Source organism: Solanum lycopersicum, chromosome 2 (assembly GCF_036512215.1).
Source record: "Solanum lycopersicum chromosome 2, SLM_r2.1".
Classification (NCBI taxonomy): Eukaryota; Viridiplantae; Streptophyta; class Magnoliopsida; order Solanales; family Solanaceae; genus Solanum; species Solanum lycopersicum.
In genome coordinates, this window is record NC_090801.1 from 52,395,355 (window position 1) to 52,466,984 (window position 71,630).

The following is a 71,630-nucleotide window of genomic DNA, read 5'->3' on the forward strand; positions in this document are numbered from 1 at the left end:
GCCTTTCATCTGCAAAATAATATGTTTGCAAGTTAAATCACAAGTTGTGTAGCTACTGAATAATAATATGAATAACCAGTTCCTTTTATATTTCTTTTCCTCTATTTATATTCTTTTTCTTTAAGGAGGGGTTCCCAAAGTCACAAAGTATTAGCATTAATATCAAGTGCAAATGGACAAACCTGGTTTCACAAAATCAGACAACCCAAAGTCGATGGCTTTAAGTTGTGCATTTTCTTCCTTGGACATGAACAAGAAATTCTGGTCCATTAAAAGGTACAGTTAGAGCTGAAAGAGTTATCGAAATGAGGAAAACAAAGCAGATAGGAAATCTTTTCTAACAAATTATAGTTTCATTAAATGCAAGAAGAATAGCTGATTTTGAAAAATAATCTTAATTCCCAGTAGCACATGCCATATCCTTGAGCAATAAATGTGACCATTTGAAACTGATTAACATCTCATCCTAATCCATTCAAGTGATGGGCTTCCTTTTTCCTTTTTTTATTTTTTATATTGGGGTACGGAGGGTTAGGGAGATGATTCACTATATAAACTGATGTATGTTCTTTCTAAGCAAGCATTTTAGAACTAGTAAACTTTCGCACCTCTGGTTTAAGATCCCGGTGTACCACACCTTGAAGATGACAAAATGCAACAACTTTCAATATTTGTGTCAACACAGCCCTTGCATCATCTTCAGTGTATTTTCCACCTCTGCAACACAGAAGGATGCTACTTAATATATTATTGAAATTTATATTCTTGATCTCATAAAAAGGATTTACTAAGAGTCAACACTGACAAGGTTGAAAAATAAAAGAAATTTTTATTCACAACAACAACAGGGATTACCTTAAAAGTATCCTATCCAAAAGCTCGCCTCCTTCACATAGCCTGAAATTCGACAAGATTGATCAGCTCTATTGCAAAAGAGCAATGCGAACATGAAAATTAGCAAGTCAAACAAAATTCTTTTAATAGCAACTGCAGAAAAAATGTGATAACCAAATCCATATTTTACTGAAACATCAAAGGAAGAAACGTTCATATGATACCACTTGACCCAGATTGATAATGCATACAAAATATACTTTAGGCTAAAACTTAGGTTCTGTATGCCATCAATAGATACAAATGCAACAGGAGTTGAGTGGCTTAAGCTTACTCCATCACTATGTAGACATTTTCGTGATCTTCGTATGCATCATAAAATTTTACTAGATTTTCGTGTCCCGTTAAAGCTCTTAATATCTTCACCTCTCTTCTCACGTCCTCAATGGCTATCGTCGTGGTCATCTGAAAAAAAAAAGTAAAGATGAGTATCAGATAACTCAGAGGAATCTGGAGGAGAAATATAACCCAAGGATGCCCCGACATAGTCAACGCACAATTAAAATGCCAGAAATACAAGAAAGCAGCTTAAACAACACAAATTTTCTTTGTTCTTTTTTTTTTTTTTTGCAGATCAGTTCCATCCAACAGCAGTTATTTTCCACCAAACTGCAGAGACAAACATACACGCCAAATATTCTGAAAAACGCATAAAATGACTCCAACTACAGGAATATTAAAGTTCCATCATACATAATGTCAGCTGAACTTGATGATATTGATAAAGCAATCATAAGATTATTTTATCTTGATAACTGTAGTGTCTGGGTCGACTAATTCCACACCACTTGCTACCTCCCACCAGCAGTATTACTGGGTTAACTCTATCCGCCAAGGCTTGGACAGTCAGACAGAATGCTTTTGCCTCCACTGGGATTCCAACTTGGAGCTCTTTCCCTCTATCATCTTAGAAATTCAGAATGCAATTGTTCAGCAATATGAACCTATAAACTCTAGAATATGAATGGTTTTTGAAAGGAAGGGAAAAGGAGATTGGTTGGAGCTGGTTGCTTTACTACTGATGATGACCTTTTCCTCAGGGTTCAAATCCCTGATGATGCCCGCTCCCAGTTAATGCTACCTTTAGAGCATCAAATTGAGAATTGAAGAAACAACATTTATTAGACACAGAATTCTAGTGATCTGCAAATGATAAGTGTGCTTCTTACGAAAATTCAATTGGATCCTTAAGACTAACTAGAAATACCAAAGATCATGCCGAATATATTTCAAGCTGCTAGTGGCTTCTTCCCTGTTTCGCTTTATCAGCTCCGAACTTACATAATCGGTCAACCCGAGACATACAGAACATGATGGATCCATTTGATAAGGTTTACATGTTATCCCTAATTCACAGCTACTGAATTTCAGCATTCCTCCAAACTCAAAAAGATTCAAATTTTTATCACGAAGAACACAAATAATATTTTTCTACACCATTCGATTATCACGACCTTCAAATATGTTCAAATTAATTGAACTGTTAAAATTATGAACTTTAAAGAGATATTATTTCCCTGCTGAGCAGATCTGTCCACTATAAGCCAAGAAACAGTAAGCAAAGTTAATTCAATTAACTCAAAGATCAAACTTAACAAAAAATTTCAAACCTTTGCTTTGGGTATGACTTTTACTGCAACTTCTTGTCCCTTAAGTTCACCCTTCTTGAACTTAGCTTTACAAGTATACCCAAAATGCCCTCTCCCAACTTCTTCTCCAAGTTCATACTTGTTTTCAAAATTCTTCGAAAACCCAAAACTCTTATCAAGACCCCCACCCCCCTCCAATTCATTTCCTTCCGGAATTGCATTGGGTTTCACAGAACCATGCCGCCGTGCTAGCACAGCTCGTATGTGTTTCGCCGGAGACGGCGGAGGAAACGGCCGCTTAAAAAACCTCCGGGGCGTAGAATTCGACGGAGATCTCGCCGGTGACTTCTTTGAAAAAAAATAATGCGCCGGACTTGGACTGTAAAATGGAAAAAACGGCGACTTTTTACCCACTTCAGCTCCCTCCTTGCTCTTACTATCTTCGCTGTTATTATCTTTAGCCGGAATAGCAGTTCCGTCGGGAGCATAGAGATCATTGTTGGAATAATTGGGTTCAGGGGAAGGTTTCGATGTGCAACCACCCATTAAATTAGTTGAAGAATTTAGTTAGCTCAAAGATGAAAACTTTGCATGAGAATTTTTTTTGTTTAAATTACTGAGAAACGGCATTTGTTGTTCTCTTTTCTTGTTTTATGAATGGCGTTGGAGAGATGTAATTTAAAAAAAAAAAGAAAAGGAAAGAGTAGACGTTGGCTTCTGTGGAAATTAAATTAAGGCTGAACTGAATGTTTTTTTTGCTTTCCATAAAAGAGAAAGATGATAAAACAGATAACCAAAAGATGGGGCCAAATGATGTGATGTGTATGTCTATTTATACCGCCCAGAGTTGTTATGAGATAATTCCAATTCCATATTCTTAATTATTACGTTAAAAGTGACTATTTTGATTAATTTCATAAAATATATTTTATGTTGTAATAATAATAGATTATGTGTAATAAGCTAGTGATGATCTTTTAGTGAGCAAAATCGGACTTGTTGATTAATAAGTTATAAAACAAAAAAGAATTATATTTTCTTGTGTCGTTTGTAGGTTATTATAAGTGGAATTGTTTACCTAGTGCTCACCACAGTGTACTCACCCAAAGGACAGAGGTTGTAAATGCTTGTGGGTTATATTGGGGTTCCAAAAAGGTATAAGTTTATACATGTTCTGATTCTTAACTAATTTCACGTTATGTTTGTTATCTTTTATCAGCTTAATTCTCAACTAATTTTACCAATCAGGTACTTTATCGATCAATACTATAATATTTTAGAATAAGTCACTTTATTTTTTTTGTCTTTAACAACTAAAATTTAATCATTATATATCATGATTCTCAATTTACTTTATTGATCATTAGACGATATTCTTGGAGCTGGATTTTGTATCAAAGGATTAACTTATGGTTGAATTTGTTTTGGAAGATTATGTGTTGATTTGGTGGTTTCAAACAAATGTTTTTCTTTTTTATGAAGAAAACAATAAGTGGATTTATTTTAAGAGACAAAACAATTATTTTTTGGTTAGTTGTAATTACGTTATGAATGACCTTTTAGTTAGGTGACATGATGATCCTACCATGTACTGATAATAATTAGCTTTGTACAAGTAGGTAAGAATATAGTAATACATCAACATACTGCGTACAATGAGTTTGATGATCGACTATGACCACCTTTAATGCATAAACGACAATTGATTCTTAATCTTAAACTTAATTTGCACATGAAATTTTTATTTTTTTAAAAAATAAAATTTATATATTTATAAACTACTTAAAAAAGTATTATAAATCACAATAATTAATAATTCAAAATATTTTTAAGATATATAATCAAATATAGACTTATTTGAATCTTGATATTTGAAATGTGTCACTAAAATTGAAACTAAATGAATATATATTATTTATTACTCTAATCTATATGATGTTTTCCATCATACCACTCATGATCGAAGTTGCACATATGGAGGAATTCAATGTTAAAGTATATATACTAAGTTAGTTTCCTCTTTGTATCAAATTAAATAATTAAATCAGATTAGACAATGGTAGATCTACGTATCAATTTTGTTGATTCACGAGAATTCAATAGCTTTTATTTAGATAATTTTTATCGAAAGAAATTTATTAAATTTCTTATTGTAAACCTATATTAATTTGAAGTTATTGTAGGATCAAAACTCACGTAGTGAAAATTGATGTACTTAAGGTGTATGTACATTCATGATTCATAAAAAAAGTTGTCAAAGTAGTCTTGATTTAGACGCCAAAGCTATTTGAAAAGCATAGCAAATCTGAAGTTTCAACTATAGAATCTCACTCGTGCTTGTCCCCCCACCTTCAAGGGAAGCAATGAAACAAAACGTCAACCAAGTTTCGTTTAATTTAAATTTTGAGAATCAAATACATATTTATCAAGCATTTTTTTGTTATTTTTAACTTGTAATCTACATGTAAAATGAGTAAAAAATTTGAACAAGCTAAGCTCATATGAACTCCATTGCTTGAATGTGGCCCCACCCCACTTTTGGATGAGTTGTTTATTTCCTTCTATAGTTTTGACAATCAACTCATGACTAGCTTCGAGGGTTGAGTTAATTTAAAAATTCATTTGTTCATATGAAATAGAGTTCAACCATCTCAATTCTTGATTTATAATATAATTTTGTCTCATGTTATATACTTCAAACTCCAACCGTATACAATATTGAGCATATAAAGGTTACTAAGTTTCCAACATCGGTAATCGAGTAATGAAACATTTATTTTCTTACTATTTACATTTTATGAGCTAATTTTTAGGTTAAGTTATGCTCCAGATCCATTTCTTTCATATAAAGGTAATGTCCTAATTTAAATAAAAATTAAACGTCATGACTTTTGACCACTCTGATCTAAGTTATTCTTAGAGATCGAGGAATTACATGTTTAGAACAGTAGTACATCGTATGGTATGATGAAAATACAAATTGCAACAACTAGTGCAGGTTCATTGGATAGACATAGACAATAGGAATAAGTGAGAGGGGTGGCTGAATTGTCTGCCACGGAAACAACATTAACAATTGAAAAAAAAAACTTTCATGCTTGATCTTTCTTTAAAAAACGTAAAATGAAGAAGTTGGTGGTCCATATTTATATTGGAGACTGGAATCTTTTACTAATTATTCGAATTTGAACATTATAGGGCTCATTTCCGAGGTAGCATACTCTATATGATTTTTCTAATTCTAGAGTTCGAATCGAAATTTAATTAATAATAATGGATAAATCCCAACAATCTTACTACAACGGCACAACCCATGGATGATTGTTGAATTTGATTTTCAACATGTGCGTTACTGCACGAGATCATCTTCAAAAGACATAAGATGACATTAATTTTTTCAATCTTCTAGAGGCAATAAAAGAATATATAAACAATGGCTTACACAAGATTTTGCGCAAATAAAATAAATTTATTATCGCAATTTAGCTCATAAGTGCGTTTAAATTAAATTTGAAAATGTAAGTGATTCTAACTTCTAATTAAGGCTCTACTTTCTGTCTTTTAAGTTAAGAGTATCTATTTTACTTTATTGGAATCTAGCTATTATATAATATACATATTATTTCTTAATTTCAATTTGGTGACACGAAATTTTCTCCACTGGGATTGGAAAATTATAAACATGAAGTGATTATGTAGGGTTGACTTGTTTATTTGAAGAATTATTTTGTAGGTTGATCTCTAAACAAAGAAACATAAGTGGATATTATTATGTTATTGCCGGACAAGTATTAATTGAATGATTAAGATTAACTAAAATAATGTTGTAGTCAAACCCTTAAGTCCATTTCCACTAATTTTGTACTCTAAAAACATCATTTTTGGATATTGTCATTGTCGTAAGTGGATAGGATTTAAGTAGTGTTTGACTTTTTCTTTTTGTTGCCAAAGTAGATGGATTCATGATTCTTGCTCCAAAAGAATCCTGATTAATGTTGTGCAAAAGTCAGCACCAAATCACACATATGTGATATGCCTAATTATATCCACATTTATTGTCTCTCATCTTCAAATGAATCCAATTTTATAAGTAAAAGTGTGTGAATAGAAATTGAATCCGTTGTTTTTCTGACATAATACATAAACATGATTTTTAATTTGATTTCAGCGGACAATTATGCTTTTTAATTTTGAGTGTGCACAAGTAGATATTTAAATTTGTATAAAATTAAATAAGTAAATACATATATCCTAAATGGCATAATACACATAAAATGCCATGTAGGACACAAAATTGTCATGTAGGACAAATGTGTTTTCGTTTGATTAATTTTATACAAGTGTCTGCTTATGCAAACCAAAAATTAAAGATAATAGTTGTCAACTTACGTCAAATTAAATGTTATATTTATGTATTATAACATTTTTTAAATCTATATATGTATAGTTATAGTTATAAATAGATGGTAATAGGACGTGTGTTATATATATATACAGAGAGAGAAATTAGTATATACTATTAAATTGTGATAGCATGTACATATATTTTAAACTACCTTAACCACTAAGCTATCTCTCTCAATTGGTTCATTTATATTAAAATTCAATTATTAACATAGAAATCATATTTGACCTATATACTTGTGTTTATATTATTGCTCACACTATCAATGACCAATCGAATACGATATTTTAATTTCCAACATCATTATAGAAATTTTTACTGATATTTATGTTAAAGATAATAATGTTCTTACATCTTTAAATTTTGAGTCCACTTCTAAATGCTTTCATTGTGTAAAAAATGAAGTTCTATATAACTTGGTTCACATGAATATATAAAAAAAATTAAATTTATAATTCTACTCTATATAGCGTTGAGACCCTAAAAATAAAAAGTGATAGTGTTATAAGGTTGGGTACTCGACAGTGACAAAGTAATAGCCCCAACCATCCAATTGTTTTCATTGTCCCTCTCAATCTTTTCTTCACTATGTGCAAATTGTAGCCATGACAATGTGGTCCATAGAGTTTCCAATCCCTACTTTATCTCATTGGTACATATCTCTATGCTTTGTTTTCTTCTTCACTTCATTTTCTTTTCATTAGGGATTTATCTTTTCGATATTAGACTTGAATTTTAAAAATAATAATTCTCATTTTCTTGTAAAAAAAAAAAAGAAAAAGAAAAAATGCATGCCTTGACAAGAAAAAGGATCCACGGAAATTATGAGAAGTATAGACAAATAAAAGAAGACAAAATGAATAATAAAGATAGCGGGCCACACAAAATAGTACTAAAATATTTAATAATAAAGATAATGAAATTGTATAAAACAAATATTGTTAATTATAAGTTAAAATATTAATAAAATTTAAAAATATTAAGTTATGCTGAAATAAGTAAGTACTATTAATTTCATGATGAAACACTAAAGGAAAGTAAAATATTTTCTCTATCTAAATCAATTTTAAAGATAGATATTCAACACTATCATGTTTTTTTAACATAAAATTGAATCGAATCAAATCAAATCATAATAATATTTTCTTTGTTTGATTTCATTCCGATTATAATTTAGTGGATTTATAATTTTTCTATTTATATATATATACATATAGAAATAGATGTTGGAGCAGCACTAGGGTCATATTTGGCACAACAAAGCTTCCTTTAAAACTTAAAAGCTGTCAAATCTTGCTTTAATCCTTTGGTGGGAGGATTATTGGAACCAGTACCTAAAAGGAATTGGACTTCTTGTCACAACACTTTGCCATATAAGAGCTTGCTAATACTTTATGTGTCAAATTATTTTTTTAAAGTTGTTATTAATTACTTATTTATTTTAATAAATTAAAAAAATAAATAATTTTGTTTATTATATTTTAAATTAATTATTTTGAAAAAATACTTTTGTGAAAATGTTAAACTTTTAATCCATTCATTTCATAATTAAATGGAGTAAAATTACTATGTCAATAATTAATTTCTATGTCATAGTTTACTTGCTCTAATTAGGAATTCGGAATCTAAATAAGTCACAAAAAGATAAAAGCGATCAAAATAAGTCACTATTATAATAAGTAATTAAAATAAGTTTAGTGGAAGAAAAAATTTTGTTTTATGCAATATTTCAGTTCCGTTAGTCTTATAACATGTATATTTTAATATATAGTGAAACTATTTTTTATACCTTGTAAAACAGAATTATTTCTACATTTTGTAAAGTATAAGTTTTACTTACTCTTAATAAGTTCTTTTTACATTTTATAAAGTGAAAGAAAATCTTACATTTCAAGAAAAGTTATTTTCGCGAAATTCAGAATAATGAGTCTCTTTTTAATATATATATATATATATCATCATCAAATTTTACATTTTAAAATTTTAAAATTGAGATCATGCTTTTTGAAGAATTTGAAATTAAATTTCAAATTGCATACTCAATCATTAGTTATAAAATATGACTTCATATTGTATGTCCAAACACAAGTTAGACACCATCAAATCTGTTTGTACTGATGAAATAGTGTGGTATAGGTTGTTGCTCACGAGCCAGTGGAACCCAAATGAGGTTGTTTGACAGAATATTATTTTTATAATTATTTTTAATTAACCTAAAGGAAAAAAATATAAGTCTTTCGTATTTGACTATTCCTTTTATTCTTGGAGTAAAAGATTTTGGACTTTTATAGTTTGAGATTCGATATTTCTTCGTACTTTATGTTATATATAATTTACATGTAAAGTAACTATTCTTAAAGTGCAAGATTTTTTTTCACTTTATAAAGTGTAAGAAAGACTCTCATTTTATAAAGTGTAAGAAAAAATTACACTTTACAAAGTGTAAGAAACAGTTTCATAATTCTCTTATTTATTAAAATATATACGTTATGAGCTCACAAAAAAACGTTTAAAATATTGCATAAAATAACATTTTTTTCTTTCATTAAGTTTATTTTAATTACGTACTAAAACATTGGCTTATTTTGATCATTTTTATGTTTTTATGGCTTATTTATGTTCCGGGCTCACTCCTCTAATTAGTTGATTCTGCATATCTTTATGCGATGCGATGTCTAACACATTTTCAACCGTATTGCTATAGATTTCTTTTGTTAACATAATAATTATGTTGCTATTAGTTATGTATTGCTATAGATTTCTTTTTATAATAATTATGTTGCTATTAGTTACGTGTATTAATTACTTATACGTTATATGACCTTGTTTTCGTATATATAGGAAATTTTTCCTTTTATAAATAAACAACTATATTTTTATAAAATTTGTTCTTTTGTTATAACAACTAGTATACCCTCAGATTTTTATATCCAATATTTATAAAAATTAAATTGCCTTTATTAAGAAAAGGAGGAACAAGGGACATAGAGTGGAGAGAAAATTTGGGGTTTTATTTTGGGAAAGGGTGTTCTAAGAATCAGAAAAAATTTCAACGATAATATACTAGTTAAAAACTTGGACAAACCAAAGTCTTTTGTAGTTTAAAAAGCCATAAATTTATGGCTCGAGTGATAAACACTGGGTATTTATCAAACGTATAGGTAAGCCCAAAAAATGCTTATAAGCTAGCTTAACCAGCTTCTAACATAAGTTAATGTACTAACAAAGCGTATTCAAGGATTATCATCACGCATCCCCACTGAAAAAGCATCAATAATGCAAACCTCACTTTTACCATACATAACTAGTGGTGTAAGCATATACTACACAAAATAACGAGGGACATGTCTATATCATCTAAATGATGCAACAGAAAAAACTTTTTGTCCTCTTATAAGCATTGACTAAACAAACTTCATACAGAATCATTACGCCAAAGACACTGTCAAAGATGCTCAATATCCCGATTACAAGTCAGAAGGGATCTAGCCTTCGGCATAATGTCAAATCATCTTCTGCATCTTAAATCATAAAACATGGTCACTCCAACAAAAAAATTAGTCAAAACAAAATTGCTCATTGACTCATATACAATCGAGCAATGACCAACAACAAATAGAGAACAGAAAGCAAAAGGGCATCAAGTTTGCTCAATTGTTAGTTGCATCCCCTAACTAGCAAGTGAGGAAGAACTATCCATCCCTCATGGATAGAGATAAGAAAAGAAAAGTGAATTTATTGAGTCCCCATAAATGGCTTACAATAGTCCCGACTTCTCTAAAATATTGCCTTAAGCTATTAAAAGAAGAAACAGACTTGAGTACAACAAAAGGAAGAAGACCCGGTATTCACTGTCTAATAGCCTTGCTGATCATTAACAAGTTATTAAAGCATTCAAATAGGGTGACATAAATAATTCAATATCTCCATTCATTACAAACAATGTAAAGTACCTCTTTGCAAGAAATCTGAATGTTGAGAGTGGCATCCCAAAATTAACCGGAAGTTTTGTCCCCACCAAATCCTGAGTTCAGAAATTCTGTCTTGTTGAGATGACTTACATCGGCCCAAAGTTTAACGGTCCATTCATCCTTATCAGACAAGTGAAGTATACCAACAGATGTATTCCAGATCTTACTTTTAGACCTCCTATGTGGGGAAGCCCGCATGTGAAGTGCTCTGATTGCACCCCCGTGAGATACCACAACTACTCGTTTTCCTACATCATAAAATAAATAAATATCATACCCACAAAGCATCTTTATGATATAACACTCTTTGATCAATCCAATAATTAAAGAATACCTCTGTGGTTCTCTGAAATCCTCTGTAAACAAGAAGTGCAGCGTTGATAAAGTTGATCTAAACTTTCCCCACCACCCTGCAAATAATTGGTGGAAAACTGAATACATGCAATTATGAAACAGACGAGATCAAACAGTTTCTGTTCCTTCCCTCTTTTTCTTTTATCTTGGATTGGGTACTTCATGGGTGATTTACGTCCTGGGAGTCCTGATTATAATTTGGTTCAATCTAATGGCAGTTAACGCTTCCTTGATTATCGTTTTAGCTCAATTTTCCAATTTAGAGCTCATACTTATGGCATACATATGTGACGAAGCAGATTGAATAGCCGAAAAGCATAAATAAAAGAAGCAAATTGAAGAAAATTCATATTGATGACTACAAATTTATTTAAGAATGTAGGATAATGCTGATCATGGCAGTAATAACACATGGGAAGCTCTTCTGCTTCTTTTTTCCTTTGTCTTTTTGGGTTTGTATAGGAGAAAGGAGTACTCACTGGAATAACTTGATCATTTCGGTCAGAGAGAAAAGCCTTATAAGCCAGCGGTTGGCTTTTGGCTGCTTCACGAAGCGAAATACCTTGAAGATCTCCTAGATGTCTCTCTCGAAGGTCTGGATCTTTAATGACCTATATTAAGCACAAACCAAGACATAAAAGCAAGTTATTTACTCCAATATGTTATCTAGTCAGCTATTCCAAGATTACATACAAATCTCAGCTATCAAACCCACAGTTCCCTATCCCTCCCTCATATCCATGCCGAACCCGCGCAATTGCATCTGTTCCACATTGGACGGGCATCAGCTCCTTAACATTGTTAATGACTTATTACTTCCCAGATCTATGCTTTGACAGAATGAAGATAGAAATAGATCTTAATATCAGTTACACAAATCTTTAACCCTTTCTTAGCCTCTTAAGCATCATATTCTACCGCGTAGTATTGCCTCTAACACTCTGATTGGCTACCCATCTAGGGAACTAAGGAAGACCTGTTTCCAGAACTGAAGAGTTGCATTCTTACTAAGAGGTGAGCTGTCTTTATCCCTACTCATACACAGAACTAATGAACAACAACAACATATTATGAAATCACTAAGCTCCTCTGTTCATGCTCATGACAGTTACATTAACAAGACGAAAAAGAAGTGAAGCAACAATAACTTAATTGTGAGAAGCATTCACAGGAAATGTAAATCTACATACTGAGAAAAATAGAAAGGGCGAAGAATAAAAGCAGGATCACTTCTAGAATAGAAGCCTCTAAACAGTGGAAACAGAGCTGATACTGCAGGTCGAATCGTGTTGAGACTATAAAGTTGTTAGTAACTAACCCAGAAAATAGTTAGTTAAATAAGTTACAAATTAGTTGTTAATAAGTTAGTTTTTAGATTCCTTTTTCAGTATCAAGTTTGTTGATTGTACAGAGTAAAAATACATGGTCATACTGTATAGGAAAGTTAGTTCATCAATAATATCAGTTCTTCTTCTTCTCCAGAATCTTCTCTGTTCATGGTTACTTCTTCTCTCCACATCCAACTTATCTGTTCTTAACATGGTATCAGAGCTTTGTTAATGGCTGTTCACTGATGTCAATTTCATTTTTTTGATATCAATTTCGTCTCAAACACTCTCTGTTTTTTCCTGGAGAAATCTCGTTTTTTTTTTCATTCATCAATGGCGATTGAAAATTCATCCTCAGAAGCTGATGGAGATAACATCAATGGATCTGGACATGTTGATACTTCACGATCCATCTCGAGTTTTGATTCTTTTGATCCACTTTTTCTACAAAATTCTGATATTCCAGGAGTGAATCTAGCTCATTGTGTTCTCACTGGAATGGAAAATTACATACTCTGGAGTAAATCGATGCGTATTGCCTTGCTAGGGAAGAACAAAATTGGTTTTGTTGATGGCACTTGCAGAAAAGACATGTATGAAGGTCAGATGGCACATCAATGGGAACGGGTAAATGCAATTGTGTTATCCTGGATAATGAGTTCTGTGTCAAAAGATTTGGTGAATGGAATTGTATATTCTTCAAATGCTCATAAGGTCTGGGTAGATCTCAAAGAGAGATTTGATAAGGTGAATGCCACAAAAATCTATCACATCCACAGAGGAATTGCAACACTAACTCAGGGTACATCGACTATTTCTGTGTATTTTTCTCGATTGAGGGAGCTTTGGGAGAAGTATGAATCTCTAGTTCCACCTCCTTCGTGCTCATGTGATAAGTCTCGTGAGTTTATCAATAATCTGGAGCAACAAAAACTCATGCAATTTTTGGGAGGATTGAATGAAAATTACAGTCAATCAAGAAGCCAAATTTTGATGATGCCATCCATCCCTTCAGTAAATCAAGCATATTCTCTAATCATTCATGAGGAGAGTCAACGTGCGCATTTGAATGTAGTCGCACAGAGCTCTCATTCTAGACCACACTATGAGGAAAGTGAATCTTCTGCACTTGCTGCAGCTGCTGTGTCAAGATATGGTTCTGATTCTAAACAAAAGCAAAGATCTATTGTGTCTTCTCGTTATGACAAATTTCTACCATCAAGCATACATTGGATAAAGATCAAATTTGTAATTGTCCAATCTGTCCTATTTCCAAACAAACTAGATTTTCTTTTCCAGTACATCATACTGTTACCATTCAGCCTTTTCAATTAGTGCATATGGATGTATGGGGTCCTTATAAACATGACACTTACAATGGCAATAAATACTTTCTCACTCTTGTTGATGATTTCAGTCGCATGACTTGGGTTTTCTTGTTGAAATACAAAAGTGATTGTTTGCTTCATTTGAAAGTATTTGTTAATTTGATACAAAATCAGTTTAACACTACCATTAAGATCATGCGTTCAGATAATGGTCTTGAATTCCTTAATTCTCAATGTACCTCTTTTTTCCAATCTCTTGGTATTGTCCATCAAAGAACATGTGTATACACCCCACAACAAAATGGGGTGGCTGAGAGAAAACATAGGCACTTACTAGAGGTAGCACGAGCTCTAAGATTCCAAGGGTGTATTCCTCTCAAATTTTGGGGTGACTGCATACTTGCAGCAACTTACATTATAAATAGGCTACCCTCTAGTGTTCTTCATGGTATTTCACCATATGAAAAGCTTCACAATATACCTCCTTCTTTAGTCCATATGAGGACTTTAGGTTGCTTATGTTATGCCACTGATCCAAATCCTCATGACAAGTTTTCACCACGAGCTATACCTGCTGTATTCATGGGTTATTCTTCTTTTCAAAAGGGATATAGACTTTATGATCTACAATCTCACTCATTTTTTGTCAGTAGGGATGTTCATTTTAGGGAACATATTTTTCCATTCAAGCAAACTTCAACTTCTCCTTCTTCTGATTCTTCATTGTCCAATTTTCCTATTCCATCATATCTTCTTGATCCAGAATCCAACCCTCCAATAGTCACTTCACAATCACCTGTTCCAATGTCATCACCACCATCTACTTCATCACCATCTCTTCCTCAACCTCCAGTCTCTCAAACTCCTACTGCAGTTACTTCTCCTACCATTTCCTTACCTTCAAAAAGATCATCCAGAGCCACTAAACCCCCCATTTGGCTTTCTGATTATGTTCATTCTATACCTTCTACAAAACTAGTTCCTCATTCCATTCATCATGTTGTTCAATACTCTCATCTTAGTCCTGCTTATCAAGCTTTCCTCTCCACTTTTTCTAACTCTATTGAACCTACCTCTTATGGTGAAGCTATATTAGATGACAGATGGGTTCAAGCAATGAAACAAGAGATTGATGCTCTTGTACTTAACAAAACCTGGGAGATTGTTGATTTACCAGCTGGTAAGAAACCCATAGGCTGTAAATGGGTTTACAAGATCAAATACAATGCTGATGGGTCCATTGAAAGGTTCAAAGCTCGTTTAGTTGCTAAAGGTTATACTCAACAAGAAGGGATTGATTTTCATGACACTTTTTCCCCTGTTGCAAAAATGGTTACTGTTCGATGTGCTCTTTCTTTGGCTGCTATGCATAATTGGCCTGTTTTTCAAATGGATGTATTCAATGCTTTTTTACAAGGTGATCTTCATGAAGAAGTCTTTATGGTACTGCCTCAAGGTTTTGGCAGTAAGGGGGAGATATCTAAAGTTTGCAGATTGAAGAAATCATTATATGGCCTTCAGCAAGCATCAAGGCAGTGGAATATAAAACTCACTACTGCATTGGTTGAATCTGGGTTTCAGCAGAGCAAGCATGACTATTCCTTGTTCACAAAAAAAGTAGACCAGAAGATTGTAATGATACTAGTTTATGTAGACGATTTGATCATCACTGGAAATGATCTGCAACTTATCAAGGAATCAAAAAATATTTTGCAACAAAATTTCAAGATCAAAGACTTAGGGGAGCTGAGATATTTTCTTGGCATAGAATTTTTGAGGTCCAGCAAAGGGATATTGATGACACAAAGAAAGTACATATTAGAGTTGATTTCAGAATGGGGTTTAGCAGGAGCAAAGCCTGCAATCACACCATTGGAACAGCACATGAAGTTCACTACATCTGATTATGACAAACATCTAAGAAAGCATGATAATAATGAGTCAGATGATCCACAATTGATAGACAAACATGTTTATCAGAGATTAGTGGGAAAGCTACTTTATGTGGCAGTCACAAGGCCAGATATTTCATATGCAGTGCAGACTTTGAGTCAGTTCATGCATGATCCGAAACAATCTCATCTAGAAGGAGCACTTCATGTTGTGAGATATCTGAAGGGAAGACCAGGCTTGGGAATTTTATTGAGTAGTAAAAGGGATTGTACACTTAGAGGTTTTTGTGATTCTGATTGGGCATCATGTGCAGTAACAAGAAAATCAGTAACTGGTTATTGTATGAAGTTAGGCAATTCTCTAATTTCTTGGAAATCAAAGAAGCAAGAAACTATATCAAGGAGTACTGCTGAAGCAGAATATAGAAGCATGGCATCAGCAGTAGCTGAAGTTATTTGGCTAGTGGGACTGTTGGAGGAGATGAACATGAAGGTGAAAATTCCAGTAGAGTTATTTTGTGACAACAAAGCTGCCATTCAGATTGCTGGAAATCCTATATTTCATGAAAGGACTAAACATATAGAGATTGATTGTCACTTTGTTAGGGAAAAAATACAAAAGGGATTGATCAAGACAATGTATATTCGTGGAACTGATCAAGAAGCTGACCTTTTAACTAAGGCTTTGGGAGGTCAACAGCACAATTACATATTAGACAAGTTGGGGTTGATAAATGTATTTCAACCTTCAACTTGAGGAGGAGTGTTGAGACAATAAAATTGTTAGTAACTAACCCAGAAAATAGTTAGTTAAATAAGTTAAAAATTAGTTGTTAATAAGTTAGTTTTTAGATTCCTTTTTCAGTATCAAGTTTGTTGATTGTACAGAGTATAAATACATGGTCATACTGTATAGGAAAGTTAGTTCATCAATAATATCAGTTCTTCTTCTTCTCCAGAATCTTCTCTGTTCATGGTTACTTCTTCTCTCCACATCCAACTTATCTGTTCTTAACAAATCGAATTCCAGGAAAATCAAGAGTACTAAGTAAAAAAATAGTTCAATTATTTGAAAATAAATGATAAAAGAAACCCCTATTGTGAAAGCAAAATAGATATCATGAAACAATAACTGAAAATTTTCTTCCATCTACCAACTAATAAATAATTAAAACCTGCAAAAGTTTCTAATGAGTATATCACATTATATAATTCAGTGACAAAACCAAAATCTCTTTACATAATCAGACATGATGAGAATAATAATATGTGTATTTGAAGTTAACTGTAATCTGCTTGAATACTGTCAATGCAAATCCATAGTGAATTCATACCTCTAGATCCCCACAACTCCTTGCTATTATCTCTGCTGTCTCATGGGCCCGTTTTAAGTCAGATGAATATATGACAGAGATCCTTGGCTCCTTGGAGAGCCGGGCTGCCACCTTGAATAAATCAACTTCAGGCGTTGACCAAAAACCCCAAAGAGAAAAAGAAAAAATGAAAATGGAAGGAAGAAAAGGTTGAAATTAACCCCACTGGAAGTTATTAAGCTGGGAAACGTTGAAGTCCCACATCCCCTCCCCACAATAAAAACAAACAAAATGAAACGGGTAAAGGTACAGATTATCTCCCTTAAGTAGTGGTATCTTAGGAATTGAATCTTTTCTCTAACAAAAATGTTAACAAAGATTGTCAAAGTTTTAGCTAAGGGCTGGGCCATAATTCATTTCCTTCTCTTTTAAATGCATATACTTTAGAACAAATGCTGAATTGCGCGTCTCAAAAAATTATAAGGGGTAGTGTACATCAATTTCAAAGGTTCAAAGCAATTAAATGATATACAGAATTTACAAAACAAAATACTATTCTACAGATACTTACAGCAGTAGCTTGCTGTCTTCCGATGTCATTTAATTCGACATCTAAATGTCCCTGGTAAATAATGAAACAAGCATCAGTTACCACATCCTATTTTTATGATCCATTTAGTGCTATTGAATTTTCCATGCAAAGCCAAACGATAACGATTCACAAGAAGTTCCAAGTGTATACATCATGGACTTTTTTTCGATAACCGAGGAATTTTCGAGGGTCCGTGGTGCACGGTTAGAAACTCAGTGGAGAATGGACCCACCTTTCTACCCCCTTCTTTACTTAAATACTAGACTTCTGTCTGTGGCAAGGCTCGAACCCGTGATGTCCGCTTAACCCATACATCACAAGTTGACTCTTACCACCGGACCAAAGCCCATCCAACAACATCAAGAACTTTCAATCACTTTAGATGTGGTAAAAAAATTCTATCCATATTTCCTCTGGTTTTGCATTATGCCACTTACGCTTTATAAGAATTTGGTAGAATTCCTCAATATGATACCAAAATATAGACAGTGGATTAAATACGAGCAGTAATAAGTAGAAAATATTACCAAGTTTGGACTAATTTTTCTTTCACAATGAGCAACTAGATGGCAAACTAATTAGAAAGGAGCATACTAGCTTAGAAATACTCCAAAAATTCAAAATATCAAGTTTTGCATGTCAGTTTTACCGTGTAAAGACTCCTAAAAACTTTTAAAAATTACAAATCCAGAAAGAACAAGGGCACATACTTGAAAAAAAAAAAAACAGAAAGCTAAAACGAGGTAGAAAAATACCTGAATTCTGCCACCAGCGTTCCATTCCGTCTCACCATGACGGATTACGATAATCTCAGTGAAATTAGGACTCACATTTTCAGATTTCGCATCTCCGCCACACTCAGGCTGCGATATAACCCTGATTAACAAATTGACATCACAAGTTAGGGCAGGAAAGGATCGAAAAAAAAAAACAAAAAAGCACGATTATCCAAATTTATAGGCAGTTAGTACACCTCTTAGAATATAAACACTACATACTTTTCAAAATTCTGTTTTGGTTTCCAATATACAGATATACCTCAAATCAACTGCTTATATGCCAATGTAATTCAAACTTCTAAGCATGACAGTAATAGGTGCACGTATAGGAACTGCTTATACAGTGAGCCATGTAAATACAGACCTAGAAGTAGAATCAGCCATGGAAATATGAAGAAGAGGAGGGATTGAATTGGATCTCAAGGCGGGTATTCTGAGAGTATGGTTGGAAATTGCAGCAATTGGTAACAATTTTGAGCAACAAAAATTGCTGGTCTGAGAGTGGCGGAGAAGCAGATGAATGTCAGGCTTTAGTGATTCCACATAACGAAATGAGATCATCTCCGGCTCCGTAGAGGATTTGTATTCCTGTTACTGATGAAAATAACAAAAATAGATGGGCTTACGGATCTGGGCCAGCCTAATACGTGTCCAACATTTTCGATGGGCTGAAAAAGACAATACCAAAGAGTTTAAAACATAACGAGGCAAAATAATTATAGTTTTGTTTAGTTACGATTTGTAGCTACATGTTTAAAGGAGCGAGAGGTAAGCGAGATTAGGAGAAGGAGAATTGAGGAGAGAAGCGAATTGCATTTTGTACGTATATCTGTTAAATAATTATATATATGTACCTGGTATATATACGTATCAATGATTTTATTTATATACTTATTGATTAATTGTATATGTAATAAAGAATAAAATTTTGTATACAAATACAATTTATATCAATGAAAATTTAGCAAAACTGTAGTCATAGATTAAAAAAGAATCAAAATTATAGCTGTATTACATTATATATTTCTAAATGTTTTTTATTTGACATAATTTTCCCTTTTTGGTTCACTATTTAGAGTTTCAAAATTCCAAAATAATAAAAAGAATTATCATCCGAATTTCTTCTAACCCTTCTCTCCGCAAATCTTTATTCCCCTCCCCCAATCTTTGATCCATTTTTTCTTTAATTTATATAGTGAATTTAATTGTTGACTGCTTTCAAAGTATTGTAAACTCTCTAAAAACAATTATAAATCTTCTAATGTTTTAAAATTATTTTTATGATAATATATAAATTGCTCAGAAATCATTAATTGATTATCATGGCAATTGACAAAATCCCATGGAACCAAAATCAAACGATAATAAAATACGCTCATATATACTTTTTACAATCTGAATACGCCTAAATATTCAGCCATTCTTCTTAGGATATGGATGCATCATATTGTATATCAAAAACATTGAATCTGCCAAACACAGGCCTTATAGTCAGCATTTTTAGTTATAGCTTATCCAAATTACAAGTGGTTTATGTACTAGCTGATCCAAAATAATAATTATTTTTGAAATATAAACAATTATTTGTTTTTATGAATCATTAAAAAAATATGCCAAGTAAAATGAACCAGAAAAGATACGGATAAAGTCATCAACTATATATTATGTGGCCATGTGTTTGTGACTTATTAATTATAAATAAAATATAATTGGGTGCGTAACTAATAATACTACTTTGATCATATTGAAAGTCATATAAGAACGAAGTTTCAACTCTAACTCACCAATGTTCAAATAAGACTGAGCACTTTACCAACTTTGAATTTGTTTTACTCGTCCAAATTATAATACAATATCTCTTGTTTTCTTTTTCTCCTTCCTAATTGATGGGATAATTAATTAATAGTATTATATTTGGTATCACGTCTATTATTCTTGTATAGCTCATTTGAAAAGCAAATAAATAGGGTAAGTAGTCGGTCAACTTTGAGGAATTACCCAGAAAATCAAACACCAAAAATTATATTAAATTTTGGACATATAAAGAGATTAGAGGGGTAAATATAAGCACAAACTGAATTTTATTTAAGTCATAAGTCATACATAAGAGACTAATAGTTGTTAGGTAGATGATTTGGAGTTAAGCTGTATATTTATTTAATTCCGCATAAGTAATACCATATTTAATGATTATTTTAGAAGGTAAATTATATTATTGATACATTAAAATTAATACAATATTTAATTTTTTACTTATATAAGATAAAAAATAAAATAACTAATCCTTAAATAATTAATATCTACGTAAAATAATACATATTTTCAACGTATTGACGTAAAGCCCCACTGGGTCACCAGGATTTCATCGAGACGGTTCAAAGGTATACAGTAATAAAATATTTTAAAATAGCAATTGGATATAATTTTTGACCATTTTGCCTCTACTTTCTGAAAATATAAAAAGATTTTGTCAACAACCCAAACGACATGTATAATGGGTTAGCAGCCACCGAAATTATGTCATGACTAAAAGTGTACAAGGAATTTTATGTGTATAAATAAAGCATATTTCACCTAAACTTATGAATCCAAGCCAATATTAAGTTATTCTTTTTCCTCATCAGTCATTAAACTAAAGAACATTATGGGTAGAATTTTCGTAGCTGCACTAACTTTATTAGTAACCCTTCAAGTTTTACATATTCCTATAGCTTTTGCTGCTACAACAGGAAAGAAAATAACAATTTTGAGCATTGATGGAGGTGGTATCAGAGGAATTATTCCTGGCACCATTCTTGCTTTCCTTGAATCCAAACTTCAGGTACTCGTCAACCACTTTAATTATCTACACGCCACAACAATAATAATACTTAGTAACAGAGTCAGAATTTAAAAATACATGTCACCTATGATATGATTTGAATTTACTATTTTGATTTTTTTAAAGAGAAATTTGTGATGGTAATTGTAGGAACTTGATGGACCAAATGCAAGAATTGCGGATTATTTTGATGTTGTAGCTGGAACAAGCACAGGTGGATTAATAGCCACCATGCTAACAGCTCCAAACAAAGATAATCGTCCTTTATATGCAGCTAAAAATATTACAAATTTCTACATGGATCATGGCCCTAAAATATTTCCTGAGAGCAGGTTAGATGAGTAATTATTAATTCAGTGTGTTATTTTTTTTTCTTTTTCTTCTGAAAACAAAAATATTAATGACATGTTATGTTTACATATATGTTACTAATGCAGTCGCACCAGCTTTTTGAAAAGGCTAGCAAATATATTTGGAGGGCCAAAATATGACGGAAAATATCTGAGAACGTTAGTTAGATCGATATTAGGCAATCTTACTGTGACACAAACATTGACTCAATTAGTCATCCCATCTTTTGATATCAAGCGCCTTCAAGCCGTGGTCTTCACAACTAGTGATGTATATATATGATCTCGATTCTCAACTTATATGATTGTCAGTATACAAAACTTAAACTCATTCGTATAATTTCATTTTGTTGTACAGGCCAAAGCGCATGTCTCTAAAAATGCTTTACTATCGGACGTATGCCTTAGTACCTCAGCAGCACCAACTTATTTCCCTGTACATTATTTTGAAACAAGGGATTCTCAAGGCAAAACACGTACATTTGATCTTGTTGATGGAGGTGTAGCTGCAAATAATCCCGTGAGTAACATAAATAATTTTTTTTTTTTATATCAAATAATTTTACTAGTGATTAATCGAACAATTGTATTTACAGACTCTAGTAGCAATAACTCAAACTTCAAAAGAAATGATGCTGGGTAAACTACAAAACGCGGGGTTGAAACCCATGGATTGCAAGAAAATGTTGGTTCTATCACTAGGCACAGGTATAGCAAAAGATGAAAAGAAGTATAGCGCCGCGGCGGCTTCAACATGGGGTGTACTTGGTTGGTTGTACAACAATGGTGCAAGTCCATTACTAGACGTTTATGGTGATGCAAGTTCTGATATTGTCGATGTGCATCTCTCTACCATATTTCAGTCCCTTGATAGCCAAAACAATTATCTTCGAATTCAGGTATTACCAAATTTCAAACTTTATGGAGTATTTAATAGTGAATTTTAAATGTGTATATCTGTCCACGTGGATTTATTACTGTTCATAACTATGCAATATTTTGACTTTTTATGTCCACGTGATTACATATGTACCTTTAAAATAGACTATTAAATAGTACAAAGGTAAAAGGTCATTTGGTATCGTTAGAATAATTTCGATCAAAATTCGAATATATGTCAAACATTTTTCCCTTGTTCAAACTAACTTGTTACATCAAGTTAGAATTATATAACTTAAATTTCGATGATATACTTGATGTTGATTATTTTTTAAAAAAAAATAAATGTGTAGGATGATAGTTTGAGTGGGGAGGCTGCATCTATGGATGTTGCAACTAAAAAGAACATGGAGGCACTTGTACAAATTGGTAATGATCGATTGAAGAAGGGTGTTTCAAGGGTTAATTTAGACACTGGACGTTATGAAGAAGTTAGTGGAGAAGGGACCAATGAAGAAGCACTTATTCGTTTTGCTAAGTTGCTTTCAGAGCAAAGAAAAATTAGGCAACCAGTTGACGAGTTCATTTCCATTAGAAAAATACTCTAAATAATAGAAAACTACTCTTACAATTACTATTTCATTTTCATAGTTTTAAGACTTCTTTTTAAATTTATATGATTTGGATAAAGGTAGACGTGGCTTGCTTATCAATTATCATGTACACAATGCTTTTCAAAAGAAAATAAATTACTCCACTTATAATATATGACATCTAATTTGGCATTTAGCATTTATCTTTTTATAATCTCCATTCCTCGATTTGTAGGGTAAAGAATTTTGCTTTTTATCCTATAATTCTGATATGAAACTTCAGTATTCGTCGACTCTTTAGTAAAAAATAATGATCATTATGCAGTTATATGTTAATGTTAGTTAGATGTCGATATGAGTTAACTTGTCCATCACTTTAACGGGTCTTAAAATGGCTAGCTAGTGCATGTAGATTTGGCTGATCTTCTTAATTTTCTTTTAGTAAAAGAATCTATATTCTAACCTATAAATATTAGTAATATAAATATTTATAAGATAATATTTTATGTTGTTGCTAACCAAATAACAAATGATAACTAAATTACCTCAAATATAAATTTATTAAGTTCTAATCATGATTAAATGTTTATAATTGGAGTTTGGAGTCAAAAGGGTATAAAATATTAATAAAAATTTTAAAACGGTATATAAAATTTTATATTAACCAAAACGATAAAATCGCTGCCACTGCAGCGATTTTGCAAAATGTGAATTTTTTTAAAAAAAAATTCAAATCGCTATCTAGGCAGCGATTTTCAATTTTTTGTAAAAAAAAATAATTTATAAAATCGCTGCCTAGACAGCGATTTCATATTTTAAACAATTCGTTTTTATAAAAATTTAAATTTTTTAAAAAAATTGCAGCGATTTTCAATTTCTTTTATAAAAAAAATTGCTGCCTCGGCAGCGATTTAATTTTTTTTTTACAAAAAATTGAAAATCGCTGCAGTGGCAGCGATTTTACTTTTTCCGGTGGAGTAAATCGCTGTTGTTCCAGTGATTTTGTCGTTTTGGATATAAAATTTTATATACCATTTTAAAAATTTTATTAATATTTTATACTTTAGGCTCCGGACTCTTCATAATTGTTAGTAATGGCCACTAAGTAGAGGATTTTGTCATTGCTTTGTCGCTTTCAACACAATTTTAGTTGCATAAAATGTATGTCTACTTATGGACTTAGTACTAGTTTTGTTATTTTTGGTTCCATTTTGACTTTAAGAATTTGATTATAGCTTTTTGTCATTATCTTAAACGTTGTCTATTACATCTAGTATTCAATATAGATATCTTGTTAGCCCACAAACTTATACAAAATTAAAATAATTTTTGACTTTTTTATTTTCAATCGGAGACATTTTATTAGAATCTCTCGAATTTTACAAAGTCATAACAACAAAGTTTGTAACTCCCAACTAACCCCTCTGGAATTAAGGTCTTATGGGAGCCAAAAATTGAAGTTGAAAAGAAAAGTATGCATTGGTTCCACTTAAATTATTAAGTATTTTCAAAGACGATTCATTTTTATGTTAGAAATTTTATGTCAGTCAGGGACCAGCCCCGTATATGTTACTGTATAACATCTGTTAAAACATTTCAACATTCACTAAACCACAAACCCCTACACTTGAGGATGAAAGTAAAAAATACGGATAACATCGTAAACATGATTCTTAATTTGGATTCAGCGAATAATTATTCTTTTCAACTTTAAATTTGCACAAGAAAACACTTAAACTAGTAGAAATTTGAACATATAGCCACACGTATACGTCCAATATGACATAATATACGTAGGATGTCATGTATGATACAAAATTATCGTGTTAGGTATCATATAGGATAAATATGTCTATTTATTCAATTTTATAAAAGTTTAAGTATCTACTAGTGGATATTCAAAATTAAAAGTCATAATTATCCGATGAGGCCAAGATAAAAGCCACGTTTAATTATTTATTATGCCTAAAAAAATATTGGGAGAGATTTTACTTGTAGAAGGTCAACCAAGCCCATTATAAGACTCCCAAATTTCCTATAGCTGTTCACTCTGTATATAACTCTTCTATTCATTCATAAAGATTATTTTCTTTAAATATGTTAATTAGAGTTTGATTGTAAGGCTTGCCAAATATATATATGATAAGTTAAGTAGCTTTTGTGTTTGACTCCCTCTTTTGTTATTTTTAATACTTTACTTTTTTATTATTTATAAGTTTTTTAGTTGGTCAAACATCACAAATTTCGTAAATTTAAGAGTTAACTATTTTTTTCATGTGAGTTTTTAATATTACGAATTTTATCAAGGGGCAGCTCAATATTATCAGAGATCTAAAGACAAATTCTAATTAGAGGCTTAAATTCTAAATAAATTTATATGTATTTATTTCAAATTTATTGTTCTTATACTTTTTAGGTGCAAACTTTAGTTGATATTTTTTATAAATAATTTCTTTGAAAAAAAAACTCATCCAAATTATTGATTTATATTAAATTTTATTAATTTAATGTCAAGACAATCATTATATAAATTATTAACTTTATTTATTTTGTAAGTAATAAGTTTACACCTTAAACAACTTTATTTATTTTATAAGTAATAAGTTTGACACGTTTTCAAGGGGTTAATGAGAATAAAATAATACATATACTTTTTAAAAATATCTCTTTTATTACAAAAATATTTTTTTAAAATAAAAAATTAACATATGATTTCTTTTTAGTAAAAATTGAGGCCTTCGAAAATTGAGGTTCTAAGACAATATGCCTTATTTTTTAGAGCAATTTTCACATATAACAAACATAAAATTCATATTTGTATTCTATAGCAAAGTTTGCATAATTGTGCTTCATAGCAAACATATGTATGTATAATACACAATACATATACAATTGAAGGAAAGTGTATAAAACGAGAAAGAGAAAGAGACTTGGGCAGAGAATTGTATAAAACGAACTGTATAAAACGATTATATACAATTTGAATTTATATAAAATGAGAAAGGCAAAAGAGATTTGAGCAGGGAATATACAATTGAATCGAATTATATAAAATGAGAAAGAGAGAAATTATATACAATTTGAATTTGTATAAAACGAGAAAGAGAGAAAGGCAAAAGATACTTTGGCAGGGGAGTACTTTTCTATTGTATAATCATAAGTGTATAGGACAAAAACATATGTATTTGCGTGTGTATATACAATTTTATCTCGCTTTATACAATAAGAAACACAATTTATACAATTCTATTGTATAAAGCGAGAGAGGCAAGTGACTGGAAGCGAGAGAGAAAGAGAGAGAGAGAGTTGCGAGCGAGAATATGAGGGAGAGAGAGACTGATAAATAGTTTGTTATGGAACACAAATAAACTAAACGGTAGCTACTATATTTATTTTACATTATTTATTTGTCATTTTATACAATTATCCCTATTCTTTAAACACAGAGTCTGCTTGTCTTACCGGATAGAATTTGGATTTTGATTATATGTATTTGGCTCGTCCAAATAAATGTATCTTGAATCAAAATTAGATATAATTTATTTTAGATATATGATATCAATATGGATTCACATAATTTGTTATGTCAAAAGTATAAAATAACCCTTAATCTTGTAGCCTTAAACATATTAAAATATAATTAAAATATTTTTAAAAAAAATCATTCTTTTATAAAGAGACCGAAAACCAGCCGTACAATCACAATGACAAGGATATACTCAAAACTTATCTGGAGCCCAATTTTGAGTTAAATGGAGGGAGGGCTCAGTAGAGAGGAGGCACAGGTCGTGAAGGGATCTGCTCCAATATTTGATCTCATTAAACTCAATTTAGATTATTTGCTTGATGATATGATCAGGATTAATAAAAGAAAAAAAAATTAGAAAAATACTTTAACTTTAGCTAAAATTGCGGTTAAGATATCAAATTTTATGAAGGACTTTTTACCTTATACTATTTAATAGTGTATTAAAAAGATATATATGTGTCCACATGGACATGTTATTATTTATAATTATGCAATATTTATTATATCCACATAGAAACATATATATATATATATATATATATTTAAAATATACTATTAAATAATGCATGAGGTAAAAGTCCTTTTTCCAAAATTTAATATTGTTACAACAATATCGATCAAAGTTCAAATATATTTGAAGTTTTTTCCTCAATAAAACTTAAATAATAAAATTGCTCAAGATGTAATCATAAATTAATGGGAATGCATGCATTAAACCACCAGATATATTATATAGAAACATAAAATACACCACATAATCACGTAACGTGTTTTAATTCCCTATAAGATAAATAGGAGAGAAATAGAAAGATTTTATTTGTAACGTGGAGCTTTAAGGAATAGAGATGCATGGGAATATTAAAATTTGTAGTCAATAATACAGACGGAAAAAGAGGATCAAATCACATGTAAATTACCAAGAATATGGAAGGAGAAAAAAACGAACTCATCAAGTTCTAACAAACACCATTCAAAATCCAAACAAGAGAGCAAATATATATATATGAATATATAAATGGATCTAAACTATACTATTAGCAATACAACTTTTTATTTTTATATCATGTTATTTTGTTAAGATCAGTTTATTCAAAGTTATTGATCATCATTTCTTATACTCCCTCCATTTTAATTTCTTTGATCTACTTTCCTTCTTGTAGAAATTCTTTAATTTCTATTTTGCACATGACATGTTTAAGATCACGATCAAAACACATTTAGGCGTAGGTGCATTTGACATAAGATCACATAATTCAAATGTCCTCTTTATTTTGTTAAACTCTGTATCAAATTAAAGTAAGTTAAACAAATTGAAAATAACAGAGAGAGAGAGCGAAAAGGTGTGTAAATCTTGTTTACACCATATATCGTGTGTATGGAACTTGTATAAATATGCCTTCACCTAGACATTGGTGTTGGCAAGGTATAAGCCTTTAAGAAGCTATATCTTTGTCCTTTGATACAGTATGGCTAGGATTTTTGTAGTTGCACTACTAATCACTTTTCTAGTACTGTTGCAACAATATCCTATAGCTTGTGTAGCTACTAAACGAAAGACGGTAACGATTTTAAGCATTGATGGAGGTGGTATTAGAGGCATTATTCCCAGCACTATTCTTGCATTCCTTGAATCCAAACTTCAGGTATACTTATTGATCAGCCATTTTATCGTACTCATATCCATTGCGCGCTAGCTCCTTTTTACATATTTTAGTATGATCAGCTATATCTATACTCAAAACTCTTTATGGCTATGTTAGGAACTTGATGGAGCCAATGCAAGAATTGCAGACTATTTTGATGTAATAGCTGGTACAAGTACAGGTGGACTTGTAACCACAATGCTCACAGCTCCAAACAAGGATAATCGCCCTTTATATGCTGCAAAAGATATTAACAACTTCTACATGGAACACGCCCCTAAAATCTTTCCTCAGAGAAGGTAATTACAATAATTGATAATCTTGTTAAGAGTGAAGTTCAATTGCTGCACACTAAAAAGGCGAATTCAGTATTTGAAATTGATGGATTCAAATAAACTCAATTTTTAAAGTTCAGTTACATTTACTTGTATGGAGTAACGCTTTATTGATGACAGTTTTTTATATATGTGTAATGTTGAAGCCGCAACAACTTCATGAAGAAGATGTTTAATTTATTTGGTGGACCAAAGTATGATGGCGAATACCTGAGATTGTTGGTTAGGTCGGAACTAGGCAATCTTACTATGAAGCAAACATTGACGGATACACTTATTCCAACTTTTGATATCAAACGCCTTCAACCTATCATTTTCACAACTACTGATGTATGTTCACTATTAGTTACGATTAATTCAATTCATGTCTACATATTTATATTTACACTGAACAGGCCAGAGCAATTGTGTCTAAGAATGCACGCCTATCAGACGTTTCTCTTGGTACTTCAGCAGCACCCACTTATTTCCCTGTACATTATTTTGAGACTAAGGATGCTCAAGGAAAAATACGTACATTTGATCTTGTTGATGGAGCTGTAGCTGCAAATAATCCTGTGAGTATTCATTTGAATAAGAGCAGATCGACTGTTTGTATTCTACATCTTAGAAACTTTATTCGTACACACAACAATATATCAAAGATATTTGAACTATGCACAATTACTATTCTTTGAATATACTGGCAGACTCTACTAGCAATTACTCACATTTCAAGAGAAATGATGACGAGAAGACTGAAATATGAGGATGCGAAAACTGTGGACTGCAAGAAAATGTTGGTTCTGTCACTGGGCACTGGCACAGGCAAGAATAAAGAGAAGTACAATGCTGCCACAGCTTCAAAATGGGGTCTTCTTAGTTGGATGTACAATCATGGTGCAATTCCATTACTAGACATTTTTACTGATGCAATTACTGATATTGTGGATATACATGTTTCAACTATGTTTCAGTCCCTTCACAACCACAAGAATTACCTCAGAATTCAGGTTCGGTCATCAAACTTTAATTAGTTATAAGCATTCCTCTTGACGTTCAAACTGATATGTGTCAGATTCTTCAAACACAATAATATTTTTGGAAAGCACGAGCAATTTAATTTTACACATGTACATATATATGTTTTTCATGATGACTTAATGAATTTGTACAGAATGATAGTATGATCGGGGAGGCGGCATCTATGGATATTTCAACCATAGAAAACATGCAGACATCAGTGCAGACTGGTAAAGATCTACTGAAGAAGCCTGTGTCAAGGGTCAACTTGGAGACGGGCCGCGTTGAAGCAGTTCGAGGGGAAGGCACCAATGAAGAAGCTCTTACTCGCTTTGCTAAGTTGCTTTCAGAGGAAAGAAAGTTTCGACGATTAGAGACATGAAACTAAAAAAATTATTATAGATTGAGAATCTGTTCCTGTAGAACACTTGGTCAAAAAATTATCAAGAGAGCACCTTTATAAAATTGTAATGAAGTTCTATAATTTCTTCATTTTGTTTGTCAAATTTCAAAACATTATATTTTAAACATTATACTTCAATTATACGTTCCACAAAGCAATTTTATCTGGAGTTAATAGTCACTAGTAATTTATTTTTTTAAAAAAGTTCACACTGCAGAATCTGAGAGCATATAACCAAGGCCTACCAAGCCACTGCACCAAATTTAAGGAACGTACAGGTTATGAAAAACAAATTTAAATGGAGCAAACAAGATTCATATAGCTGACTCCAACTTGCCTGTATAGAGGCACATTTTTGTTAAATGTTTATCAAAGCTTTGCTTTGTTAAATTCATTCAGCTGCTTTACATTACACAGCTATCATAAAGTACTTGAAAGATTGATAGATTAACTAATACAGCTTTCATAGGGCTTCAATATCTTTGAATTTGGTCATTGTATCGGTATAGTTGTCATTGTAGCTCCATTTTTGTTATTAATACACAAAAGATATAATCCAAGGTCTGCAGGGCAATTTCCCTGGACTATAAACATGTCTTCCTCTCTTCTAAGCATTGAGGAGGGACAGCACCTCGTGGCTCCAACTCCCTATGCATCCAAGCTATCTACAGAGCACATTGAGAAAGGTCTGTGATGTATTTACCAGTCGAGCTCTCTTTAGAAAATCACATCAATGAAGATGAGTAATCCTAAATAGTCACTGCACCACATGGGCATGTAATCATAGTAGTCGGCCCAGAATGCCTCTGTTCTTCAATGGGATGAACGGGGGATGACCATGGGAGTTGAATGAGCAAAATAACAGAGTCCCGTTGCTATGTTAGAATATGAATGATGTCATTGCTGCTGTGTAGGCATAAAGCTTTGAGGCAGGCAGACATTTAAGTGAACTTGCTCATTTGAGGACTCCATTCTTTAGATCACAATTTGTTCTTCTTTGCCAGATCTTTCCGAGTGTTATCTTTCTAATGATACATGCACCGCCTCAAGTTTATAACTTAGCTGCTCTCTTTGAGAATGCAACTTTTCCTGTCAAAGGTATACTATGGGATGAAGAAACACAACCAGCAAAAGAGGAAAGGGAATAAGGGACTGAATATACGTACTGTTAGTCTTATCCCGTCAACTTGCTGGACAAAAGAAGGAACTTCTGGCTGATGCGACATTCTAACAAATGGATGTTCTAGCAACATGCTAGCTGATGGCCTCTCTGCTGGATTTCTACGGAAACAACAATGCAAAAAATCTTTCCCTTCTAGTGATAATGTTTCAGGTATTGGTGGGGTATCTTTTAGAACCTTGAACATCGCTGCAGCCTGTCATAGTTGAATTATTTGATTTGTAAGTTTTAAGAGTTTATAGAAAGCACTACATGGTCTTGCTCTTAGGTGAAATTATACAAAAAAAAGCTTGCACAAGTTGAGTATAAACTATACTCAAGTAGCTATGATTTTTCAGCTGCTTAACATTCCTCCATTTCTGATGTTAAAAAGTTCATAAAACAATTAAATGATTTGATAATTCATAATGACCAAAGGCAAATCTAGACATAGTGAAAGATATCCTTAACTCTGTTAGATGGCCAATGACAAAAATAAAGGTACATTGGGAGAAATCAGATATTTGATTACACTAATGCCCTGGTCTAATGGAATACCAGCTGCACAGCTAGAGTAACAAATTCATATGACCCCTTGAAACAAGAAAATGTAGCATAATTAGTTATTATTTGCTAAGTTCGTGGAGCCATGTGAATCTAAGAGGGCATGTCAAGAAATGGATTTCTGCCAGGAAAGATCACGTACGAGCTAAAAAATGCAGAAATAAAGTCCTTACAGCTTCATATTCACTCCAAGGAGGTTTGCCATTCAGCATCTCAATTATAGTACAACCCAAACTCCATATATCAATAGCAAAGGCAAGATCGCTACTATTATCTCTCTGCATAACAGAGTGCATAAGCTGCAGGAAGCAGAAAACATAAGCTGTAGGAGGTGAGAGAACATAATTAGAAAGATATGCTGTTGAAGGGAAGTACCTCAGGAGCCATCCAATATGGACTTCCTTTTAAAGAGAGATTAGCTGAATGCCCGTTTAGCTGCATAACAACACTTGAGGTTCAAAGAAAAATATAACGCTAGCAAAAGTCTGGCAACAGCCAGTCTGTTAGTCTAAGATCTGTTGATTATACATCTTAGAGTGACAACATAGAAAAATTGTTATAACTATTATTGTTGTTTTTCTGAATATACATTCTTGTTTTACATAGCAGCACAAGAGAATGTCGTCTCCAAATTAAAACATTCACAGCTATTATTACAAAAAAAGAAGATGTTTAAAACACCCATATTTCTCCACAATGCTATAGATGAAGCATCTAAAAACGCATATTAACACTCCACTATGAAGAGATTTACCATGTAAAGCACAAAGATCTCTGGATCAATCATTACATTCTACTAAATAGAACATTCTTTACTTAAAAAAAACTGCAAACTGAAAAAATGACTTGAGATAGAGTAACGTACGTGCTTAGCCATCCCAAAGTCTGCAAGTTTGACAACCCCATAAGCATCAACAAGCAAATTAGCCCCTTTAATGTCCCTGTACAAGGAACATTTCAAAATGGTTCTTCAGAAGGTTCTATATATTATATCTATCATAGTTGAATATCTGACTATCACCTGTGAATGGTCTTTTTACTATGCAAGTACGCTAACCCGCAAAGAATATGGCGAGTGAAATTCCTCACAATAGATTCTGTAATTTCCCCACAATGGTCTTGGATAAATTTATTGATAGAACCAGGATGAACATATTCTAGATAAATGTAAAAGCGGTCATCAACCTGCAATATCAAAGAATAAAACACAATCACTGAACAGTATGTAGAAGGATGAATTAAGTTTATAACTTTGTAAAAATTTCTTACTATTTCACTGCCATAATACTGGACAATGTTTGGGTGCTTGAGGTGGCTGAGAACATTGATTTCCTGGACCAACATAAAGAATAAATCATGACCATTATGCTCAATAAATGGTGCTTCTGATTCTTAGCATGCTTTCAATTCATCAGTAAAGAGGCAGACAGTTGAGATTTTGAACATTCTAAACCATAGTGATTATGTTAACCAATCAAGCAAGTTGTATATCTATATATCTACCAAAAAACATGGATATGTAAAACTAATATCCTGAGAAAGTCAGATAAACGATTTTCTGTTGAAGGTTAAAGTGAAAAGGTATGGAATCTCCACTCATTAATTTGTAACTTAAAGATGTTAATCCTCAACATAGTTTTCAGTAAGTTAAGACTGTCTGTATGTTCTATTTTACCGTACAAAGCCTTCATTTTTTCCATTAATTGCACCCTTTCAGTTCCTTTATTGGCCAAACTTTTTTGTAATTGAAATATCACAATAACATGCACAAACTTTTCATGTACTTAATTTCTCCCTTTATAAATTGGATAAAAAATATTAATCCACCACACTTTGTTTTCATCATCTAATAGTTCTTCTGTAAAGAGTATTTTTTATTGGTCACTATTTTTCTTATTGATTTGTGCCTTCGTTCATTTTTTATTTTCATGGTTGTTGGAGAAACACATAATCTAATAGTTCTTGTAATATTTTTTTATTGGTCACTATTTTTCTTATTGGTTTGTGTCCTTCATTCATTTTTTTATTTTTAATGATTGTTGGAGTATTTATATCCCAAGAAATTTCAGCCTTGGGGCTTAGTTCTAGCCTTACAAGTTGCTCATCATTCACCAATATTTAAGTTATAGGCAAAAAGTAAACACTAAAAAAAGTTTATTTAATATGCACAAAAAGACATATAGGAGTACGTCAGACAATGTCGAGCAATTTTATATCTTGGGCCTATATAAATTATAACAATAATAGAGGTCAAACGTGCAAGGCACGTTTCCAAAAATAGTAATGCAGATAAACCCCAAACTCCAAATATTTCGGCCAATTTTAGTAATGCAGGAGTGCCCATATATGATTTTTATTAACTCCAATAAAAATCTATACAGAGAATCCAAGTATTCAAGGATTATGAAACAAAGACAGTGAAGGAAATCTGACCTGTTCTAGCTGCCTTATAGACTCAGCAGATTTTGGGTCATCTGGTAATAATTCAACTTCTTTCAATGCAGACAAAGCTCCTGTCTCTCTGGTTAAGATCATAGTGTTACATTAGAAAATATTGAAGGACTTAAGATATATTTATACTATCAGCATGTTACAGCATCATACAGACATGCAACAACATCCATCAACAAGATCTATATACCTGTTTGATGCTACGTAAACACTTCCAAATGTCCCACGTCCAATAAGCTTTCCTTTTTTCCACTGGCCTTTAATAGGTGATATATCTGCTTTAGGGGTAGGTGGTGAAACGGGATGGGTAGCTAGAGGAGGAAGGGGTAAAGGATGGACATTTCCTTGAGCGCAATTCTCACGACGCGTCATTGGGCACTGATCATTTGGTAGTGGATGATGTAAAGGTGAAATAGATCCACTTGGACTCCTGGATCTTCTCTGAGGACTTAATCTTGGACTGTGAAGAGGAGAGTTATCAACACTAAAAGCATGGTTATAAGAAAAGCCTAAACCATGAGGGGCTTCTGAAGGAGGCATCTCAGGGGCAGACCAAACTTGAAATACACTAGGAGGTGTGACGAAAAGAGGACTCGTTATATGATCACAACTTTTCAGTTGTCTATGTGTAGGACTTGCATAAGGACTAGTTGGAGCACTAGTCCAAAAGTCAGGAGGGATTCTTTCTGGGACAAGCAGCATCCGAGGTGGCATCATCCTGGACAATGGAGTTGCAGAGTGATCTGTTCTCTTTCGAGACTCTTGGTTTAATAGTCTGCTGAAATATCAAACAAAGAACAAAATCATCAGGTCTACATAATCTGAAACCTACAATATATGACTACTACAACAACATACCTAGTTTAACAAGTGAGGTCCGGGCAGGGTAAAGTGTATGCAGACCTTACCCCTACCTTGTGCAAGCAGTGAGGTTGTTTCAGATAGACAATCGACTCAAGGAAAACATAAACCCAACATTTATGGAAACATAAGCAGGACAGTAAGAAACCCGCAGCATAAGAGACAACTAGTAGGTCAATACAATAAATGACTACATGAGTGTTAATTGCCAGCTACGCCTAGAGAAAAAGAAAATTGTTATTGTGTTGATTTCAAATTTGACAAATTCAGTCACTAAAAATATCAGGAAATTGTTCAAAACATGATGACCCACAACCAACTAAAACCCTAAGAATTTGATTGTAAAATGCACAAATTAATTCATTTGAATAAGAAATTTAGAGACCTAATAATTCGAAGAAAGAAGAGTTTCCGATCGAATTTACACAAATATAATTTAAACTTGAGCAAAATAAGAAACAATTACTGGACATATTGAGAAATTTTCACATACCCCTCTCGTGTTGCTCCACCATTGAAAGCATCCATCCTTTCTCTTTCTATTTCCTCTCCAGCTTTATGATGCGAAATTGCTTCACTAGGCGAAGGAAGTGGGACGCTGGGGGCTTGAACCAAATTAGGATGTTGACGGAGCATCATATGTAATTCCGGCAAAGGGAGGGGTTGCGGCGGCGGACGTTCCTCCTGTAGAGAACTTTCATACGAATACTGAGAGTGCCAATCATCTCCGACGTCGACACTATGGTGGTCACCACCACGGTGTTGGGGCCTCTTCTTCTTCCGGGATATTTGGCGCATACGGCTACGGGTGCCGAAGAGAGCTGATTTCAGGGCCGAACGAACGCCCCCGCGCGTGACGATCACGCTATCATCGGAATGAACTTTTCTTTCGGAGGTAGAGGCACGGGTGGAAGATGAGAAGCTCGGCCACCAATGCATTGCATGAACTTGATGTATCACAGCCACAAATTCAAATATGGAGTTAAAAAAATCACCCTATTACCTAAATTAATTTTTGAATGGCCTTTACATAAAGGCCATTCAAAAATTTTGTATACACAAAGACCAGGATGTTAAAAAAATCACTAAATTAACATCCTGCATACACCTAACGCTAGCATTTGTGATCGTTGAGATCACATTATACGTTGCATGAAATGCATCAATTGAAATTCAAGATCATCAAGATGTGGTTAGAGGAAACTAAAAATGGTATTAACGATTTTAATCTCAGACTAATATGATAATTATTGAAGATTGAAGATAGATCAAACTTCAAAATTAATGAATTTTATTTGAATGCCTCGTAAATCATAAATAAATTGAATCAGTATAAATTAAATATGGAGTAGAAAATAATAACATTGAATCGAGGAGAAGGAAGGAAAGAGAAGACAAGGAAATTGTCGTCCTCCTTGAATCACAGGAAAATGAAGAAGGGAGAGAACACAAAGGAGTTGTTGTCCTCCTTGAGTTATCGTGAAATTGGAGAAGAAAGGAGGCAATTAACAGAATTAAGGTAAAAGGTTAATAGAATAAAGCGAAAACAACTAGCATAACGCAACAAACGTAAAGGGGGTTTGAGGACAACTATATCAATCCTATGGTCAATATAATAAACATGCATACCAATTCAATTCCTTTTATTTAGTATTTATTTTCTTCTGGAGCATTTTTATACATCAGACTACATTTAGAAAGATATCGTTTAATTTGGTACAAAAAAATTTAGTTGTATTGCTTTGAAATTAAAATATTATAAAAAAATTATTCTAAAGTATTATTCTCACGTAGTTGACTACTTTTACTATGAAGACCAACTCGGACCCACCTCATTAACCTTAAACTGATTAATTTAAGGGAAAAAAGGGTCAAAAATATTTCTGGACTACTAGAAAAGGTTTATAAATACCTTTCGTTCGCCTATTGAATTAAAAATATCCCTTCATTCACCTTTTTGGTCCATAATTACCCATAAAACAAACAACCTTTTATTTTTTAATTATTATTATTATTATTAATTATTATATGACCCATTTGACCCATATCCACATTTTTTGATCCAAACCAAATTAAAAATTCATCAAAATTAAAAGATTTGAACATCTCTTCTCTACCATTCCATCCTAATAACTTATTCTCTTTCTCATCACCATATACAACCTCAATCAATGATAACTAGTGAATTTAATACCAATTAAAACTAAAAAGCTCTTTTTGATTGTGTTAGAATTTGGTCATTGCTACCATTGAAATTTGAATTTATCCACTAGGAAGATGTCACATAATAATTAATAATAATAATTATAATTTAAAAAAATAAAAGATTGTTAGTTTAAGGGTGATTGTGGACCAAAAAGGTGGATGAAATGATATTTTTAACCCAATAGGTGAATGAGGAATATTTTTAAACCTTTTCAAATAGTTTAAGGATATTTTTAGCCTCTTTCCCTTAATTTAATTCAATCTTAGTAGCCCTATTTTCTTCATTTTTCATTATTATATTTTCTATGTGTCATTTTGAAGTACTTAATAAGGATCAAATATAAAGGCTCGTAAACTATCTGCAGCATATGAGTTCGTTCATTACGTTTTTTTTAAGAATAGAAATGAGAGACAAGAAAATATCTTTGATTACGATTAAAAAGAACAATCTCAAAAAGATCAAGATTCAATTTCGGGTGACGCCCAGTTGTGTTGATCAGCAGCGGGATGCTACTTACGAGCTGGTCAGAGAGATTCCGATCACTCTTGCGATGCTATGCCATTGTAGTGTCACGAATATCACCGAACGGGGGCAATTTTCATGTCATCGTAAGCATGTGGAAGATTAGTACATCCAAGCACACCGCAGTTATTTGTTAATGATTAAAGGAGCAAATATGCATCCCAAATTAATTATGGGTCATCAAATTAGGGATCGTTTGGGTGTGAGATAAAAATAAAGAGTTATGAGATGAGAAAATAGTACTCATAAAAAATTTATATCTTATTTAGTTATCATGTTTGGAATAATTTATTCCGCCATTTGCATCATATTGATGGTACAAGTTATCTCATATACATGGTACGATAAGTTATTCTAGAATAGCTTATCTCAAAATAATATATCACGTAATAACTTATTCCCAACTAAACGATCCATCACAAATAGGAAAGTAATCATTACATTTTGGTGATTCTTTTTATTGTATTTATTATAATGTGTTCATAGTTGAGTAACCCTACATCTAAATTGGCAAACTGCAACATCTCAAGGGACAAAGATTTAATTTATACGGCATAATATGGATTAAAGAGAGACAAATGTGATTATGGTCTATCAAAAAGAGCTCTCATTATTTATTGCAGAGACTAATTGTTCAATAGTCACCACACACAAAAAGAAAGACCATAATCTATACACTTCTTTTATTTGACTCGGTACTGCTCCTCATTTGCGCTAGTAACTCTTTGTTCCCAAGTCTTTAAGGGATTGTATTAGTCAAAAAGTTAAAATTGTTTGATAGAATGTATTGATAATAATATTGCATTAGTTAATTATATGTATTTGTAATATATCTTTGGAAAATATTATAATTTTGGTATAAACTAGAAATACAAAGTACTAGTAAATAATGTATATTTATCAAACAATTGTATATATGTAACTGGTATACATATGTATTTATAAATCTGACTAGCGAAAAAAGGAATTTCACATGCCTAACCGTAATAATTTGTGACCATTGTTAGTGTATACTCAATGTATAACAAGTATATAATAAATATGATAAGTGTACAAATTGATTATACAAAAATTATAAAATGAATATACGGTATAGAATGAATTTTATTGGGCCGTTAAGTAGTGTAAGAATCCTCGTATACAATTAAGGGCAACTTTCACATATAGCAAACATAAATTCATATTTGTATGCTATAACAAAGTTTGCATAATTGCACTCTATAGCAAACACATATATGTATAATTCGCTATACATATACAATTGAAGTGAATTTTATAATACGAAGTGTATAAAACAAGAAAGAGAAAGAGACTTAGGCAGAGAATTGAATAAAACGAATTGCATAATTATAAGTGTATAGAACAATTATATACAATTTGAATTTGTATAAAATGAGAAAGGGAGAACGGTAAAAGAGAATTGGGCAATGAAAATACAATTGAATCAAATTGTATAAAATGAGAAAGAGAGAAATTATATACGATTTGAATTTGTATAAAACGAGAAAGAGAGAAAGACAAAAGAAACTGGGCAGAGTAATATTTTTATTGTATAATTATTAGTGTATAAGACGAAAATATATGTATTTGCATGTGTATATACAATTTTATCTCGCTTTATACAAACAAAAACACAATTTATACATTTCGTTTCTATTTGTATAAGCGAGAGAGGCGAGGGTGGAGAGCGAGATTAGGGAGAGTGGCGAGATAGATCTGGGAGAAGGGAGAGAGGGGAACAAAAATATATGTATTTATACAATTTTCTCTCGTTTTATACAAACAGATTTTTTGCACTTGTGTTTGTATAAAAGTGAGAGAAAGCGAGCGAGAGAGGAGAGTGGCGAGCGAGATTTTGAGGGAGAGAGGTGACTGACAAACAGTTCGTTATAAGGCACAATTAAATCAAAGGGTGGTTAATTTGATTTATTAGTTCGTCATTATATACAATTTTCCCTACAATCAACTAGTAAATAAGCGTCCGGGCCCAATATAGATAAAAGTTGTATTATAATTAAATAACAATTACATGTAGCGATGAAATTGAGGGTGGAAATGAAACAAATCTTTTTAAATTTAAGTAAAAATAAACAGAGGAGAGGTCATTAGGCTAGGAAGGTTCAGTCGGTTCTTTTAAAAAAAGTATAGCATTTAATTTTTCGGCTATTTTATAATGTATAATCAAAATTAAAGTTTTAAAATCATTCCAATCCTAATCTTTTGATGTCGTGCGGATATTTTAAGTTATCAATTATTGTTATTTATAGTACTTTTTATTTAAACTTTTAATGACATATGTTACTTTCTTTGTTCGAGAGTTCAACCAAGTTTTTTAATGTGTCTCCTAAATATTTTAAGTTAATAATTATTATGATTTTTAGTAATTTTTAGGTCATTTCAAATAATCTATGTTACTTTTTTAGTCCCATTTTATGAGGCACAATAGAATTTTGAGAGATAACTAAATTTATTTTAGCCAATAAAGATTGGCATTCACAAGAATGATATCTGAAGAATTTAGGATCGGATGTACTAATTGAAGTTGGTAATTGTACTAATTTCTATTTTTTCCATTCTTTTTTAGTTGTCATGTTGCATTTTTCGAAAGTCAATTTGACTAAATTCGAAGTTAAATTAGATTATATTAATTCGATATTTTGAACAAAAAAATTAGATATCTAAAAACTACATAGAAAATACTATGGAATGCGATTTTTCCATATCAATATGATGAAAAAATACATCATAAAATGTTAATTGAAGTTTCTATACTTTGAATTAAAAAAGAAAATTATAACAATTAAAAATAAACGAAAAAAATATACGATAAAACGTAAAATTGATGATAAAACTGTCAATCGAAGAGAACCAATTAGGGGGGAAATGTAGAACACCTACTTAACTTTGTATGTTGAATGACAAGAATTAAAGTGGGTCATAATAAGCAAGCCAGGTTGACGGAGTGCAGATGGAATAACAAAAATATGAATACGAAATATATTTACGTAAATTAACACTAAATTAGATAAACGATGAAACATATGTTTTAATTAATGGAAATACATAAACCAAAAAACAAAAAAGAGGATTGAATGGATTAACTAAAAGGCTAAAATTGAGTAATTGACTGAATTAAAAAGTGACGCATTGTCTAGGTTCGATCTTGGAACCTTTTGCATAAAAATGTGTGCTGCAACCAGCTGGGCTAAGCAAGTGCAACAACCCGAGGTTGCTGCTTTAGCGTCTTATTATTTATATATAGGAAAATTGGGTCATGGCTCCAGGGAGAGTGTAAAAAATAGCCCTTTTTTGGAATCCTATTTAAAGAATAGCTAAAGTCCATAAAAAGATGTTAAAAGTTTAGCCTTTTCGAGGATAAATTTAGATTTGTAAAGACTGAAGTTGAAAATTGAAGGTCTAAGATTTCAATATTAGACATATGAGTCTAAAGTAGGACTTTAAAAAGCATAACTTCAAACTTGTATATCTAGTTTCACCTTTAATTGTAATCAATATCATGTATATCATGTTTGAAGTTAGATTTTGATATAACTATTGAAACTTATATTATATTACGCTTGCTAAATTCTGTATACAAAAAAATCAACAACTCTAGATTAGAAGATATTCCTAATATGCTTATAATTGTTTTATATACTTACACTACAAGAAAAATTGTTATTTAAGATCAACATTCAGGGACGAGTTAATGATATAGTCTCAAAAAGTAGTATTAAGACAAGATTATATTCTTTTCCCTGATTCTATGTGTTGTTGTGAAGGTTCAAAATCTAGTCCTTAAAGAAAGTTCTAACTAGTCCCAAAATGTAAATATAGTTGTGAGAAAGAGAAGAATTGACCAAAATAAGTCATTCTATAAATCAATTCACCAAAATAGTATGTTTTTAATTTTGTTTACAAAACTAGTATAAACGTGGTTCACAGTAACGTTTTATGCTTTATTTATTTTTAAAAAATTTAATGAAAAAAAATCAAAAGTTCACAGAGCAAACAGAAATAAAACGTTATTGACAATAACGTTTTATACTTCGTTATCTAGAATCACGTTTTAGAGCTAAAACGTTACTTAAAGTAACGTTTTATATATTAGTACGTCTTATCCAGTCACGGGCTCTGCAATTAAAGAATCGAATCCTGTATTTTACAGATTATAAAACGTAACTGACAATCACGTTTATTATATAAAACGTAACTGTCAATTACGTTTTATGTTTATTTAATCACGGGGCACCGGATTAAGAAGAAAATCCTGCAACATTGGAATCTTACAGATCATAAAACGTTATCGCTGATCACATTTCTGCATTAAATCGTGACTGTCAATTACGACACTATGTTAAAGTTAATTTTCTCTTTTTTTTACTGACGACAAATGGTTATAAAATGAACCTTGTTGAAACAAATGTTCTAAACACTCCAACAATATTCTTTCAAAATTTTGTTTGTGTAGCCCAATTTTGAAACAATATTTACAAAGGTATGAATTAAATAAGTCAAGTCAATGTATCATATTGTGTTATTATTTTTACCATAGCTTTCAAATATTTTTCTAATTTATTACTTAGAAAGATGACTTATTTTTATGTGTAGGAATAAAAATGGCAAATTTTGAACATAATGTGATGGTTGCTTTGTACTGGGGTGGCGAAATAATTACTGAAATGAACGGATGCAGGTATACTGAATGTGCTAGAATGATTATTAACATGTGTACTTCAATGAAGTATGTTGAATTGGTTGAATTATTGCATGAGAAAATGGGTACAACTAGTGAAAATATTCAAATGGATATTTCGGGAAAATATCCTTGTTCGATTCAAGGTAACCATACTAGGTTCATTGAGTTTAAAATTGATGATGATCAATCTTTGCTACAATTTTTTGTTATACCTCAAAACTTTGCAGATAAGATTGACATAAATGTTTTGGAAATGTACGTAAAGACCAAATCAACAAATCAAAATGATATATTTCAAATTAGTGGTCAACATGGTTATCACATGAATTTATTGTCTCAAAATTATGGATTTGCCACGGTTAGTCAACCTCATTATGCAGAGCCGATTGCTCAACCACTTTTTCAACAATTGTTAATGCATGACCAAGGATCATTTGGCGAAGGTTCAAGTAGCCAAAGACATGTTGACAATAGTTCGAGAAAATATGAGGGCAGGTAAAACAACAAATTTATGTTTTAATGAAGTTTAATATAATTAGTTGATAACACAATTTTACTCATTATAAATATACATATATAGATAGATAGTGATATTTTTTGTGATTAATTACCTTAACTTTTTTAAGGAATAACCTTATGGAGAATAAATTACTGATTTTAAAACAAGCTTCTATGTATCATAATTTTCTAAAATTTAATTGAACTTCTTTTTCCACAGAGAAAATGAGAACAATGTTGATCCATATAGTGATGTAAATGCTGAAATTAGTGAAGAAAGTTCGGAGGAAGATGAACCTTCAAAAGATGATGGTGAAAGTGAATCAGATGAAGATATCAATAATACTAGAGATTTTTCTCAAAATGACATTGGTATAAATCTTCCTAATCAATTTGAAAAGGATGTGTCTGAAGTGCAAAATGATGTACCCTATTTTAGAACATTAGATAACGAGGAAGACATTTTCATGTCTACATGTGAATCTGAGATGGAGTATTGTTCCGTCTGGTCTGAAGATGGCACAAAAGATTTGAAAAAAGGTATGTTTTTTAATAGTAAAGAAAAATTAAAATGAGCTGTGACAATTTGGAGTTTAAAAAAAATAAAGAATTCAAGGTGGTGACATCAAACAAGAGTTTATGGGTTGCAAGATGTAAGTTTCATACTTCATTGGGTTGCTTGTGGTTTCTCCGAGGACGAAAGGTTGGAGATAACCTTTGGAAAATAGGAAAATATATTGAAAATCATAGATGTGAGACTGAGGGGCTTTCTAGAGGTCATGTCAATCTAAATACCAATTTAATTGCATCTTTGATTCTTAATCAAATTGAAAAAAATCCCAAGGTTTTGGTGGTAGATGTCATTTCCAAGGTTCACGAAAAATTTGGTCATCAAATAACATACAGAAAAGTGTGGCTTGGGCGTCAACGCGCATTTGAATTGGTGTATGGTGACTTTAAGAAATTATTTAGTGACCTACCCAAATTTTTTGCAGCTTTTCAACACTTTAACCATGGAACAATTGTGGAATGGAAACACGAAGAGTCTATGAGTTCATTAGAGGTAAAAACTTTTAAATATGTATTTTGGGCTTTCAAGTCATGCATTGATGGATTTCAAACATGTCGCCCTGTTATTTCAGTAGATGGAACTCATATGTATGGAAAATATGAGATTAAATTATTGATTGTTGTTGGAATTGATGGAAATGATAATATTCTTCCTCTAGCGTTTGCTATTGTAGACAAAGAATCGAAAGAAGCATGGAAATGGTTTTTTAAGAATTTGAGTGCACATGTCATAAAAGATAGAGAAGATATTTGTGTTATATCTGATAGGGCAAAAGGAATATTGACAAGTTTGCAGGAGTTGCGGCGATTTCAGGAGCCTCGAGTCTTCCATCGATATTGTATAAGGCATCTTAAGAGTAATTTTCAATCTCGATTTCCAAACAAGGATCTTAGTAGGCTGATGTGGAGGGCTGCTTCAACCCATCAAGTAAGAAAATTTGAGTCCTTGATTTGGCAAATTAGAGAAGAAAATGAAGATGCATATGAATATTTCATGGAAATCCCCTTGGAGAAATGGACGGTTAGCCATGATGGTGGTAAAAGATGGGGAGTGTTGACAATAAATCTTTCAGAGTCGTTCAATGGAGTGTTGAAAAAAGCACGTGGCTTGCCGGTCATTTCTATGGTCACACTTTCATTAGAGCAAACTGTTGAAAGATACACTCGTAGGTCTAAAAAAGCGCAACAACTCCTAGAACAAGATGAATTGTGGACCGAAAGGTTCAAAATGAAGTGGGAGAAGAACTATGAAAGTTCAAAAAGGCACTTTGTTTTTTATTGGAATATACCCACAGAGGTATTTGAGGTTAGATCTATTCAAGTTGATGGTACTGGTGGTAATCCTCATTGTGTTTCACTGAATGAAAGAAAATGTGATTGTGGAAAATGGGTTAATTTACATTTCCCATGTTCACATGTCATGAAGTTTACTGATAGAATGGGAGAGCTAGCTAGAAACTTTGTTAGTGAACATTTCACTGTAGAGAATTATGTTGCAACATATTCTGGGTCCTTCTCACCGGTTGGCCATAAGGCGTATTAGCCATCTCCTAATTTTAGAATGGAAAGTAATGAATTCTATCGTCGTCTCAATCGGTCAAGGAACAGTAGAATACCCAATGAGATAGATCGTGGTGCTGCTGTATATGAGCGAGCTTGTGGATTATGTAGACAAACCGGACATGATAGGCGTCGATGTCCAGATCGTAATTAAAATTAAGTGGACAATTGTTGATTAGTTTAATTGTGTTAATTCCAAATGTGGGTCAATGTCTAGTTTTGATAATTTTCTTTCAGTTAGCTAATGTAATGTAATTCAAATAATAATTAATTTTTTGCCTTTTGTTGTATACTCTGGAGCTTATTCAGTTAGTTACATTGTTGTGTTGCATTGTTTCAATATATATATATATATATATATATATATATATATATATATATATACATACATCAAATGCAAAATCTTTAAATAATACTAGAGGATAAAAAATTTCTATCTGCTCTAGGTAAGTAAACTTACGAAAATGTTCTAGAAAAGCTCTTCTTTTATTATCCGTTACCTTCCTAACATTATCATTATAAATTCCTGGACAATATCAGTGTCTTGGTTAAAACTATGATGTTCCATTTTATTAGGTGTCATTTGCTAGTTGCTGCACTTTTGTAACACCTATGGCTACTTGTTGATGACTCCCATGTCAACTTTAAATAGGAGACCATAAACAAGAATCAGAGAAATGCATTTTCATCAGAAAGTGAACATAACTGCCATTGTCACTAGCAGGAAGGAAAAAGCATAAAGAAACAATGGAGCAGCTCAAATCTACGGTGCTTGTGCCAGCATATGTAAATGCACAGGAAAAAAATCATGTATAAATAGAGCAGTACCCAACACATACACATTAACAGGCAAAAGAATTCTCTAAATAAATTTTGTTTTACTAAGGAACAAAGAACTTTTTGATGAGCTTAGCAAGAGAGTTGAACATTAATCTAGTAGCAAACAAGCAGTCCAAAATCCAACAAACAGATTAATAGGAAGTGTTTGACTAAATATAATTCTTTCCCATTTTCATTCGAATACCTTTTGATAGCAAACAACAACTTTGAAGTACCAATTTCATTCGAGCAAATTGTCTTCTAAAAAGAAGAGCAAAATAACCAATTTATATGAAAATAACCAAATAAAGTGACATGAGCTCCACACAGTACAACAAAAGTTTCAAGTTACTACAGGTACAAAATAACCAAAATAACAATGGTGCAGCCATGTGCTTCAACGTTTAAAATTGATAGTATCTGCAAATCACTGCACTAAAATTTACAGAACAAAACACTGCACTAAATTTACAGAACAAAACACTGCACTAAATTTTACAATTACAAGGATGAAACATATATACATGTTTCAATTATCAGAAAAACATTACAAAACTTAAAAGACCCAGCAAAGGAGCAACATTTACGGCATAAAAACATTTACACAGCTTGCAAAAATACAACTGAACTTCTAGAGTTAGAATGTCTCATAGTTGATCTCAAAATCAAGCTTCAACGATCAGTGGCATAACAAACTAGAGTTATGTCGACAAAAATTTGGCCTTGCTTTGCTTAAAGTTCAAACAGGAACAACAGAACTGAATCCTGAATAAAGATGATGGAAATATAATTACACTCGACCCCAACTAGTACTTGATTTGATTGAACACAATTCTAATTAACACAATTGGAACTAATACTTCCCAGAAAGCTCACTAATAACAACTGCAACAACACATCTTTTTAACATAAACCAATACAATAAACAACAACAACAACAATAAAGCATGAAATTCACTGCAAATTAAAGCTAAATTACATAAGTATTCCTGAAAAGAGTTGCCTAAATCAGACAAAATATCTACAAGGAGAAACAACACTGTTATGACTATTCATCAACCCCAAGCAAAAGATATATCTAAAGAACAAAGTTTCTTTTATTCACTGCATGAAATATTTATGGCAATGTGTCTTGCAAATAGTTTGCTCATTCTCATTGACTCCTTCATATCATTCAGACACCAACAGATTAGCATCATACACTTCATATCACATGAAAGCTTCAGACATCTGAAGTTCATTATAAATAGTCAATGAAATCTAATTCAAACCAAATTAACAAGAACATCTTAAAAGGCAGTCATTATCAGCAAAGAGCAACAAGTTAAATTCCTGCTAAACATCTGTTAATCAGATGCAAATTTTGTAACAAATAACAACGGAAAGTCATACTTGTGAACTGGTGTAAGTCATACTTGATTTGACTGAATATATCAATACTTGATATAAAGCTAAATTACATAAGCTAAATAAAAAACACAACTTTACCACTGCCCCAAAAGCTAGGCATCAAATTAAACTAAATTAACAGGAGTTAAAGCAAATTACCACTCGCGAATGTAATCCACCACAGTCTGGGGCGGTTCAGAGAATCATCCTTTGCCTTTTTTCTTTGTCAACACAGAAACTTTTGTTTTGTTCTTTTGGCCGTGCTGATTAAGATAATGACTCCCTAAAAGTAGGAACAACTTTTCAGCTATTCAACTAAAAAGAAACACTTATTTAAAGAATAATGTGAAGAATTTAGCATACCGGTCCTACAAAGCTTAGGAATGATTGTACGCTTTTTCTTCACTGATGGTTCACCACCTTGGCTTGCACCTTGATTCACATCCTCCAACTCATCACCATCCACAAAGTTTGGGGCGTTGTCAAAATGTTGAGGTTGATTACTACCAAATACATTTTCAAGTGATGAAAGACTTGGGTTCCTTGATATTTGTGGAGTCTGTGGTGTCGTGTACGTCACACTCTCAATGTTTGTTGGTTCATAATTCGAAACTGCTTGGGAATCTTGTGTGGTTTGATAATCTTCACTCATTTCAATAGGTGCTCGACCTCTCTCAATAGCACGTACCTTCCTACCCGCAACACCACTTTTTCCTCACCGACGAATAGGAGGATGCAAATGGTCAGACATTAGCTCCTCTCTTCTATAATCTGCTTGAACATGAGTCCTATCTGCCTCTTGCACATATGCCAAACAATTAGATCCTTCATCCCACACCATCGCACGAAACCCGTATAATTCCTCCATTGATGGATTTTCACCGAGAGATATTGCTTTATTAACCATCAAATGAATATGACGCACCTGTCCAAAATAACAAAACTTGCCTCAAAATTCAAAATTAACACATTCTAGCTATAGTTCGAAAGAAATCATTTATGCTCCAACAATTAATAAGCTAATATCAAACTTACCATTGTTTCGTATGTCGTCGCATTAGGCACGTAACCTTGTTGTTATTGAGGACTCGAAATAGGATTACCAATGATAAAACGAGTAATACGTCTAAACCAAATAAGGTAGGGATCATCATACCGAAGTGATTCATGAAGGATTGGTGCATTCCATACATATTGATCAATATGGTTACAAAAATGCAACCATTGTGCATGCTCTAACTCCCAATTTGTGTTTGATCTTCCTCGACGATCATGGTTAAAATGTGTAGCGTCAAATGCAAATGAAGATGGTATCGCTTGTACCAATCCAAATTGCCTCATAACTCGATCGGGTAAATAAACCTCAACAACATCCCAACAAAAAATTGGAACTCTAGCACGCCATATGTCTCTTCCAACGCGGCAATATTCGGGAAGACTCTCAATTATGTCAGAAGAATATGGTTCCCAAATAAACTATAAAAAAAAGTACTCACAATTACAATATATACGAAAGTTAAGAGAAAATTAGTACAAAATCTTACCTGATCTTCTGTCATGGAATCCAGCGCATCCCTCAAAACTCTTAACACGTGTTTGGTAGTGTCGGTCCAACTAAAATGTGCATACCATCTAGCAGCATGTGGACCCCTTGGTAAACCAACAGGGAAAATATTCCTTGTATCTCTTTTTGCTACAATCTGAGGCGTAAGAACGGTAACTCTCTCCCATGCCCAAATCTAGACATAATAGATAATTATAAACTAGATAAAATTTCAATAAATACTAAGTGTAATTATTGAGTATACCTGAAGTAGTGGTAGGAATCCAGCAATCTCATTTTAGCTACTTTGGGAGGCTTTACAAAGAAAACGATACAAATATGCTAGGGTTGCACTACCCCAACTGTAAGACCCTACTGTAGTGATATCCTCCAGCATAGGCAAGTACATAAGCTTTAAAAGACCACCAGATGTGTCTGCCAATAGTAAACCTGCAATTATCCAAAACATATAACACCTAGCTTTCTCATTGACCATATCCTGTGTTGCCAAGTCGGGTAATCGTGGTTGAAGTCGCAAGTGTGCATTAAGCGCAGAAACCTTGAGAATACTATGTTCAAAGTCTTGAGGTTGTGGACTAAAACCTAATAATCTTTGACAAATATTTTGCCAATCCACTACAGACCTCTGTGGCTCATACCCAACTACCGCATTACCTTTCACGGGTAAGCCATACAATATCTCCACGTCCTGTAAAGTGATCGTACTCTCACCTGTCCTAAAGTGGAATGTATGAGTCTCAGGCCGCCATCTCTCAACTAATGCGGTGATTAAGCTACGATTAATTACAGGCCTATGAGACCTATAAACACCATATAATCTAGATAGTTTAATCACATCTAGGACTCGTGGATGAATGGGATGTTCATTTACTAGGTCCCAGAACTTCCCATCACATTTTCTTGTGTTCAAAATCATATTATCATTCCCTATCCATATATCTCGTGACCTATGAGTGAGCTGTCCAGTTAATACAGACGGATCAAGTGGACCGGGATCCAATTGGTATGCATTATTAGCAGCCATAAAATAAATACCTACACAGAAGTAAGAATACAACGTAACTTAGAAGCTTTTCTCAATCTACGAGTGCAAGAGTTGTTAAATATATAGTGGTTGTAAATTATGTTTACATGACAGAAACAATCAAAAGCACAACAGTTTACTGCTTTCACTTACCAAAGATTTGGTAAGAGTGGCAGGGGTTAACCTATAACCCACTCAATCACCCACCCGATCACTCACTTAGTTAATTACAGATATACCCTTGTGCTGTAAACTGATATATTCTCTCTATATGCATTTTGTAGGAGAGGCAACCCGAGTACTTCTAGGTAGGTTCTAAATAATGATAAATATATTATGTATGACATATTTACACAACATAAAACCATGCATGTACACACCAAATCGCAGGCACAGATTAAAAGACAAGGACAGAGCAGCTTCAATAATTGCAAGAGACTATTCCTGTTTAGGATCATTATAACTTCAATAGTTAAGTACTTGCTATCTATGTTAGCAGACAAAACTTTGACCAAAGCAGAGACTCTATTTGCGAGGGAAAATAAATTCCCTTCCTTCTTAAGCAAACTAAGCAACTGGTACTACAACAAATCGACCTATAACCCACTCACTCACTTAGGTAATAACAGAGTAAATCGACCTATAACGCAGTTACTCACTTAGCGATTTCAAAGGTTTAAGATGAAGAAGGTAGGGAGATGAAGAATCACAAGACATGGAAGCTTACCTCTAAGCAGTGAATGCTCCTACTGAGCTGGATCACTACAACGAAGAGATCGAAAGCAGGGAGAAAGACGAATGTTTCGGTGGTTGCCTAAAGGAAAATAACAAATTCATCAACTATAAGATAAACTAAATCAATGTATGACAAAATTACCTGAATCACAAAAAGAACTCTTCATTATCAAAGTTTTTTTTTTACCTTATTAAAGCAGATCTGCAGCCGTTTTCAAGTGGGTTTTCTTAGGGTTTTCTTGGAGGGTTTGTCGTTTTGGTCTCAGCCGAGTGCCAGCGAATTTGGGGAAATATGGGTTGCAATCGAGTGCGATAATACCTTTATCTTTCTCGTTTCAAAAAAAAACACAGAGAAAAGAGAGAAAGAGGAGAAGGGGCTAATGTATGTTTACGCTTCAATGGGTTTTTTTTGTTCTATATGCTTAAAACGTTATTCGCAATAACGTATTAGAGTTAAAACGTAATTTCCAGTTACGTATTATTATTAATTTATATATGCTTAAAATGTTATTCACAATAACGTATTAGAGTTAAAACGTAATTTCCAGTTACGTATTATTATTAAATTATATATGCTTAAAACATTATTCTCGATAACGTATTAGAGTTAAAACGTAATTTTCAGTTACGTATTATTATTTAACGTCGTTAGCGGATCGTCCCTTTTCTCATTAAATTTTTTAAAATAAAATAATTTTTTTAAAAAATAAATAAAGTATAAAACGTTACTGTGAACCACGTTTATACTAGTTTTGTAAACAAAATTAAAAACATACTATTTTGGTGAATTGATTTATAAAATGGCTTATTTTGGTCAAAAATTGTGAGAAAGAGGTAAAAAGTGCAATTTCAATTTTTCACAAAACTATCAAGCGCCAAAACATAAGTTAAATTATTAAAATTCATTATTAAAACTGACACAAATTTTCAATAGAAAACAATTAATTAATTAGTCACTGCATATTTTTCAGTATACTGAAGCCCTAAATTGACTTCATCCTAAATCTTTTAAAATATTGTCCCAAAAATAGCCATATCCAATATGCTTTTATTGGAAATATTTTCCCAGTGAATAGCGCATCTATTAGCAGCATTACAGCTTGCCGACGGTGATATTTCGATCGGCCGTCAGGAACTCTCCGCAATTAACTACAGAATCTAAGGCAATAAGAGCAGTATAGCTTCAGGAAATTTCCCCATATGCGGTTCGATGAAAGCACGATTCAACATAGAAAGGAGGTTTCAGTCTTGGGGTCAATTTGGGTCTTGCCCTTAGTAAAGGCTACAATTTTCGACCCTTAATGGTAATCCGATTTCATTTGCAAAGTTGTCATACACCCACATTCATATACTGAAACTTTGATTTGGTGGATTTTAGGTTTTGTAGTTGAGAGGACCAAAGCTTGAACTTCGAATTATTCATATTAACCAAAAATAAGTATACAACTTCTTTATGTTTGATGTAGAATGCTCTAATTTTATGGTTATTTGTAAGATGCTTATTGATGTGATTCTTCTTGAATATGATTCACTTACTTTTTTCATTTTATTTTTGTTATGAATTGATTAATATACTAGTATCTGAAGTTTTATGAGTATGATTTTTTTGGGAGGTTAGGAAATTAATTTTTATAATTGGACTCCCTTTGTCAAGTGATGGAAAGGAAACTCCAAAATCTAACCAAGTTCAGTGTGTTGCTGGTAGGTGTTGTTCGAGCTTCTCTAAGGTAGCAATCATTTAGCAGTTTTTGTTTGTTATTGTTTTCTTTTTGAAATAAGGCTAAATAAAGAAAAAAAAAACATAAACTGCAGGTTAAATGAATAATAATCTCTCTTCTATTGGTTGATCTTATATGGCAATATGGGCCAATTTCAATATGTTGGTTTTAGAGTGATCAAGTTGGCTGTGTGAAGTATGTTGTGATGTTGCATTCTATACCTGAGTAGCTTCAAGTGCTAGTGACATTGCATATTTGTTAAATTTGACAAGGGTCGCCCTCTCATAAATAATAGAGGATAGATGTTCGACTCATCTATGAAGAGATTTTTAGATGAGATAGTTTAAGTCATTCAAACTGCAAGACGGTATCATGCAAGATGAAGCACTCACTTGAACAAGAAATCTTTTCCTTCCTTGAAGCTTAGTACATCTCTTTAAGTTTAATGAAAAGCGGACAGATCCAATATTTCGAAGTCTATTTGTGGAAATATCTACAACATGTTTCCTTGCTATGCTTTACTCACCAAAACTGTTCTGATTATTACACACTGGGACTGCTAGTTTGCTTCCTATTTTCAGAAACCTTTGAATTAGTGTGCTTTGATTTTACATTCTTTTTATAAGTTGGTTTTGCAAATTATTGATACTAAGTTCATCTTGTAGTTCACTAGTAATTATCTCATGACATGTTTTAAATTCATTTTCTAAGTGGTGAGCGACCTTATACAATAATTTGTCATCTTAAATGTCGTTTATGTCTTTTTAGGGGATGGAGAGTATATCTGCTGGAAGTGTACAGAACAACAATTGATGCAATGAGCTGCATTTTTGATACGTAATAAGTTCTTCTTACTTATTCCTCTATTTGTTGAGTCTGCTGCAGAGATTTCTGATGAAGTCAATTTAGGTGGTAGGTCATGAAGTTCTGCCCTCCTCTGTGCGTTGATTTCCATTTAATCAGTTCTCTGATATGCCTCCTTTTTTGCTTAAATTGTGTTAAGTCTCTTGCGTGTTTGTCTGTTCAAATTTCTGTTTATATTTTTCTTCATTACCTGGTTGTTCTCTTTATTCATATGCAATTATCTAGTTGCTTTAATTTTCATAGGAGGTACAACAAGTTAGTATTTTATGAAATTATTGGTAATATACTATAGAAAGAATATATGCATCTTATGCCTTGAAAAAATCTCATTGAAGCATCCTTATATATGCAATGTGTCTCAATTAATTGATCAAATATGTGAGCTACTGTAAGGAACGAAAAGTATGTGTACTCTTTAGTTCCCTGTAATTGACACGAATTGATCAAGACTAAGATCACACTTAGATTTTATTGCACCAATGATAATAATGTAAAACGTATATTAATCCACTGGATATTTGTTATATGATTAAGCCAAGCAAGAGGGATAACTCAAAAGAATCTCTATATATGTTTTAGCGAGAAGTTGATCTATCGACCGAACTTCTCCAATCAAAGCAATATTTTTCAGAATACCACTTTTTTCCTCCTATAATTTCTCTAGTGTAAATAATCGAGCAGATATTGGTCATTTTTAATGATAAAGTTCATGATTCAAACATGCCTATATAGTTATCAGAATGTAGATCTTAGCATATGACATTGACATCATTGACATTTCTTCAAACTCTTCACGTGAGAAGGAAGCTACTTTTTTCCTCTGCTGCACTTTTTTAGTGTAGAAAATGTTTTCAATGCTGACAACGGTTTGAGGTTCTTTGAGAAAGCCTTATAATATTTGTGATAATCCTCTGTGTTCTCTGCAATTTTAATGAATAGATTAATACGGTTTTCTCCAAAGTCTGGCAAATAACCTTCATGATTTTTTTCTAATGTAACGTATCTTTGGAGATGTGAAGAGGAAGTTCTTATGAATACACAATGCCCTTCATAAATTAACCTTTTCCAATAATTGGACGGTTGAAACAAACATCAATTTGCTTTTAATATACTTGGAATAAATCATGATTATAACTGTTCTTCCTTCTTTCTCTACTATAAATACATTTCTCCTCATAGTTGTCAGACATTCTTTTGCTTCATTTTAAATTTTACAAGAACTAGTTGCTTAACAAAGGAACAACTAATTAACTGCTGTACATTGTTTTTTTCTCTCTATTTTCTAACACTTCTCTGCATAACTATCAGGTATTGTTGTTTCTTGCACTTACATTAACAAACATCAACTCTTAATCGAGAAACCATAATTTAACTAGACTTCTTGCACAACTGCATATTTTCTTCTTCTTTTATTTTTACATACTCATCTACACAACTGCATCAAACTAAACTCTCTGAAACATTCAAATAGTAATTGCACAAACCTGACCTCAATTTTGCAAACGAGGAAAAGGTCATGAATCAAACAACATCACAGTGACCTTTATACACATGTTTATGCAAAGTTGTAATATGGAATTTGTAATTTCGAGTGCATTTTTAGTTAATTCTTGTTGTTGCAGGTTCAATCGAGTGCTTCTTGACGTTCAATATGAAAAATCAATCATATTAAACTTCTCTAATATTTTTCTTTATGTTATTGGAACTTGTTAAAGTGTCTGTAGTATTGATGAATTCTACACTTCTTTTGCAGTGAGCACTTTAACTAGTTCTATTGTAAGTTCATAGATATCATTATAAACCAATAGGTACATATGATTTTAGCAAAATTTTGTACTTACAGATTTTTGAAGATTGAAGTTACAAGTCAAGATGAAAGTTTAGAATATGCACAAGCTCATTATTATTTTGCTAAGAACGTTATGTAAAACTTGATAACATAGTCTAGCTTGAGATGCTAATTGATTTAAGTATTTTTTGGTGAGCAAATATTGAAAATATATCGATCATCATTTTGTATTAATTTTTTTATTTAGTTATGAAATTAATTAATTTTATGATATGAATTTGATGTACAGTTGGTGGTAAATGAGAGGACTAAGTACTTGCTCCTCTCTAAATGTTAATATATGCTTAGCTAGTAGCTCATCTATAAAGGTTAAATTAGGACAAGGAGTGTTCTCGTCTGTAAAGATTAATCTAGGACCAGATAATTACTCTTCGCAAAATGGTCGCAAATAACTACTTTTGCCTATTTGGGATGGGATTTACGATCTCTAAATGTATATCAGGGTCCGTATTAGGTGCCGTCTCTAATAACATTTTTAACGACCATATATCAAATACCGTCACAATACACCTTTAGCAAAGAAACCTTTTAGGACGAGTCGCGACCAACATTTTTCTGTCGCAATAGTCTTTTTTGCGATCATATTTGGACATTTAGGGACGAGATTTCCCTTCCTTAGAGGTAGTTTTTCTTGTAGTGTTATTTACGAATAAGGATTAATTTAAAGTATTTTTAAAGCAACCAAAAGGTACATGATATTCAAAAAGCTCCTCCTCAACAGATGAGAATATGACCAATACTTCGAAAAAATTGTGTTGTTTATGTCTGATTTGCTATTTTAAATTCCCTAAGAACTAAGAAGAAAGAGAATCATCTTTTTTTTTTTTTGATAATTTTCAAAATTGGATGTTATTTAAATAGGACATCGTGATCGTCTAACTCCTACCTGGTGTCATTCCTACTAAATAATTGTATTACTATTAATTATTTAGGTATCCTTTATTTACCCTTGTATTTAAATAGATTCAAGAATTATATTTCCTTTTCGATTTCATCGTTTTTTGTCATATCAGTATGACATGTTCAGATCGCACTGTCTTTAACTATAACGTATATAAGCATAGTAGCTTTGATTTGCCACGATCGAAACTTGAAAATTGGATCAATGTGGACAGCATAAATGAAAAAGGAGAAATAATGATATGTGTCTTAACATTATGTTTATGTATTTGGTTTGTATGTATATAATATTATAGTTGTGCTATACAAGAATTTTCTATTAAAAATTTGGGATAGCGAAGCGATCCCGCTGATGGCGACATGTACACATCTATTATCTATAATAAACACTCTGTCTACCTTTATTTATCATATTAAGCTTTTTAGAAGTTAATTTAATTAATTTTTAAATTTAAATTAACTTATATTAATTTAATATTTTTAACAAAAGATATAGATATTTAAAAAATATAGGAAAAGTACAAGAACAATTTTTTGCATATTCGTATGAAGAAAATATACATAATAAAATATTAGTCAAAGTTTTATAGTTTGACTTAAAAATTGAAACTATGACAATAGAAAATAAACAAAATGATAATATACCGCAAGATTTAGACACTTAATAAAGTTAAATTAGGAATATGTAATTATCTAACGACGTTTTTGTCAATTATGAAGATTTTCTACAAAAGCCAAATTAAAGATCCTTGCACGCTCACGTTAAACATAATAGTCAAAGACGAAGGGGCATTTTATTCTACACCAAAGCAAACCTATGATTTGATTTTTAATTGTTTGTATGAAATGACTCAATGTATTTATTGACTTCAAATCACATCAACGGGCAGTGCACGCTTGCACTGATAATCCCATGCATACAACAAGAAAATGTGACAGTGACATTAAAAAAATAATTATTAATGTAGGTATTTTACAAAATTATTTCTTGTTAAATGATGACTTGAAAAATAAGTATTCAACATTGAGGGCGAAACATTAGGATTTTTTTTTTTATATGTAAAAAGTGACGAATAAAAATAAAAATCTATTTTAAAAATAAGTAATAAATAAAAGTGAACAAAGAGAGTGATTCACTAGGGGTGGAGCTACGATATCAAAAGAGAATTCGAACAAATCCACTAACCTTTTATATATTCTATATTCGTATTGAAATATAAATACATATATAATTTCTGCGAACCGATAAGCATGGTAAGGGGGGCGGCCCAATGGTCTCTGCTCACCTAGCGAATTCCTTTTGTCTGCTATTTTATACAAATGAGAAAATATGTAAATGAAAAAAAACACAAAAATAGTGTTTTGTGTCCTACTCTAAAACAATATCTAACTATTGATTTATACTTAAATTTTGAAAAAAATTTAAGTTAAATTTATTTTCAATAGTTAGTGTTCTAATTTTTATTATTGATATGATTGCTATTATCCGACTTCTTCCCTCCGATATGTACAATGTACTCATGTCTCTTCTTTTTTTATTTTGATTTGTTTGTTTTTACCTCATATAATTATCTATTTAAAATTAATCTTTAATTTTTGATTCTAGGGTTATTCAATAATTGTTGTTTGCTTATTGCTTTTCAGGTTAAAATAATTGTTGTTTGCTTTTCAAAATTTTAACTCTTTTAAGACAATAATGGTTCTAGTTGATAATGAAACTAATAAGATATATACATTAGGTGCTAAAATGTTAATGATGAATTTAATAATTATAATCTCACTTAGAACAATATTGAAGATTATAATAAAAATATATTCAAAATTTATATTAAAAATTATTCATATTTTATAAACAATATTCAAAAGTTTTAAATTAAATTACTCAAATCTTCATATTATTAACTAAAGATTTATAGTGACAACATCTAAGATAATATTTTTCAAACATGACTAACATCTCATTAACATAATTTGTGTCTTTGGGATTTTTAGAATTCAAATCGTTATTTTTTAGTGAATTAAATACTTACATATTTATTCATTAATTTGACAATTGTTATTTTAAATTAAAATCGTTATCCTTTTTTAAAAATGTAGAACCCACATGACCGACTTCGCCCCTGTATTTTACTAGCCACAAAGCTTAAAGAAAAAAAAAAATTTTAAATTTATAATCTTAAATATATATAGCTATAAATTATTATTTTTTAAAGTAAAAAGATGAATTTTCTTTTTAATTATAGAAATATAACATTATTTTTGTAACGAGACAACAAAAAGGTGTGTCATAAATTATGTGAAAGAAAGTATAAGGGTCAAAGAAGATCCATTACAAACGAATCCCATTTAAGATTAAGAAATTCAAAAATTAAATATAAGGACATATTGACTTTGCAAATTAAAATATGCTAATATGCTGCATGCATGTGAACCCATGTTGTTGTGCGAAATTTGAGATAATACGAGAAAATATAAACGCGAAAAACAAGACAATAGATTTACGTGGTTCACCAATAAATTGGCTACGTTCACGGGAAGAGAGGGAGCAGTTTTATTATGGAGAGGCAAAAACAGAATTACAGAATAGGGTTTGACATAGCGTCTATATATAGTGCTAAGCTACGCCCTAAAAGGCTTGGGCCCAACATACAGAATCAACAGAAAATTAAGGGCCCGATTCAAGGCATTCAACACATGTCCTTTTCATCTTATGATAACGGAGAAGCAATATATATTTGATTGATTTTCTATCGCTGCTAAATCGTATTTTGGTTTAGATAAAATACTTTTAATAATAATCCACATTGTGATAACTAATTATGTTTACCCAAAGCAAAATTTTCTTAGTGCTGATCTTGGACCTAGTCAGATATTCTAATATAATTTAAATTTATTCTAAAACATACTTGGTCCAATATTGACTTGAATTTATTAATCAAAGTTCAACTAGTAAATGTCAAATTTGCTGTTAACAAGGCTTAGTAATATAATTCAGAATTCAAATAAGATTGTGTACATTTTAGAAGGTTGACAAACATGTTAATAGTTTAATTTAATTTAGAATTGTTCATTTTTTTTTAAAAAAAATTATCATATTAAACGTGTTCGCTATAATAGCTTATCATTAAAAATAAAATAACAAATTTAGTTGCAAAATTATTTCCAACCACACAACTGTTTCATCGTTTTAAAACGGATCAAAAATTTGCATGGATAAGATTAAATTGAATAATTCTTTCATTACAAAACCAACAATATAGAAGTAGCTTTATTCTTTTAGGACCATTAAGGTTATGTGCATATCTATTCTACAAGAATAAATTAAAGGATTTGACCAGATCTTAATCGGTCAAATTAAAAGAAAAAACATATCTGATATTTTCATATTATACAAACTATATTCTACTAAATTTATTATGTAAACTTACAGATCATAATATATACTGAGATTATAAATAGAAAGTGATTCAGTAATATAAATATTATTTTCATTAATTGAGTTAATTGCATTTCATATTAATTATCTCATCCTCCAGCACATCTCATCTTTGCCTCCATTCCCATAGTCCCATCCCATCAAGCCACCAGCCACATCCTCACTTGCCATATTATTTATCTAAATTAGATATTAATATTTTTACTAACAAATAAACAAATATATTTCTAAAAAACATTTATGTTTATACTTAACACACACCTTTGCTAATTATTTATTTTCAACATTTAATCACCGACATTTAAAAACGAGTAGAGTTGAAAATAACTTATTACTTACTATACCTATTAGAAACTTGTAAAGAATAGCATCCAAATAGTCATAGTTGCTATGCTAATTTAGTATTTAATTAATTAATCTTAGATGTACCAATAATATATATAATCATATTTAGTACGACTATCAAATAAAAATACTTAATGCAGGACGTCCATTAAGAAATTTTCTTTTCTCATGCACGTGAGAATATTATACGACGTATTTACATAATGTTTTAAGAGTTGTAACAATTTAATATAATTTTATTATAATATAGTCACCGACTAAATAAACTAGTAGGGTGAAATAGCTATATAGAAGTAAAGGGTTTAACTCAAAAATCTTCATTAAATAAATTGATCGATATGACTATTATATGTATTTATGTGAGGGGCATAAATTAAATTATTTAAGAAAAACCAAAGTCACACGAAAATTAAGTGGTTTTTGGGTAGGTGGGAAATTCATTGAGCTGGTTTATTTATTTATTTTGGGCAGAGTTAGGAGTTTGCAGTTAGATTAGAAACTACTCTAGATAAAATTTGATTTTATTTTTATTTTTTATTTGATTCGATGTTCGATATCTACAAAAAATTTATTATAATTATGATTTTATATTTAAGAAATTCAAATTTAATATCTTTATTTAAAAAGTATTTATTACTACACCATAACCCTTATTGATAAGGATTATTGTATACACCAACAATGAAAACTTTAATACAATTAATATTATTTAACTCGTTATAATAAGTTAGTAATCTGTTTTTACTAAATTATCGATTAATCTTAATACTAAAGATTTACCTATAATTGTAATAATTACTTTCTTTATGGCTCAGTCCAATAATAGTTGACTAAGACTCAAAATTATTAAATACTATCACAGTTAACTTGTTATTTTACAAAAACAAAATGAAGCTTATTATTTTTGTCTTATTTAAATTAGTATCACTTGTGTTTGAAATAAGATTAGTCTATAATATATTTGAACAAATTTTTGGTAGGCAATGCTTATTTTTTCCCAAAAAATAATTTAAAAAGTGAAGTTTTTGACCAAGTTTTAAAGAGAAAATAAATAATTTTGAGAAATAGCAGAAACATTTTTCAGAAACGAAAAAAAAGTTTTTCTCAAAACTACTTTTTGAAAAGAAAAAAAACAATTTTGAAACATCTATTTCAAAACACTTTTTAAAAGTTTAATCAATTAACAATGATTAATTCTCAAAAGTATATTCCCTTTTATATTAATCCAGTGAAACACAAATTACTTATAGGAAAAAACACTTTTTTGAAATTGTATAATTTTGGGGGAAACAAGCTATAGTATTGTTCTTAAAATAAAGTACTACAATTTTCATTGGAAAGAAATAAAAAATAAAATAATAAAAATATTTTTTGTTTATGATTTTTCTTTTTTAATAAACTTTTTTAAAATGTGAAATAATATGAGACATAGGGGGTGTAATGTTTATGGTAGATATTGTTGCATAATCAGAAGTTAATCTTGATTAGGTTTATATTATACTAGTAATTTATATTTTTAGGGCCCGTTTGACCATGGGATATGATATCATGATATAGAATTATGATATGGTATCATAATATGGAATTACAAGATGTAATCGAACTTTTGTTTGGACATGCGATATAAAATTTTTGCGTTATATATTCTCTTATAAACATAAGTATCCATAAGTTGTAAAACTATTAAAATAATCCAAAATTTTAAATTAATCTTACCAAATAAATAAAAAAAGTATAAAATCGTATAATAAATTATTACTAAGTTATTTGTTTCACACTTGCATAATTGTTTTATCAAAATTTAATTCAACTAAAAAAAAAATTGAACATAAATTGTAGTGAACTAGTCTTTAATATAATCCTCCCACGTGATAATGACAATCTCCTCATGTTAAACTTGCATTTCTCGATCATGTTATCGAGAGGACGATCCAACATTGTTACATTTGAGTCATTTTTTGGTCAATAACATCCGCAACTATGTTTTCATGATCATAGACCATAAATATTTCATTACTCCTTTTCGCAAATAATTATGTAACAGTGCACAAATTGTGACAATTTTCACTTGTGTGTCAATATCATAATTATTCATGCCTTGTTTTAGTATTTTTAATCTATTATTCTAAGCTCCAAAAGTTTGTGAATTATTTTAAAAAAATATAAATTTGTGAATCAATTTTTGTGTTTAAAAATCTCAAATTATGATATGATATTTCATCTCATAATATGAAATAAACGTAAAATCGCATATCAATACGCTAATTCGATCTCACAATTCTATATCATAATATAATATCGCCTAGACAGACGCATGACATATAACTTTTACCAAGGGTAAATTTGGAATATGAATGTGTGCAGGGACAAAGAAGCTAATCAGATTCACATTAGTCAGAAAGTCAGAATGGAGGTTTCTTCCTCTTTACGCGGTCACCACGACTCCTCTTTCACATTACACCCCAATAATGAATATATTTACACTCTTACCCTCTATATAATAAAAATGACTTCCACTAAATTATACTTGTGCATTTAGTAATGATTTCTTTTCCTTTTTAATCTCTCGTATCTTTTCTCCCATCCCCCCTCACTCTTAAATTCTGTCTCATATATTCATTCATAATAATTAAAAAAAAAAAACTAAACGTGTTATCTTTTTGTTGTATTCTTTTGAAAATCGATCGGATCGACAAGAATGAATCTTCATTTGCTCAATTTTTTGTCATAAAGGTAAATCAAACCCTTTTCGATTTATCTATAACCATCTAGTATGACTCAATTAATTCAGATTCATATCGTGTTTGCAGAGTAAAAAAATCTTATTTATTTCATCAGTCATCACAACTTTATGATACTTGTTTCTGTTTTCACTTGCTATAAATAAATAGGTAAAAAGTAGAAAGATTTACGTATTAACTCTTGTTTATGTTTTTTTTAATTCATTTTATACTCACTCCATTATTCCCAGATGATATGAATTTTAAGGAGAGAGAAAGAGACGAAGGATTAAAGTTTGATCTATAGTGGTTTTGACAAAATACAAGGTGAGATTTTCTTTAATTTTATTTTTTTTTGGTTTTAATTTACCTCGTTTTGAGTTTTTGGATCTTTATTTATGTGTTTAATTAATTAATTTGTTTGTGAATTGGAAAAGATGTTGAGTTTGATAAGGAAACACAATAAATTTTGTGTTGATCTAAAGAGATCTTGATTTACTTACTAACTTTAGATCTTAAATTACAACAAGTTTCCTCTTTACATAACTGTCTTCTTTTTATTTTAATTAAAAAAAAAAATCTACCCTTTTGCTACTATTATTCTTAATTGGATTTCGGAAATCGTAACTGAAATTCTTTTACTAATCACTGCCCTAGTTACCTTGATTAAAATCAATTAAAATACCTCTTAATTTATTCTATTGGTGATATAAATATATTTACTTGCCATGTTTGCTTCCATGTGACTTTAATGCCATGCATTCTTTTAACATACATAATTTTACCATCTATAATTACTACTGCAAAAAATGCATTTTGTTATAAGTATATTTCTCGGATTTTAAGGTCTCTTTTTTTTTGTCTAGGGCAAAATATCATGTCATCGTCGAATTCTCCATGTGCAGCATGCAAATTCTTGCGTAGAAAATGCACACAAGAATGTGTTTTTGCGCCATATTTCCCACCAGATCAACCTCGAAAATTCGAGAACGTACACAAGGTGTTTGGGGCTAGTAACGTGGCTAAATTACTCAACGAATTAAACGCGACTCAACGGGAAGATGCTGTAAATTCCCTAGCTTATGAAGCGGAATATCGCCTCCGTGATCCGGTTTATGGTTGTGTTGGACTAATTTCAATACTTCAGCATAAGCTTAAGCAAGTTCAAGATGATTTGTTGAATGCTAAGAAAGATTTAGCAACGTATATTGGTCCACAAGCAATGTTGCCAATGCTTCAACACTCTGGGTATATTCAACAGCATCCCAATAATCCCTCTTCTTCTAATATGATGGCTTATAATATGCAGCCAATGGGATTGCAAACAGGGATGCAACAGCATGGTGCTCAATTAATGATGCGTGATCCACAACAACAACAACAACAACACCAAGTGATTGAAGCTCATCAATTAGCCGCGGTAATGGCTGCAAGGGAACAGGAGATGATGAGAACTTATGAGCAACCACAACAACAACAATTCAACAGCGGATATGATTCTGCAGGTACTGTAACATAATGCTTATGATTAGTTATCAACCTGATATCTGTTGCTGGTGGAAGCTAAAGGCTAGTAATAGATCCATTTAGAAAACGTGACATTTTTTTTTACCTTACACAAAAACACATATATTGATTATGTGTTTTGAACTCTTATTTTTTTTAAGGAATTTAGAATTTATTAATTCTAAATCTTGAATCCGTCTCTGTCAACAGGGCCAGTAACGGCAACAGGATTTCATCAAATGAGTTCATCAATGTCACCTTCATTGGCATTAGCGTCATTTGACAATGATCCTTACCAGATTCAACAAGCCCAGCAGGAGCAGCATCACGGCCAGGTTCAGGTTCAGCCACATCAATTGCTTCAGCAACAACAACAGCTACCGCAACAACCACAAACACCACAGCAGCAACAGAGAGCCAACAGTGAAGAGGAAAGGAGCATTGGTCCTTCATGTTAATGTTACAAGTGATTTTTTCTTCTAACAAATATTTTTAATCTTGGTAAGTACCTTTCAACGCTTTTCCTTCTTGTCTCTCTCATATTTTACATATGAGTTCAAAAAAGTATAAATCCTTGATACTCTCTTTATTACTTTCTCCGTTTAAAAAAGAATTACCCTATTTTCCTTTTAATCCTTTTCTTTTTTGAATTTAACTTTAACTATCCACGTGACACGTTTAAGACTACAAGATTAAAGGACCTTAATTTAGAACTACAAAATTAAAACGTCTTCTTTCTTTTCTTAAATTCCGATTTAAGTTAAACTAGGCCAATCTTTTTTTTAAACGGAGGAAGCGGTAATTATATCTTTACATAAATAACATTTGCATAATTAATGATAGTGTAGTTTTACCAGTTATACTATGTACTTTAGTATTTTATTTGCAGGTTACAAAACCAGGCTTGTTAGAAGGTTACACTGTGTACTAGATCTTTTAGTGATAGTGTAAAATATTTAACTCATCCACTATGATTGTGTCAGTAATTATGCTATTTACTCATCTCTTAATAGATTGCTAAACACTATAATATGTTTCAAAAAACCTATAACCTATGTGGCAAAATTAACATCGGAATATTGTTAGGTTCTTTTCTTGATATCCGTCAACGTCCCTTTTCTTTTTACTAGTTCATACATAAGCAATTTGCATAAACTAAATCAAGTCTTTCCTTCTATTTTTTAGGTTGCTTGATGTGTGGAGCTATCAAGTATAATAATTTTAGAATAAAATGTATGTAAGATTATTTTATCTCATATCTAGTTTGAGGTATTAGATAGTCTTTGGATTATTCATTCCGTCATTTTTGATATAGTGATTAGATAAGTTATCCTCCATATATACATGTCGGAATAATTTATACCGAAATAGTTAATCCAGAATAACTTGCTTCCAATCAAACAAATCCTTAAATACTTATATCGCTGTTGCAATTTAAATGACTTGTTCAATATAATCTCATACGTGATACATAAAAATTATAGAATATATGTTAAACTTACTCTTATTGAACCAATTATACTGTTCTATTACTCTATTAATCAAATTACTATCATAATAAGTTTACTATTATAGCAGTTGACATATAAACACGGTATCTTATGATATAAATATCTAATATACTGTCTGTGCACAAAACCTAAACTCTTTTGGTCTAACATTTATTTCTTTGTGCAGTTTACAAAGAAGATGGAGATGGAGATGAGAATATTCAACTTTTATAGTGAAAGGTGGCAAGTATCTGGCCTTTTTTTTAAAGATTTTTCTTTCTTATCACCCCCTTTTGAGTTGTTGAAGGGCATGATTTAATTATTGTGGGAGGTGAATTATTTTAACATATAATAGAAAATTAGTACTATTGTCTTTCATTTACGCTGACTTTATGCTACAATCATACATGTTTTTTTTTTAATATTTTCCTTTTCGTTTTCAACTTTGACTAGCTTATGGTCAATTATTTCCTCCTCCATGCAGCATGGATTAAGAATTTATAATTATTTCCCCTTTCATACAGTGAAAGTTCCAGAATTTCTAATTATTTCCTCCATTTTATAGAGGAACACAAATAAATTGCTCCAAATTATACCCAACGGTATAACCTAACACAATCAATTAGGTGGGGCAATAAATCATAGTTCAAATTTTAATATAGATAGTAATAAATTAGTAAATAATTTCTTCTCATGATTTACGTAACCTCTCGTGAATGAGTTACTTGACATTTATCCAGATGCAAAATACTATATATTAGTGAAATAATAGTACGTCGTGGTTAATTTCGTGGTTAAACTATGGCGATGGATTCAAATTTTTAATTATTTTCTCTCGACAAATTCAAAACTTTTAATTATTTTCTTCGCTCGATATAAGAATATAAATAAATCGCTCCAGTTATACGCTAACACTATCAATTAAATGGGGCAATAATCATGAGAAATCATAGTTCAAATACTTTTGACATAGATAGTACTCCCCCTCTGTCCCTAATTACATTTGAATTGACAGACCTATTAAGAAAGCAATTATTGATATAATGAGTTTAGATTTTATCCCTATTAATTATAAAATAGATGAATTAAAAATTTAAGATTTTCAAAAAATTCTATCTTTTTCAAAATAATTAATTAAAGATATCATAGGTAAAATTATTTTGCCCTTTCTTGATTTATCAAAATAAATAGCTAATAAAAAATTATTATAAAAAAAATGAACAAATAATTAAAAAAAGATAAATTAATAAATAATTTCTTCTCATCAAATTTCACGAGTTACTTGACACTTGCATAGATGCAAAATACTACTACATATGACTGAAATAATAGTAGGTTGTGATTAATTTGGTGGTTAAAGTATACTGGTTTTTTAATTTCAACATGATGATAAATGGATACAAATAAAATAAAATTGACATACGTTTCTCAAACAACGCAAGTAACAGCCTGTACGCAGTATGCATATTAAACTCTATTATTGACCTCAACCATTTTTTGTTAAAAAAATTAATGATCTTGTTACCATTGTTTCCTAAAACCTCAATTTTGTTATAGATTTCAGAGCTTTCGTAAATGATAGTATGCTATTAAGGAATATTTTTATTCCATTTACAGTTGGGCTCATGGATTTCATGAAATTATGTTGATGGACATGTGCTGTTTGACTTTGATACATGGAGGTTACGATAAATTATTGTACAATTTACCTAAATTTCATAATAAATTATTATATATTTTACATACATTTCATAGTATAAAAAGTAAATTATGTTCTCAATTTATATTTATTTATCACATATTTTAAAAATATATTTTTATTTCTTTGACAAATTAAAAAAAAAGACAACTTTTTTTTATTTCACCTTTAACACTAAACACTATTCACCAAATTCTTTTTTTAAAATCTAATACAAAACATTATTTAATAGGAATAGTATTGTAAAATACTTATAATATCTTAATTGATACATCAAGTTAAATAGTGATAAGTAAAAATGAATGAAGAAATTTGTTTTTCATTTATTTTAACGTAAATTACTTTTTTCATTTCAAATAAGTGTTTGCTTAAAAAAAAGAGATTATCCCTAATAAGTATCGTTTTCAAAATTTAAGACGAAAATAATAATTTATTACAACTACACTATATATTAAATAATATTTTATATTATTTTTGATGTGGCCGGAAAATTAGAAAAATTAATAAATTATAAAGTAGAAAATCGAAAATTGATAGACTTCTTAGATCTCCTGCACATGGGTCCAAGTGCAATGTACCAACTAATTTAGGAGTGTGTGTGTGGGGGGGGGGGGGGTTAAATAAAATTAATATGTCATGCGTTAACAATATTTAATGCATCATAATCCTTTAATTACCTAGTTTAAATCTATTTTCCATTCTTTTATTTTTATTTTAAAATGTAATTATTTAAAATAAATTGCTAAAGTAATGTACTGTACAGCAAAGTTGTAGAAAACCAATTCTTTTCTTGACTTTTAACAAAGCTACTCCATTTTAAAATAATATAAAATTATTGAGCCAAAATACACCCATTTAGATAACAAGTTTAGAACATAAAGTAAACATCATTTTTCACTTGTATCTAAAGCCGTCAAAATGGGCTCCCATGAGGTTGACCCAATGTAAACTTTATCGGGATAGGGTAGAGATATAATTTTTTATTTCATTTGAAATTAGAGTTTATAAGCCTAATCCATACAAATTCTTTGCCCTTGAGGCTTTATAAAGGTTGGGTCGGGTTGGTCCATGGATCAAAACTATTTGTTTAGGTGTAATTTACAATATTCTCACTAGTATATAAGTTAATTACTTAAATGTACATTATGTTGAAAAAATTGTGAATCTTATCAGATTTTGATACTTTCAAATATATGTATCTTGGGATACATGTAATCAAAATTAGGTTAATTATACTTTATCCAAGTGAATTCACATGTATCTTGGACATATAGACAAATCTCACACCCTCGCCTCCCTCTCATCTCGCTCGTGTATCTGGGATGCATCACATTAGATACATGTACTCACGTATCTAGTTTCCTAGATACATGTTAATCACACTAAACTTTTTACTAGTGTTATTTATTGAAACAACACCATTGTTTGCCGTATTTGATTTGAACTTTTTTTTATGTTATAGAATTTTAGTTTGAAATGAAAAAAAGGCTAGCTAGCCCGCTCCACCCCTCGATCCTTCTAGGGTTGGGTCGAAAGTTTTTAAGCCCTTCGCCCTAGCTCATCAAATTTCTTGGCCACGAGGCTTGGTTCGGTCCTTTTTGAGAATTCTACTTGTGTTTTCAGATATTCTTTAATTATTCTTGAAAATATAAATAATTAAAATTAAAGTTATAAATATGAACAATTAACTCTCTTGAAATTATCACCTAGAAGATGTAAATGAGAGGCAAAAATAATTAAAAAAAAAAATTTCAACAACTCTCTTAAATTTAAATAATTCACTTATTTTAAACGTTTAATAATTCACTTATTTTGAAATAGAGGGAGTACTAAATTTACTACATGTTGATTTGATTTGAGTTAATAATATAACCTAAATTGACCAAACTTTTTTGAATAGTGTAGCCAAATGAATTGACACAGATATGCAAATGGTACATATAATTGGCAATATATAGCCCAGTAATTAATAGATAAATAAAAAAATTCACATATTAATCCAAAATTTATATATTGGCATTTTAAAAATATTTTTTAACAAATTACAAAAAATATTTAATATCATCTCTCTTTTAACTTTCAACCATTTCTCCTTAAAACTAGCAAAAAATTATTTAAAATTATCTCTTTCCTTTCAAATTATTATTTTCTCAAAGAATAAAAGATAATTAATTTATATCCTCTATCTTATGACTTCCAAGTTCCAACCATTTCTATTTCAAACTAGCAAAATATTATGTAGAATTATTTCTCTCATTGAAATTAGCGAATAAAAAAATCGATTATAACTATTCTTCTTTAAAAAATAGCAAAAAAAAATTGATTATGACAACTCTTATCAAGGGTATTCCTATGAGTTCACTATCTACAAATTCCATATTTTGCTCTTTGCTAGATTTTATGAGTAGAAACTCAATCCAAATTCACTTAACAAATTTGTATTGGCATTCATCTAATAGATTGATTAACATTTATATTAGATACATTTATTTGTATTCGTAATAAATTAATATACTTTTATTTATATTAATATATTTCAAATTTTACGTAGGTATACATTTATATACGATACATACATCTGTATTCATTAATAAATTAATATATATATGTTTGCATATTCTTTTGGAATGCAATCAAAGAAATTAACAAATTTCAGAGAGAACAATAAATAAACATACAATTATATTACATTTGCTTAAATGGGGAAAATTAAGGAGTAAAAGAGAAAATGAAAGAGGAAAAGAAAAGAAAATATTGTGTGGATATAAAAGAGACAAGAAATAGAAAACACTATTTCAAAAAATTTATATTTGTATAATATAGCAAATTTTGCATAATTGCGCTCCATAGCAAACATAAAAACTGTATAATTCGCTATACATATACAAGTGTATAATTCGCTGGCTTAAATTGTATAATTCGCTGGCCTAAATTGTATAATTCGCTGGCCTATTTCGCTACAGTTGTATAATTTGTTTTGCATATAGTTGAATCGAATTAAAATGTATGCATATTGGATAATTATAAGTTTATAGCAAAAAGATATATGTTTTTCTCGCTTTATATAAAAACAGAAACACAATATATACACTTATGTTGTATAAAGCTAGAGAAAATTGTATTTCACTGCAATTGTATAATTCGTTGACCTTTTTCTCTGCAATTTTTGAAGTGAAATGTTTGTAAATTGTATAATTAAGTGTATAACACGAAGATATACATTTTTGCATGTGTATATACAATTTTCTCTCGCTTTATACAAAACAGAAACAGAATTATACACTTCTGTGTATAAAGCGAGAGAGGCGAGCGAGAATGGAGAATGGCGAGCAAGATTCCTGAGAGAGAGACGCTGGCAAATTTTAGATAATGTTTGCTATGGAGCACAATTAAATCAAACCCTAGCTATTCTATATAATTTAGGTTATTAATTTGCTATTTTATACAATTTCCCATTTTAAAACGGTTAGTAAATATAAGTAGAGGGGAAATAGGAATACTAAAATAGTAAATAGGTGAGTGAAAAATCAGATTCTTTTTACTTTCCAAGAAAAAGAAACGTGATTATTGAATGACAAATAAATATTAAAAAAAAAAAAGCCAATAAATTAAAAAAGGTCTATTTATTGTTCATTTAGTCTATAGGATGTAATGTTGTACCAAATTTTCAATTCAAGAATTTGGAGGAATTGGATTGAACATTTTTAGGTTAAAAATTGATATTCGTTTTCTAATGTAAACGTTGTTTTTTTCAATTAACTCCTTAAAGTCTCATTAATATTGATGATTTCCGTCATGTTTGATCAAACTTTCATTTCAACACCTACTTATTTGAAAAATATATTTTATTATATATTTTTAAATAGAAGCAATTTGTGTTGCCTAATCAATTTGAAAAAAAAAAGTTTTATCAAAATATTAGGGCATATTCTTTTGTTTGGTCAAAGTTTCAAAATATTTTATAAATAAACTATTTTTTTCAACTTCTAAAACAATTTTTGCAAATACTCAAAAATAGTATTTAATTTTTCAAAATACCTCAAATTATCTAAAATTTGTATAAAAGATAAACATTTAACTAAACAGAAAACAATACTCATCGTGGACTCAATCACATAGGTTATAGTCATACTCCCTTCATTCCATATTAGTTGATTATTATATTAAAAATAATTATTTTATATTAATAATTGTTTACCTTATCAAATCAAAAGAACATTAATTAATTTTTATAAAATTTTTAATTTCTTTTTTTTTTAAGAGGTGAATTGATAAAATTATTTTCCAGTGATTAACTAAATTGGGATCAGTAAGGACACGGAGGGATATTCAATTATTTATTAGTAAAGTCACGTTTAGTTATATTTTTTTCTTTAATGACACAGTAATTGACTGCATGAATAATTTAATAGAGCAAAAAAGACTTTTCACATATATTATAAATATTTTTAGAATTAAAATTTGTTGTTCTAAATGTGTTAT

At 31.1% G+C, this 71,630-nt stretch overlaps 7 protein-coding genes and 1 long non-coding RNA gene across 16 annotated transcripts in view; 4 read left to right on the top strand and 4 right to left on the bottom strand.

Moving 5' to 3' along the window:
- LOC101264787 (CDPK-related kinase 5-like) overlaps positions 1–3,286 on the bottom strand; it is a 5,250-nt gene extending 1,964 nt beyond the window's left edge. Inside the window, exons 1-6 of the mRNA XM_004233385.5 lie at positions 2,505–3,286; positions 1,169–1,299; positions 856–897; positions 609–717; positions 183–261; positions 1–9 (exon numbers count right to left, since the gene is read on the bottom strand). The exon at positions 1–9 is cut by the window's left edge and continues 288 nt beyond it. Of these exons, the coding sequence (XP_004233433.1) occupies positions 1–9; positions 183–261; positions 609–717; positions 856–897; positions 1,169–1,299; positions 2,505–3,029 (895 nt within the window). The 5' untranslated portion in view covers positions 3,030–3,286. The remainder of the gene's footprint in view (positions 10–182; positions 262–608; positions 718–855; positions 898–1,168; positions 1,300–2,504) is intronic.
- Positions 3,287–10,162: 6,876 nt separating this feature from the next.
- Positions 10,163–19,054, bottom strand: LOC101265096 (phosphoglycerate mutase-like protein 4). Of its 6 annotated transcripts, none has more exons than XM_010318860.4 (8): positions 18,810–19,054; positions 18,422–18,542; positions 17,646–17,696; positions 17,096–17,206; positions 11,693–11,824; positions 11,194–11,269; positions 10,842–11,107; positions 10,163–10,403 (listed from the first exon to the last, which is right to left on the bottom strand). In XM_010318860.4, exons 1-7 carry the CDS (start codon positions 19,004–19,006, stop codon positions 10,884–10,886), a joined length of 912 nt encoding a protein of 303 aa, XP_010317162.1. In that variant the 5' UTR covers positions 19,007–19,054; the 3' UTR covers positions 10,163–10,403; positions 10,842–10,883. The 6 variants fall into 6 exon arrangements, with proteins under 6 accessions (XP_010317162.1, XP_010317161.1, XP_069149521.1 ...); XM_010318859.4 differs by having other exon boundaries at positions 10,163–10,409; XM_069293420.1 differs by lacking the exon at positions 17,096–17,206 and having other exon boundaries at positions 18,810–19,036.
- A 63-nt stretch (positions 19,055–19,117) lies between these two features.
- LOC101264485 (patatin-like protein 1) lies at positions 19,118–23,261 on the top strand. The gene is made up of 6 exons (XM_004233384.5): positions 19,118–21,266; positions 21,417–21,598; positions 21,704–21,887; positions 21,975–22,136; positions 22,213–22,515; positions 22,849–23,261. The coding sequence occupies exons 1-6, from the start codon at positions 21,090–21,092 to the stop codon at positions 23,101–23,103; spliced, it is 1,263 nt and encodes a 420-aa protein (XP_004233432.1). The 5' UTR covers positions 19,118–21,089; the 3' UTR covers positions 23,104–23,261.
- A 4,522-nt stretch (positions 23,262–27,783) lies between these two features.
- LOC101262079 (patatin-like protein 2) lies at positions 27,784–30,138 on the top strand. Its single transcript, XM_004233897.4, has 6 exons — positions 27,784–28,260; positions 28,378–28,559; positions 28,742–28,925; positions 28,991–29,152; positions 29,285–29,587; positions 29,752–30,138. Exons 1-6 carry the CDS (start codon positions 28,084–28,086, stop codon positions 29,977–29,979), a joined length of 1,236 nt encoding a protein of 411 aa, XP_004233945.1. The 5' UTR covers positions 27,784–28,083; the 3' UTR covers positions 29,980–30,138.
- A 155-nt stretch (positions 30,139–30,293) lies between these two features.
- On the bottom strand, positions 30,294–36,340 carry LOC101264176 (mitogen-activated protein kinase kinase kinase 5-like). Of its 2 annotated transcripts, none has more exons than XM_010318857.4 (10): positions 35,529–36,340; positions 34,365–34,949; positions 34,157–34,244; positions 32,993–33,055; positions 32,745–32,908; positions 32,589–32,664; positions 32,099–32,158; positions 31,897–32,022; positions 31,167–31,376; positions 30,294–31,089 (listed from the first exon to the last, which is right to left on the bottom strand). In XM_010318857.4, the coding sequence occupies exons 1-10, from the start codon at positions 35,972–35,974 to the stop codon at positions 31,018–31,020; spliced, it is 1,890 nt and encodes a 629-aa protein (XP_010317159.1). In that variant the 5' UTR covers positions 35,975–36,340; the 3' UTR covers positions 30,294–31,017. The 2 variants fall into 2 exon arrangements, with proteins under 2 accessions (XP_010317159.1, XP_004233431.1); XM_004233383.5 differs by having other exon boundaries at positions 34,365–34,952.
- Positions 36,341–48,013: 11,673 nt separating this feature from the next.
- Positions 48,014–49,886, bottom strand: LOC101259824 (serine/threonine-protein phosphatase 7 long form homolog). The gene is made up of 4 exons (XM_069294357.1): positions 49,218–49,886; positions 48,843–49,037; positions 48,490–48,774; positions 48,014–48,223 (listed from the first exon to the last, which is right to left on the bottom strand). The coding sequence occupies exons 1-4, from the start codon at positions 49,884–49,886 to the stop codon at positions 48,014–48,016; spliced, it is 1,359 nt and encodes a 452-aa protein (XP_069150458.1).
- Positions 49,887–51,560: 1,674 nt separating this feature from the next.
- Positions 51,561–55,269, top strand: LOC104645954 (uncharacterized). Of its 2 annotated transcripts, none has more exons than XR_740189.4 (3): positions 51,561–51,925; positions 53,108–53,251; positions 55,047–55,269. It is a non-coding gene; the product is annotated as an uncharacterized lncRNA (long non-coding RNA). The 2 variants fall into 2 exon arrangements; XR_740188.4 differs by having other exon boundaries at positions 51,591–51,925; positions 54,826–55,269.
- A 6,972-nt stretch (positions 55,270–62,241) lies between these two features.
- Positions 62,242–65,827, top strand: LOC101261486 (LOB domain-containing protein 36-like). 2 transcript variants are annotated; one of them, XR_740186.4, is made up of 6 exons: positions 62,259–62,466; positions 62,705–62,780; positions 63,320–63,958; positions 64,170–64,460; positions 65,145–65,192; positions 65,637–65,827. XR_740186.4 is itself a non-coding variant. In XM_004233895.5 (5 exons), the coding sequence occupies exons 3-4, from the start codon at positions 63,331–63,333 to the stop codon at positions 64,415–64,417; spliced, it is 876 nt and encodes a 291-aa protein (XP_004233943.1). In that variant the 5' UTR covers positions 62,242–62,466; positions 62,705–62,780; positions 63,320–63,330; the 3' UTR covers positions 64,418–64,460; positions 65,637–65,827. The 2 variants fall into 2 exon arrangements, 1 of the variants encoding a protein (XP_004233943.1); XM_004233895.5 differs by lacking the exon at positions 65,145–65,192 and having other exon boundaries at positions 62,242–62,466.
- The last annotated feature ends 5,803 nt before the right edge of the window (positions 65,828–71,630 follow it).

What these genes read in the sequence shown, in the direction of transcription:
- LOC101261486 (XM_004233895.5), top strand. Translation starts at nt 63,331, where the DNA reads ATGTCATCGTCGAATTCTCCATGTGCAGCATGCAAATTCTTGCGTAGA. An exon ending in CAGCGGATATGATTCTGCAG is followed by an intron (nt 63,959 to 64,169) that starts GTACTGTAACAT and finishes CTCTGTCAACAG; the next exon opens with GGCCAGTAACGGCAACAGGA.
- LOC101264485 (XM_004233384.5), top strand. Translation starts at nt 21,090, where the DNA reads ATGGGTAGAATTTTCGTAGCTGCACTAACTTTATTAGTAACCCTTCAA. An exon ending in TCCTTGAATCCAAACTTCAG is followed by an intron (nt 21,267 to 21,416) that starts GTACTCGTCAAC and finishes TGGTAATTGTAG; the next exon opens with GAACTTGATGGACCAAATGC. An exon ending in ACAATTATCTTCGAATTCAG is followed by an intron (nt 22,516 to 22,848) that starts GTATTACCAAAT and finishes ATAAATGTGTAG; the next exon opens with GATGATAGTTTGAGTGGGGA.
- LOC101264176 (XM_004233383.5), bottom strand. Translation starts at nt 35,974, where the DNA reads ATGCATTGGTGGCCGAGCTTCTCATCTTCCACCCGTGCCTCTACCTCC. An exon ending in ACTTTGGGATGGCTAAGCAC is followed by an intron (nt 32,159 to 32,588) that starts GTACGTTACTCT and finishes GTTGTTATGCAG; the next exon opens with CTAAACGGGCATTCAGCTAA. An exon ending in CATATTGGATGGCTCCTGAG is followed by an intron (nt 32,023 to 32,098) that starts GTACTTCCCTTC and finishes TGCTTCCTGCAG; the next exon opens with CTTATGCACTCTGTTATGCA.
- LOC101265096 (XM_010318860.4), bottom strand. Translation starts at nt 19,006, where the DNA reads ATGATCTCATTTCGTTATGTGGAATCACTAAAGCCTGACATTCATCTG. An exon ending in GAAATGATCAAGTTATTCCA is followed by an intron (nt 11,270 to 11,692) that starts GTGAGTACTCCT and finishes AATTATTTGCAG; the next exon opens with GGTGGTGGGGAAAGTTTAGA. An exon ending in GATTTCAGAGAACCACAGAG is followed by an intron (nt 11,108 to 11,193) that starts GTATTCTTTAAT and finishes TTTATGATGTAG; the next exon opens with GAAAACGAGTAGTTGTGGTA.
- LOC101262079 (XM_004233897.4), top strand. Translation starts at nt 28,084, where the DNA reads ATGGCTAGGATTTTTGTAGTTGCACTACTAATCACTTTTCTAGTACTG. An exon ending in TCCTTGAATCCAAACTTCAG is followed by an intron (nt 28,261 to 28,377) that starts GTATACTTATTG and finishes TGGCTATGTTAG; the next exon opens with GAACTTGATGGAGCCAATGC. An exon ending in AAAATCTTTCCTCAGAGAAG is followed by an intron (nt 28,560 to 28,741) that starts GTAATTACAATA and finishes GTAATGTTGAAG; the next exon opens with CCGCAACAACTTCATGAAGA.
- LOC101259824 (XM_069294357.1), bottom strand. Translation starts at nt 49,886, where the DNA reads ATGGCTGCTAATAATGCATACCAATTGGATCCCGGTCCACTTGATCCG. An exon ending in TGCTGGAGGATATCACTACA is followed by an intron (nt 49,038 to 49,217) that starts GTAGGGTCTTAC and finishes TATTATGTCTAG; the next exon opens with ATTTGGGCATGGGAGAGAGT. An exon ending in GTAACCATATTGATCAATAT is followed by an intron (nt 48,224 to 48,489) that starts GTATGGAATGCA and finishes TATTTTGGACAG; the next exon opens with GTGCGTCATATTCATTTGAT.